We start from the raw sequence: 60,774 nt of genomic DNA on the forward strand, positions 1-60,774 counted from the left end.
GAGTCCCAAGTAGTAGAGACATGCTTCAAGCCCCCAATTGAATCCAGAATTTCAGTGATCAAATAGTAAGACAAGAAGCCTGCCCTGCAAACATTTAAGTGTCGTTTAATGGTAAAAGCCACAAATTTTGCTGCATCCACAAGGGTTTAGGGTCATGCATTATGATGATGATGCCACACGACTGGATTGTTGAAACAAAGACCTCAACAACAGGCTCCAAAAACATATCAATCCAAGTGTATGGTTTTTGCCTTGCTCTCGGTCATGCACTAATCCTTGTGACATGTGTAATTCTTGAGAAATATCAAATAACATATAAAATATTCTGAATTTCACCAAACTAAGTTCAAAATCAACATCTAGAAAAGGGGGAGAGAATAGAGTTGCACGACAAGGTGCAAGCACCAAAATGCTTCTTTATTGAACAAAATTTAACCATGTGGGATGCATATACCATCTTTTCCCAGTCACATGTGTCCAGTGCAGGCTTCCTCCCACACCACCCCACCCCACACCCTTTTTCTAACTCTATAAAATGGCTCAACATTGTTTATAATACAACTAATACATACAAATGAGCAGTGTGCTTTTGCCTCTGGCCTTCCTCCATTATATATATGTAGGATTGAATCTGACTAAAAGCAGGTGGCAGCTTTAACAGCACCTAAGTGTGAATGAAATCTTTTCTTCTGGGGTCCAACAATGAGAACTAAATTCGCAGTGCAATTCCGTGACCTTGAATCTGTGCTCAATTCCCAACTTAACCATTAAATACAAAATAATAATAATAATAATAATAATAATAATAATTAAGAAAGAAAATTAAAGAAATGAGAGGACAAGAAAAATGAATATAAACCACCTCAGCTGACTTTAAATTCTCAGCATTTATAAAAGAAAATGGTATTTTGGTCACACCTAAAAATTGTTCTTTTTTCCATTGCATCAAAAGGAAAGAAGGAAAAGAAATAGAAAGGGATTTTAGGGGCAGGGCATCTCTCACCAAGAAGCAAGGGCAGCCTTAACCCACGTGTCATAGATCCCATAATCTTTCACACTGTACAAATATAATGTTAATCATAATCACAATAAGCACAAACAAAAAAAGAAAAGAATTCTTCAGGCAGTCTACATATCACTAATAAAAGGGACTAGAAGGTCGTTTTCAAATCAAGCTTTAACATTATCAAACACATAACAATTAAAATCATTATAAAACTCCATTTCCCTTTTCTCTAGCTATGTCAGGATGCAGTGAGTGGTCCTCCTTTTAGTGACTGTATACTAGTGTATTAATATAAGGATGCCTTGAACTGAATCAGCTGATGAAACATACCATGCGTTGAGCCTATCAAAAATTAAAAAAAATAAAAGAACATACAAAAGTTTACCACCCTAATAACCATCAAGAACATAATAGTGGAAGCAAAGTTTAATATGGTACCCTCTAATCTGATAAAAAATATATATACTCTCTAAGAAATGACAAAAAGAAACGAGAATATAGTGTAAGCTATAGGGAAGGGAATAAATACAACCATGTCTATGAAATTTATCAATTCCTAATTATTTTCTCTACAGGAAGTCTAATAAACTAGCGAATCTCACCCCAAGCATAAACGTTTCTAAACTTGAAATATTAGCATCAAGAGTCCAAGAAGGAGCAGGAAACAGCTTAACATCACATCTCAATCATATTACACATGCTCCACAAGTCATTTTAACCCTACTGCTTAAAGAACTAGACGGTAAGGCCAGAGGTAAAATCACTATTTTTTTTCTTGTTTTTTTATCAGAAACCAACTGTTCGTTGATAACAATTTTAGATACAAGCAAAAGATGAGAAATTCTTCCAAAATACAAAGGATGATCAAAAGCAAAATCCTAATGGCAGCAGCAACATACATACAAAATATGCAACAATCAGCAATCTCATTAACTAAATGAGAGGGGACCAAGAGAAGGAACAAGGTGAGATCAATATTTGCATAAAAGTAATTAAGTAGGTGCACTTATTGCATATAAATTTTCTTGGTGTTTAGCTATACATCCTCATACATCAAAGAAAGAGTTGAAGAGGCAAGTGGCATGAATTTATGTGAATGCACTAATCAAACAGCTTTCACGAATTATAGAGAAAAGAACTAATCGTGCCATGCTGAAATTTCAGATACAAATCAAAATAGCATGAATAAATTGTTTACCGTTTTTTAAAAACCCATGTGCAAGGCAGATTAAGAAATGAGATGGCATTCCAGGGGTAAAAATGGAGGCAGGCAATTCATTAGTTTTTTATCTTAGAAATTGTGTAAATAAAATGTACCAGAAGTTGTAGAATGGATGACATTTGAATTCAAAAGATATGGCTTAGCTACATTGAAAGAGCAACTTACAAGTATAAATCACTTGGATCAATTTCATGAAAGAAATTAATATAAAATTGAAATCCATCTGCGCTTACATCTCTGCATAGAAAACCTGCCAACAGTATCAAATAGTAAATTTAATTTCCATTATATCCATAATATTCTCAAAGAATTTTGTAGATAAGCATGCTGCATACCTTTACTCTCAGCAGTTAGAAGATGCTCCTTGGCCATAGCTGGAGCAATCCCTAATGTCATTGCAGCATCACTTGCACTCAACCCAGTTTTGAGAGCATCAGGCTTGAGGGCAAGGGACTTGATCCTAGCAAACACCTACACTTGGTAGCACAACTCAATTATGCAAAGCAATTTGCAACAGCCTCTTGAATAGAATGTTTAGCACAATTTATAAACTCAGGTGGGTTCAGAGACTCAAAATTCATACATTTAAGATGTTAAAGTTAGCCAAACTAGAGTTAATCTGCTGTTTTCCTACACCTGTACATTAAATACACTTTAGTGTGACAAACAATGTTCGAAAGAGATCATTGTTCTAGCATTATTTTTTCCTTTTTTAAGAATAATCACTTGAAAAAAACAGCATCTGTTTACTTTCAAGAATGCTCAATGCAACAATTATGACACAGACAAGGGTGTTTCCACTGTTGAGACACTCAAGAAAGTGAAGTCAGCCACACTAGTGTTTATCTGCCTATTTTCCTATGCTACTCTCTGCACATTAAATCCACAGTGACACATTCAAGAAAGTGAAGTCAGCCACACTAGTGTTTATCTGCCTATTTTCCTATGCTACTCTCTGTACATTAAATAATCTTTTGTGGGATGAACCATGGTCATGTTATAAAGAGACCCTTCTTGCGTTGTTTTTCTTCTTAGAATAATCACTTCAAATCTGATCCTTACTTCCAAGAAGGCTCAACACAAAAATGGTCAAAGTTTAGCCTATATCTTCATGGTACATACCACCTCTAAGAGATCACTAATAACAGAAGAATGAAAAGCAGAAAGTTGTTTCTAGGTAGGTCTTATAACAGAATAAAGAGCTATGCCTTCCCTTGCATTTGAACAAATATGGTCAAAATCTTCTGTAGAGCACAGGTTTTTAAGTGGGCCGTTTGTTAGGACAGTTTGAAATATTCAGGCTGATAATATAGAATGTGAGCAATGCATTCTGTGGAAGAATATTACTCAATAATATGCAATAAGCTTCAGTAGCACATTCTATTTCTAACGGACTGTAACAATGCATATGGAGTCAATAATGAAAAACAGAGAGTTGTTGCTATGTATGGCCACGTACAGAATAAAGGCCTATGGCTTCCCTCTGTTGTACTACTTGAGTGATAAGAAACAGATTCTGTACAAACTGAAAGACTCTTGTGTGTATGGTAACCTTCTTTTCCACTACCGGTGGACTGTTGCACAGAAAGGCCAATAGAAGCAATCTTTCTTAGCAGGCTTTTCAAGCACTTTGCTCCTGCTAGCAGTGGGTGGAAAGGCCATTAAGTCCAGTTGGAAACCTAAGCAAAGAAGGTACAAATGAAGTGACAGGCCCCTTTAGAGATAGGGTAGGAGTTCAGCTTTCTTGTGGTAGTAATTGCGAACATCTCTCTTCTTCTCTTGGCATGCAAAGTTGTTTCATACTGCCTTAGGCACATCTTTCTTGTTTCATGCTGGCCTAATGAATAGAAGTAAGTCTTTTAGTAAGTCTTATATTATATAAGGACCTGTTTATTGTATAAGCAATTCTTTTGTGGCTGCACTGAAAGGTGGTTGAAGATGATGTTACATGGTGTTCAAAACCAGCTGAGAAGAAAAGACAAGAAATGGGAGCTAAGTCAAAAGGTAGAGAAGATTTGTGGCTCTTCTAAGGGAAGAAAAATGTTGTTTTTTAAAAAGAATGGTTTGATGGATAAGATAATGAACATGTTGGATTGTCTTTGGGAACGAGGTCCACTTATAAGGAACTAATGCTGACAGGGAATTGCAAGACATGAAAAAGGATATCTTGAATTGAACTCTACTTCTCAGTTTTTCTCAATGTATCGCTCATGGATTCCTAAACCAAACAAACCTGGGCAAATATGAGCCATTACCCAGCCGAACAAGACCAATATCATCATTATGGATGTGCTTTCTCATTTATTAAATATTATCTTTGAAGATATTTTTTTAAGTCAATCTCACTAGTTTAGGAAAGGTAGAGCCCTTATTACCTTTACTAAAATCCAAAGCTGGAACTGAGTCAATAAACTAATGAAGTCAGATATTGGAAAGTCTTTTGACAACATAGATCAGGGGCTTTTAATGTTTATTTTGCAATCCCATTTAGGAGAAGAGAATGCATCCTTCTATGATCTAATATCCACCTTTCTAAAAACCCATATCTTAAACAACAAAGGTAATTGTTATTCCAATTATATGAAGGACATACCACATTGTGGTTCTCTCTCACCTGCCCTAATGAATACTTTTATGCATCAACTAGATATAAACCTCCATTATTTATGCAAACAGAGGAAAGCCTAAGTTATGCTCAATATTGGGAATCTCTGGTGATAATCATCCACGTCTAAAGCATATCTTAACTAGGGATGGGAATGGGGCAAATGGGGCAAGTGTTTCGGGCACCCACCTCATCCCACTCCTAATAGAATAGGTTTACAAAAAGCCTAAACAAATTAAAGGCAAGTTTGGGATTTTTTTTTTTTTTTTTTTTTTTAACTCATAGCGGGTTTGGGGCAAATTCGAGTATTACCTTCCATCCCATCCTAAACACACACACACACACACACACACACATATATATATATATAATTAAGTAAACACACATATATATGCATATATATAATTAAGTAAAAAATAATTTAATTTATTTCTTTATTTCTTTCTCTTTAAACACAAAATAAAAAAGGGGGAATCATGTAAAAATGTCCTATCCATAAAATACAGATAAATTCAGAACCCAAAAGAGTCACTTTCATGGGAAGTACATTTTAGGGAAATTAATCCTCATTTTATGTACTAGAATAGTAACTTTATGTATATTTGCAAAATTGCCCTCCAATCAATTGAAAGTGGGCTCCCTCACTTTTTTTCTTTTTTCTTTTTTTTCTTTCTGTTTGACTTTTTTTTCCTCACTTGAACGGGCCAATTTTTTAGCCTCCCCCACCTTTTTTTTTTCTTTGTTTTCTTTTTTCCCTTCTCCGCCATTCTCACCTTCTCACCAAATTAAATTAAGTTTTATATTACAATTAAATAAATTAAATTTTGTTCTTTTTTAATACTTTGATTTTAATTAATTTTGTAATAATTCTCATCTTTTGTCCCTATTTTTTAAAATCTACTTAATTAAAGAGCAAACTTTATTTTTTAAAAGTAAAATTCATTTATTCATTTATTCATTATTTTTTTCCTTTTCTTTATTAAATTTTTATTTTAACATCATGTGTAATTAATGAATTAAAATAAATTAGTTTTTAATATAAAAATATACTCACCTATAATAATTAACAATCTAATAAATAAATAAATGAATACTAATATTTTAAATAATATTGATTTCAAATATATATATATATATATATATATATATATAATATTTTATTTTGTTTCGCATTCATAATATTTTTATATTTATAATATTTATAATTTTTATATTATGGGTCTCATTTTTTTTTTCTGAATTTTTTATAGAACATTAAACCTAAATTTAAAAAAACTAAAAATAAAAAAACACCGTCCACATGTGTAAAAACTACATTTTTTGTTTTCTTCAAAATAAAAACAGAAAAATAATATTAAAAAATATTAACTTACGTTTAATTTCATCCAACAAAAAATTAGTAATGATCATTCTTTAAGAGTATTTAATTTTAAACGCAATATTTGAAGGTATGTAAAATTAAAATTTTTAAAGTGTTTGCATTAAAATTTTAAACATAAATTCACAATTCCCATCATAATACAATGATATTTAAAATAAAATAAAAAAGACTAATGTTTTTTATTAAATATGTAAAAAAAAGTACATTTTTGTTTAATTAAAAATTTAAACCATAAAATTGTTTTTATTTTAATAAATAATGTTTTTAAAAGGTACATTATGTGTATTTTTCTAGCATATTATTTAATAATCACTGTCAAACTCATAGCAATGACAATAAAAAATTTAATAAGCTAGTACATCCTACTATCTATAGTGATACTTTTAGTTATTAACGTTGTTACTTTTAAGTAAAAACAATGTTGCTATCTTTAGTGGCATATTTGATATACAAGCGAAAGTGGTGATGAATTATAAATAGGCTAGTACATCCTTCTATCTGTAGTGGTACTTTTAGTTACTAGCATTGTTGCTTTTTGGTAAAAATTTTGTTACTATCTCGAATGACATGTTTGATGTAAAGGCTGAAGTGGTGATGTGTGATGTGACAGCTACGTACGTGGGTCCAATCAAGTGTACTTGTCAGTTAGTTTTATATAAGTGGTAGCCCACCTTCAATTGGTTGGAGGGCACTCTTAGAAACATGCAAAAAGTTACTATTCTAGTACATGGAATGAGAATTATTTTCCCCAAAATGTACTCCCCATAAAAGTGACTTTTTTGGATTCTGAATTTATCCATATTTTATGGACAATTCATGGTTACATAATTCCCCCAATAAAAAAATGTATCTCTCATTAAAATAAATTATAAACAATTATAATATTTATTTGTTTACAAATTACATTTATTTTTAATATAAGAACAATTTTTAACATATATATATTAAAAAAAAAAAAGGGTAAATGGGCATGGTGAGTATGGAAAATTGCCCACTAGTAAATGAGAGTGATGAGTATGGAAAATTACCCACAAGTAAATGGGTGCGGTGAGTATGGAAAATTACCCACCTTACCTCACCCCATTTAATTTTTTTTATTGGGATGGGGATGGAAATTGATTTAATTAATAGGGAAAGGATTGGGATAGGGGTGACCTACCCTAAATTCACCTTGTTGCCATCCCTAATCTTAATGCCTAAAAGTTAGATAGGATGACCCCTACATAAGGATTATATTGCACCTAATTTTATGAAACACAAGATGCTTATTGAATGATAAGAAACTAAGAACTAATATGGCCATAATCTTCCACAAAGGGTTTTCAAATTAACAAGTTAGCACAACAATGTCAAATATTCAAAATGGTCATTCAATGTGAGTGCTTATGACTTGTATGAAAGAATATAACTCAATAACATGTATTAAGTTTTGTAATTTGCATTGTCCTAGAAAGGGTTGTATGCTTTCCTCATCATTTTTTGAAAGTAACAAATTTGTTACTTCTCCTCTCATTTCCTTTCTCATTGTAAATAACCTAGCAACAAATTCAAGATTCCGGAATTATTTGGCATAAGAATAATCTAGAGTTAGGGAGTTATTCAGAAAAGCTGCATTTTGATTCCATTTAAACCCAAAAAAAAGCCCTAATCAGCCGCCTTTGCCTTTGCTCATGTCGTGTGTGTTGCAACCTAATGTGAGAATTGAGAGCAGAAGAGAAGAAGAGGAAGAAGAAGAAAGGAAAAATCAAGGAAAAATAGACATACCTTTTCGAGCCTCTTTAAATTTAATTATATTATATCAAATTATATATGTAAAATAGGTGCGCCTCACTTCACTAAAGCCCACACCTTAGGTGTGCCTTACACCTTAGGATTCAAGAGGACTTTGTGCCTTTGTACGCCTTAAGCTTTTTAAAACTATAGAATAACTTGATGCCATTTCCCTAATAGAGCACAATTCCTTAGAGAAATCTTCCCAAACCCCAATCCCCCTTCCACCTTAGGCTTACATACTAAATCTCAGCTTATAAGATAGTCTCTCTTAATCTCCCACCCCCTAACCAAAGAAGATCCCTTTGCAATTTCTCAATTTTTCCAACCACTATAGCGGGAATCTTGAACAATGATAAAAAAATAGCTAGGAATATGGGAGAGACATGAATGGATAAGAATTATCCTTCCACCTAAAGATAAATAGGCCTTTTTTCACCCATTTAATCTTCGCAATATTCTCTCAATCATTGGATCCCAAAAAACACGTCTTTGGGTTCCTCTCCCCCCCTCCCCCAAGGGGAAGACCCTCTCATCATCATCCTACTTAACACATTAGCTACAAAGGCAAAGAGAAAAAGTGGATAGAGGATCCCATTGTCTTTGTCCTCTAGTTGCTTTGACCTATCCTTTGGCATTTCCATTCACCACAATTGCAAAAGTTACCAAGGACAAACAACCTCTCATCCAAGTCCTCCATCTAGGACTAAACCCCTTCATTTCTAGTACATGGTCCAGAAAACCCCAATCTACATGATCATAAGCATTTTCAAAATCAATTCTGAAAACTACCCCTTCTTTTTTATACTTAAAGGACTTAACAGCGTGTTTGGTTAACATAGAGTACTTTAGATGAAAAAGCTTTTCCAAATAAAACCATGGACTGGATGCTTTTGCAGAAAAGCTTTGAAGAAGAAAAAAGAAACTCTTCAACAGGAATCTATGGTGCTAAAAGCTTCCAGAGGGATTTCAACTTAAGAAAATACCCTAACAAGATATAAGAGAAACTAAAAATAAAACTCTAGTAACTTCAGTCAAAACTACAATAAGCTTAAGTTGTCCCATGATACAAAAATGCAAACTGTAACTACCAGAAGTAGCTGGAATAGTCCCACAACAATAGCTTGCTGTGGTACCACTACTGTAACTACACACTAAGATTAACTTTCTCATGAGTTAACCACTAATATTAAGTACAGAACTAAGGAATGCTAATAAGATTAGCTAAATACACCACCCACCTGATTTATAATAATTGCAGTTTTTTCTTCTTCTTTTTTTTATTGTTTCTTTTTAACATGTTAGCATAAGGGAGATTGATTTTCGAAAGTCAAAGGAACTTCTTGGTTATTAATAGTCTAAGCCTTCAAACATTGTTCAACTGATGACACAAGATCCTTGTTTTGGACCAAGTTTCCACTGCTTTTGGTGAATTTGCATTACATACATGTAGTGACAGGCCTTTCCCATCCATATTTATATGTAAGGCCCCAATTCCATTAATGTTGCATGGTTTGCTTGGATGCAAATTTTGGATGAACTCAGTGATTTGCAGATGCAGAAGAGAACAGATCAAGTAGCACCATTCCAGAAAAATCAGCAACTAAGAAATAAGCTCCTTAATTAGCAACCTTTACATATTCACTATTTGCATTTAAATATTATCAACGGATGATCTTGTAATCAAGTTGTCAAGCGTTTTAAGATGCAATAGATATTTGTTCAAATGGCATCTCCAATCTTCATTAGTTTTCTTTCATTGTAAGTATTTTTCATCCCCCTATATCAAATTTATATCTCTAAAGATAACAATATCAAGAATTAATAGTACCCATAATCATTGACTTCTTTTATTCACTAAAGAACATCTCTGGTAGAATGATTCATTGTGAATCATTCTAATCTCCACCTCTGCAAATATTTTTTTTAATAACTTTAGGACCATATCCATTGCTCTTGTTATTAGTATAATATTTATTTTTTAAAATTTATATGGATTACATGGGACAGCAACCAGTTAACTTAAAAAGCCTAACTTGCTCATTTGACTCCTTTAGTTCCAAATGTGAAAGCTTGGATTCCGTCCTCTCCCGGATTTTTCTCAATTAAATCTTTTTTTTCAGCCTTAGCCAGTGTCTCAAATTCTTTTCCTTTCTACCTAGCTAATTTTTGTGGAACTCAAAAGTCCCCTCTAAGGCCAGGGCCTTTGCTTGGTTAATGGCTCATAAGAAGGTAAATACCAATAACATGTTGCAATTGAGAAGACTTTTCAAAACCCTTAGCCCAGATTGGTGCATCCTTTGTAGGAGCAGAGAGACGATTGATCATCTCTTTTTGCATTGTCTGATTACTTTGGGACTGTGGCATAGAATCTTTTCATAGGATGGGATGGAGTGAGTTCAGCCTAACAGTATTTGCGATATGTTGGTGATCTCCTTCAAGTGTTTTGGGAATTCTATAAGAGGCAAGACTCTTTGGAGGATCGCATCTCTTTCTCTCCTATGGATTGTGTGGAGAGGAGAAATGTTAGGATTTTCGAGGACATTTCGAAAACGGCAGAGATGATGTGGGATCAAATTCATTTTCATGTTTCTTTTTGGGCTTACTGTACAGACATTTTAAACCTTATCCTTTGAGTGTAATCCAGCTTAGTTGGCTTCAGTTATGTACACCCCAGGGTTGGGTTATAGGGTCAGGATTCTTTTACTTGTATAGGCCTTTCATTCCTTTTGTATAGCCCTCATTGGGTTAGTGGAGGTTTACTTAGTTAAGTTAGTTCTTTCAATCATTTTTTTTTATGAATAGTTAGTTCTTTCAATCATGCGGCCTTTTGTATCTCTTGTATAGCCTTCCTTGGTTAGTGAAGGTTTACTTCGTTCTTTTGATCAGGTTTGTACTTATTGGGGAGGATTTCTCATCCTTCTCATGTCTCTTTTCTCTATTAATACATATATTTTGTTTCTGATAAAAAAAAAATAATAATAATTGTGTAGCGAACTTATGCCAACTAAAAGACAGATGATAAATGGCGACCAGACCATGATTTGATCAGCATGAAAGAGGATAGAGATAAACGAAATTACCTCTTCATCCGTGTGAGACTTGTTTTGGATGACCATGACTCCACTATCAAACTTCCGAAGCATCACTGGACTGTCAAACAAAAAACAATAAGAAAAATTTCTAGAAACATCTAAACATGAGCCCATAACTCTGACAATTAAATTTCTCTGGACATGAGTAATGACAACCATTAGTTTCCACATTTGCATCATAATCTCAAATTCAATATATGACCCTAGTGCAACATGAATCAGCTCAAAATAAAGTCGTGCATACACATCAAACTTCTCCCAAATAGAGCACGCTTGTAATAAATCCTCTGGCGATATTAATTCTGTGTAAGAGAGAGGTAAAGATCAGTTTGTTGTCATGTTTCACAGCTAACAAGAAATGAAAGAAGTTATAAACAAGCACTCATAAACTAAAAAATATAACAAAACCTGTGCCACGGGCGCGATTGAAAAGACAATAGATGTCTATAAGATTAATCATTCCTCCAGCTTTCTCAAGTGGAATTTTGACAAAATCTGCCAACTAGCAGTGAAAAAAAAAAAGACAATTTGTCATTCAACCATTGAAAAATATCCATGAAAAATCATAACAAGAAAAATGGAATTAAGTAAAATATGAGGAAAAATGAGATTGGTGCTGTGAAACCTATATTACATAGATACTCCATAAAGTATAACATACCCACACTGGACATGACATGACAAGGGCTGATTATGGGATAGTGTGTTCAAGCCTATTGATTGTATGTAAGCCCTTGAGTCTTGGATCAAGTGGTAAAGGATAGGGGAGGGTTTGTGGGAGGCTCCAGATTCAAGTCCCAATGGAGACAAAAATTTACCTATTAAAAAAAAAAACTGTTGATTGTATGTGTACTGAATGAGCATGTCCAATAAAGAAAAAAGGAGAACAAAGTCCCAAGTTCATTCTAAGCAATCTTAGATTCTTGTGATTTTTGCCTCTATTGCATGGTATGATACAACAGCCATAGTAGATATTATACACATGCACTACTTTAAGATGGCTCACTCCATCCAACTCTAGATATTGCTTGCACCTTGGATTGTTCTTCCTCTTGGTCTCCTTGTTCAGCTATTAATGTCACCAAACTTTTAGCAAAAGGAGGAGAAATGTATTAGGGTCCTTTTTTGGGGATTTTTTACGCCTTTGAGTGTCGAGCAGCTTTTTCTTATACATGTTCATGTAGTGCTTCAGTGATGTATGGTTATACTCTTAATTCCATTGGAGTAGTTTTCTCCATCTCTTCTTTTGATAAGATTTGAAAATGCAGCTACTTAAGCAGTGCCAGGTGAAGTGGTGGGGAGACTTCTTGGATGAGGCTCCACTGTTACCTCCTTTAAAGGAGTGGGCCATATATCATTGGAAACTAAAAGGGAACCTTAAAGCTATCCTTGTTGGGAGGCTCCATTATCTTTTTTTAATTTGAGCTTGGAAGGGAGGCAAAAAGGGTGTTGCAAGAACGGGTGCATGTTTTTAAGCAAAAGACCTAATGCTAGAAAGATGATGCCCAGAAACTGGCTGTTTCAGAGGATTGTGGGCGTTCTGCTTTTCCTTTGGCAAAGAGATTTCTTCAAACAAGTGGGTGATGCTCATGGGGGCTATCTGGGGGTGGATCAGGAGACTACAGGGGGAAAGAACCTTCAGTGGGCAAGGATTTTGATCAAGATAAATGGGAGAAAGGTGTCAGGGAGGTTGCAGGTGGTTGTAAGGCAGCTCTGTTTCACTGTTCAATAGCTCCCACCTGGGGTCGCTCAGGTGACTCCTTACAAGGAATGGCTGGAAGCAAGGGAGAAAACATTGGGGGCTTCACACATGCCTGGATGCATGGGGTCTGCAGGTTTTCAACAAGCAGGTGAGGTGTCGAATTTTGGAGGGTTGAGAGTTGTAGGAAGTGAGGGTTCTTCAGGCTTTTCAGTAGAAAAGCTGCAGACGGAGATACAGGACACTGAGGGAGTTGCTTTGGAATGGGACAACTAGTCTTCTGCTGTAGGGGCAATGGTATCCAGGAGTTGGATCTTAAAGATCTCCCACTATCTAGTGGATTCGTTTACTTGGTGTGGCAGATTAAATAACAGGTTAGCTTCTAGGCTGGACCATTTTCTTCTTTCTAATGATTGGGAGAATCAGTTCAGTGGCTTGTTCCAAAGCACCCTTCCAAATCCAGCCTTACACCATGCAACAATCCTACTAGATGGTAGAGAGATAAGGAAAGGATAAACTCCTTTCAGATTTGAAAATATGTGGTTGAAGGTGGAAGGTTTCAAAGATCTTATCAAGAACTGGTGGGACGGGTACAGTGTAAGAACTGGTGGGATGGGTACAGTGTACAGTGCTCGTACAGTCATATTCTGGCGGTTAAGCTAAAAGCCTTAAAGATAATATGACAATATACCTGCTGAACTTGCTTCCATTAAAGCATTCCAAGATCATCTAGAGAATTGTGGATCAAGAAAGGGGCTAGTTTACAACCTATCAACATTTGGGCTCTCATGCATATTCGCACAAATGGAAGCTTGATAAGTTAGACCAGGTCAGTGGTGTGTCTGTTTGTGCAGTTGATTCAATACTTCCAGAGAGCAGAAAATATTTGTCATTAAAATTTTTATTTTAAATTTAGTTAGCTTCTTTAACCAACCCACATCTTTGGATTTAAAATTAGTTTGCAACTACTAGCTCCAAGAAAGCTCCCCACCACTTCAGATGTCCCTGGCCCCACTCTCTACTAATTCTATGCTTTGAGGCTCCTGCTTTTCCATCTTTATAATTTTCAACTTATTGTCAGAACCATTAACATGACACTAGTAGGGATATTCTATCTTTTATATCCAAATTGTCCACAAGGAAAATTATAGAAAAACTAAGGAATATTCATGTTTTTGTTTACTTATATTTTTCTTAACCCTAAAACCATATGAAATCTCCCTACCCAACATAGTAACACACTAGGACTCAAATTCCATTCTTAAAGCCACTGAAAATTCTTTAAGGAAAATAGAGGAAACATAAAAATGTCCTTATAAATAGACTTCCAACAGCTTCTGTTTCCCATATCAATTATATCTCCCAAAACTGAGCCTTGTGCTACTCATGAGGACCACTTGATGTGTTGCATTACCTTAGGGTTATGATAGGGTGCATTAAATTTGAAGTGTATATATATTCAAATACTTCAGACATAGGTTTGACAGATATAACTTATAAAACTACCAAGTCCCAAAAGTTTTTGCATCAGTAATAATTTTATATTCCATCACATGTTTTAACAGGAAAATGCTGAAGTTGACTGTAAAAAAACAATGATAATAAGTTAAGTTCAATAACCCTATTTTGACATCTTCATCTCTCTTTGCATGCTTTTCTAATAAAGGTTATATTTAAAACCTCAGTTCTGTTACAAAACAGAAAAAAGAGAGAGAGAAGAACCTGGCGGGAAAGTTGTTGGTGATAAAGAGCACCAGCAGACTCTTTTGTCACTGGGGATGCAATACCAACACTCAACATCCAATCTTGCATCTCTTGTTTGGAACCCATTTCCTCATCATTTGCCCCAGGTTGAGTTGTTGGACCAGATAAAAGTTTCTGCCTCATTTTCTCAGCTAGCATCACCATCTCTTTAGCCTTACTCTGTAAAACCACTGCGCTTTTTAAAACATAAAACTAGCTAAACCAAAGAAATTTAGTAAAGAACACAATAAAAACTATTACAAGCTCAATTGATAGATTTAGTACTGGCCAGAATTCTGTCTTGGCAATTTCACTCATGACCGATAGGAGAAAAAGTAAACTTCAGATTCTGAAAAAATAAGCCTCACATGCATCAATAATGTGGGCCAGAAGGTTGCTCATGCTACACACAAGTGTTGCAACCATTATCCAAATTCTGGAATTGCTTTCACATAATTCAAACTTTTTGTCTAACAACTAAAAGTTAATATACAGGAAGTTAATATACAGCTTTTTTTGGAATATTATGGTGAAACTGGTGTGCCCATTTTCACAGGCGTAGCAGCACCTTTGTAAAAACAGAAGCTTGGCAGTGTTTTATATCTTAGCATGGATAACTGCAAACAAAATTGCATTTGCCATGACAGTGAAAGTGTGCACATAATTTAGAATGAAAAATAAGGTTTCACCATTTTCTTCAATTTAAGCAAACACACGAAAATAGCCCTCCTAGCACTTCCATAAAGGGCTGGTACCTTCTAAGCATAATGGTAGTTCTCAACTGCTATATCAAGTCTCTCTCCAAACCACCTCATTTTTAAGACGTATTTTGGTGCATAGAGAGCAATTTACTTTCCTTTCTACTAACCCGAGTTCTCTACCTTTCTATCCAGTATGGATGAATCAACAATTGGAAATGAGAAGATTTTATGAAGCATGATATTATCTACTCTTTTATTCTCTTCTTCCCTAACAAATGGAGTGATAATTCCAAATCGATGAAGTGCAAGCAAACTGAGAATATTAATAAAAAGAAACTAAGACCTTGAATTTTAACATCCATCCTGTCTTGCTTACCACAAGGTGGAAACATCATCCGTCAAGCCAAAATTCTAGGCCCTAAACACAAACAAATTATCTTTTTGAAAATAGTTGTAGTTTTTCAGGAAAAAGAATAAGGGCAAAGGTAAGAAAGAAAAAACCTTTTGCTTTGGGTGTCATTTTTGAAAGCAGAAAGAATTGAGTATGTGCTCCATCTGATTGTTTACTCCATAGCTTCTACTTTTTGAAAAATGCAAAAAATGGTTTTCAACAAATATTTTCAAAAGATAATGAAAACTTATTCAGTACGAACCATATTTTCTTAAAATTATACATTCAGAAAATCTTTTCCAAGTTAACAAACATGTTTTCCATTCCATGTTTAATTTTTTACATTTCCAGCAACACAAAATAATTCTCATTTCCACCCCTCTATTCATTTCCAACACTTTCTCAGCAACCAAACAGAAAATTCCACAAAACACACATACCATGAGAGCATTCAAATCTTGAAAAGCCTCCTGCAAGCTCTTATCTGTGCTCTCCCACATCTCCTGCTCCTTCCTCAGAATCCCCGAAACCCCCGCCAACCGCAATCCATTACTAGACCACCCGGACTCTCCCTCCCTCGAACCAGACCCTCCGGTGCCCGAACTCGAACCCGATTTCGGAGTCTCGCTTTCCCAAGCCCGAGCCCTCCACGCCTCCCAAAACTTGCTCACGAAAGCTTCGTGATCGCCCTTCCCTCTCAGCACCAGCGTGATCACGGCCAGATTTGATCCACCGGCATCCACTTTGCCGTCCGGGGCCGCGGAGACCTGGAAGCGAATCCTTGGGGAGGCGAACATAGACTTGATGGACTTCTTGAGGGGGAAGATGTGGTTAATGGCAGCAAGAGGAACGGCCACCGCGGTCGCAGTGCCAGGGGCGGAGTCAGAGATCCAAAGGAGGCGGTGAGTGGTGAGGATGAGAATGCCGGACTTGAAGTTGGGGAAATTGGGGTTTTCTTCAGAATGAAGGTCGACGGAGGAGAGGAGGGAGCTCTCGATTTCTCCGGGGCAGAGAACTGGGCGTCCGCTTGCGGTGAGCTCGGCCGCCGGGAGCCATTTTCCGGCCATGGATCGCCGGTGTGAAAATACAGAGAAGAGTGGCGGCAATCGAAATCTCACTCCAACCCGCTCACTGGGTTTGGAAAGAGCGGAACGCCTGTTCTGACCGGCTTGAGCCTTGAAGTCAAAGAGCTCCTCTGAAAAGGCTTGTTTTGATTCGCTGATTTGAAAATGTGTGAAAAATGTGAACATCTTTCCATGTTTATTCCAATCATGCCCTTCTGAAAATATTTATTATTTTACATATTTCCATGTGGTATTAGCTTTTAATCATATAGGTTTTATCTTGAACTCGATTAGATAATATTTTTGACGAGTGCATAAACTTTTCTTCTTTATTTTTTTTATAGACAATTCATATGACCAACGCACTTGATTAAGCCAATCTCACAATTCTTGTAGTCATTCTATTAACATTTCTATGTTTATTATATTAAAAATTTGTTAGAAATCAAATCCACGATTGTAATCACTCCATGTATCAAGACATTATATGTGTATACACACCCATGTGAATTGTGAATCAAAATGGAGAGTTTTTCTCTTCAAATGTTTTATTTCTTTATGGTATTAAAGTCGTATAGCTCTACGAGCAACCATTTTAGTACTCTCAAATTTCTCAATCCCCAATTATGTGTTTTTCCATCCTAATACGATTTCAATGGTCGAAGAATCTCACTCCTCCAAATCACCGTCATATCCCACTCTTATCATGTCAAGTGGAAGCACTCTCTCAACCATACTGGTGTCGATGAATGCAACAACAAAACTTCCCCTAAAACTCACTAGTGGCAGTAACTATCTCTCTTAAAGAACAATGTTCTCTACACTAGTTTTTGGTTGTGATTTGATGGCATATGTTGATGGATCACATCCATCACCACTAAAACTATTAGGAAAGGTAACACTTTCATATCCAATATGTTGATGGCATATGCTATCATACAAAATCATAATTGGGAACTAATTTTAAATTCTAACACACAAAACATAGTTGGGTGTAAATGGATTTTCAAGATTAAGTGTAAGTTGGATGGGTCAATCAAGTGCTACAAAGCTCAAGTCATTGCAAATGGATTTTGTCAACATCTTAGCATCGACTTCCATGGCATGTTTAACCTCGTGGTGAAGCCAAAAATAATTTGCCTTATTCTCACATGTATTGTACAGTTTGGCTAGTCTCTTTACCAACTTGATGTTAACAATGCTTTTCTTTAAGACTCTTTCCTTGAAGACATCTGTATGCAACAACAACCTAGATTTGTTGACAAGTAGTTCTCTCATCATGTGTGCAAGCTACGTAAAGCCATTTAGGCCTTCGATAAGTGTCGAGGGCTTGGTATAATGAATTAAGAAATTTTCTTTTTTCCAATAGTTCCAATAACTCTCAATCTAACATGTCATTATTTATTTTTCACCAAGGACAACTAATTGTTCTTTTGATTGTTTATGTTAATGATATCATAGTCACGAACAACAACGAAGCAACTAAATAACAGGTTATTGATGCCCTCTCCCTTCATTTTTTTCCTCAAGGATCTCGATTCCTTAAGCTATTTTTCAAAAATTGAAGTCCTTTGCACCACTCATGGCTTACTTCTCTCTTAACATAAATACTTTAAGGACATTCTTAAGGAAACAAACACGATATGAGCGAGTCGACCCACGCATGGGCAAGCAGCGGGAAAGAAGTTCATAATCCCTTATCTTTGAAAATAAAGTCTAAGTTTAGGGGTCAAGTTACCTATGATGAAGGTACCATAGGGTAGCACCCCTTTAAACCTTAAATAAATGTCTTTACTAATTAAGTTGAGATGACTATGACAATTGATCTGTAAATCATGGATACTAAAGAACAAAAATAGGGTAACAATGATAATAACAAAAGCTTAGCAAAATATTACTTACAAAAGACATGCATATCAAGTGCAATTAAGCATATAAGAAAGAAAATGAACGTACCTCAATTGCAATCCAAAGCGCTTCCATAAAACAATAGGGTTAATTCAACAAGTATAACATAGCAAATGTACATAGCCATAAGAAGAAGATAAGGAAAGAAGGATTCTTTTGGAAGTTGAGATGGAGGACTTTCTTTGGAAGGAACACACACGACTATTAGGAGAAAAATAAGGAAAAAAAAACGATTATGAGACTCTTTTAGGAGATCATGACATTGAGAGTTGGGAAGAGGGTAGCCATAATATTGAAAAAGAGTTGGAAGACATCATTAAAAAGGGAGATTCATGCATTAGAGAGAGAGAACACGATTGCCACTAATTGAGTAGGAAGAAAAAAATGAGATCTTGAAGAAAATGAAGTATTGGGGAGAAAAAGTGAGATCTTGAGAAGAAAAAGTGGCATCTTAAGGAGAAAAGGTGGTGTCTTAAGAGACAAAAGGTGAAGTCTTATAGGGCTAGAGGACATGGCATAGTGAAGAAGCAAAAAGAAGAAGCAAACTTCATTTTTTTTAGGAAAGCTAATCCATTTGATCTTATGAAAGCACTTTATATGCTATCAAGGTATGTAACAACCCAAAATAAACTCTAGGGGCAAAATAGTAAATTAAAAATTAATTAATTAATTAATTAAAGGTAAAAGAGTCCTTTTACAATTAATAATCCTATGTATAAATTAAATTTTCTTATTGTCTTCTCTATTAAAAAAAAACCCTATTAACTAAAAATCAAAGAATTGGAGAACTTAAGACTGAAGATTTGAAGGTCTAGAGTTTGAAATTAAGATATTTCCAAGTAAGATTCTAACCTTAAATTTATATATTAGAATTGTTAGTTAGTTTTGGACATATTAGATGTTTTTTAGAAAATTTTAATTTAGATTAGGCTTAGTTTATTTTAATTTTTTTTAAGAACAAAATATTGGAAACTTAAGATTATGGGTTGATTTATTATTGGAAATTGGGAAATTCTGGAAATTGAGAAATTTTAGGGCCTGTTTGTTTAGTGTTTTCAAGAACTGTTTTCTGTTCTTGAAAACAAAAAACACCAAAAACTCGTTTGGTTGAGAGAGTGATTTTTGTTTTTGTTGTTTCCCGTGTTCTCAAAATGACACTGTTTAGAGAACAACAAAATCTTGTTTTCCCCGTTTTTTTACTGTTCACAGAACAAAATTAAACCAAAAAAAACAATTTGTTTCCCGTGTTTTTTTTTCCTTCCCGTTTTCATCTCTTCTCCAGCACAGTGGCTCGCCTCTTCTTGTTTCTCAGTTTTGATTCAAGGTTCGTGAAATTTAAATCCAATCGCACAATAACAAAGAGACCCCTAAAACGGATCTAGAAAACGCAGGGATTTTTGGTTTTCCTTGGGGTTTTTGCTTGGATTTTCTCGGAAATCAAACGAGGATGAATTTTCCCGGAAATCGAATGGGGGATGGGTTTTCTTGGGAATCAAACGGGGGTTGCAGGGTTTTTGCTTGGATTTTCTCGGAAATCAAACGAGGATGAATTTTCCCGGAAATCGAATGGGGGATGGATTTTCTTGGGAATCAAACAGGGGTTGCAGGGTTTTTGCTTGGATTTTCTCGGAAATCAAACGAGGATGAATTTTCCCGGAAATCGAATGGGGGATGGATTTTCTTGGGAATCAAACGGGGGTTGCAAAAAAAATAATAATAATAATAACATGATTAGATTAGAACCTGTGAGGATTGAGAGTGGCAGAGGAAAATAGGGCCTTTTACGGATTCTCTCGGCTGGAGGGCAACTTAGAAAAGAGCTTCTTGATGCCCGATATGTTATAATTTATATGCATATAAAGTTTTGATGCACTGTAGATTATGGCAATTTTTTTTTTTTTGTAAAAAAAAAAAGAACGTGTGTGCAATGGAGGGAAGGCATTGGAAAAAGAAATATATAATATGCATTATGGGTTGAGCATGTGGGGAAGGATGAGTATGATTGGAAAAATAATAATAATAAATATAATAATAATAATAATAATAATAATAATAATAATAATAATAATAATAATAATAATAATAATAATAATAACAATATTAATAATAAAGGAAAGACACGTTCGGAGTGTGTGTTTGATGGTATATAATTATATTAACAATGATGAAGAGTTGTTGTGTATACATGTTATGTGTGGTGAAAAAAAAAAAAAACTGAAAGTGAGAGAATAGAATATATAAATAAAAGGAAGTGAAGTAAAGTTTTTAGTATTATAATTATATTAATGATGGATGTAATTTAATAAATAGAATGGAATTTGATTAGTGAAATAAATTGTAGTTTAATTAAATTATGTTGTGTCCCCATAAACAAATTGAAAGTAAAATTAAAGTTTTATATGAATTAAAAATTTATTAATTCTTCTAAAATAGGAATAAATTAAATCATCTTTCATAATTAAAAATTTTAATTTTAATACCTAAAATTTTTAGGATTGTCAAACTTATCATTTTATATAAATAGTAATAGTTATTTATCTTATGTTATGTTAGGTGGAGAGTAGATTTTCCATAATTACTTTTCTCCAAAGATTTTGAGAACTACCTTTGAGGTAAGGGAACAAATTTTGCAAAAAAAAATAATTTTTTATATATGTTGTTTGAAATGTGTAATAGTTATTTTGCTTTTAAGCATGGATCAAATATATTTTTACATGGAAAAATGTGTTATAACATTTATTTTGTGTTTAACGAAACACTTGGAGATATTCTGCTTCTGTAAATTGGAATAAATAAAATAAAGAATTTGACTCTGGTTTGTTTGACCCTTGTTAACGGGATATAATAGTTGAATTTTTAACCCATGTCAACAGGATATAATAGTTGACCTTTACATTTTCATGGTGAGAAATGTAATTGATTTGGACCCACATTTTTCATGTGCGTCCTCACTTAATCGGCGAGACTCGCTTTTATTTTGGTGAAAATTTAGTTTTGGAAAAGTTGGAGTTGCCACTTATTTTATTTTTATTTTAAAGGGAAAATAAAATAAGAAATAAAACCCTAAATAAATGACTCCATAGTTTTTGGAAAAGTGTGTCTTTATAAAACCCAAGTCTAGGTCCAAGGATTAAGTTACCTATTGGGAAGGTACTTTTAAAAGGTAGAACCCTTCTAAGCCCTAAAGAGGTCTTTACTGACCTAGTTAAGGGAATTGAGGCAATTAATTGGTTGATTATAGATACCTAGGTAGGGTAAGGTGATTTCGAGATTCTATCAATACTAGCATGTCAAATAAGAAATCAAATTACAATCATAAAAGAGAGAGTTAGGGTGTATACCTGAATTGCTTCTTACTTGCTATCATAAGACAATCAAAGTTAATTTGAATAGTATATCACTCAGCATGCGTTTTATTAGAGATAATCAAGCAAGTATCAAGGCAATCAAGGATAGCGTTCAAACATGGATATAGCTCATGATAACATGATTTTTCATAGAATTTTGGAATTAGAGGATAGATAATGTACCTGGATAGAAAGTATGTTTTATAAGATTCCTCCAAAAATGCTAGAATGGTTAGGGCAAGCATAAATTATATAAAATATTCATTATGTTTAATATACAGTGTCAAAGCCAAAATTGAGCTAAGATAAATCAAATGACTCAAAAAATAATAACAATTTCAAGTAAAGTATAAAACCATCAGCATGCAGTTAGAAAATGAAGCATTATAAAACAATTTCTAAAAAATGGCTTAGAGTGGAATTTGATTACGAAAAATTTCAGAAAATAACTCCTACACATCTAGATCAACATACCAAAAGCCAAACAGTTATTCAAAGGACAGATTGCAGTAAAGACACCTAAAAGTTCTACAAAGTCTAGATTAGATAAGAAACAATGACATGCATAAACAAATTTTTAAAAAATAATAAATGATCACATAAAATCATACAAAAAATCACACACATAGTTCAAAGTGTCTATATCACATAAAAAAAGAATCCAGGGTCGAATAGTACTCAAAAATATTTTTAAAACACTCAAACTAATCATATGTCCAGAATCCAACATGCACAGTAGGTAAGACTTTGAAAAATCATATCTTCCTCAAAAAGACATATTATATATATATATATATATATATATATATATATATATATATATATTATGTCTAAGATCAATTTCAAGAAACCTAGAATTGAGAAAAAATATCGAATCAAATTTAAAAAGTCGTCTGGTATTTTATTTTTGCAAAAAGATCTTGGGTGTCCAGAACTAGGTGAAAAAGGAGCCCTTCTAACGATTCATTTATATCTTCTATTCTAGAATGACTTTCTAACTCAAACAAAACTTTAAATTCAAGTTTAAGAGATGAGGAAAGTCATACAAGTTTTGGAAATTTTTTAAAAATATTCTAAAGTTACTAAAACAAATTTTAAAGCTAAATGGTCAGTGGTTAAGTGAAAATTGGCAGCAAGGGAGAGTTTTGAAAAAATGATTTTGTGTAGGGGTTCCACCAATTCCCTAATTGCTTTTGCATGAGTTGGTTCAATGAATTCAATTATTTGACACCATGAAGTTCCAGAGGTTCATGTCCAATGTTCTCAATTTCGTCAGTGACCCACATAATTGGTATGGGCAATCCCAATAAAAAAAAGTAAGGAGTGCCAGCCATTGTTGCAACTTCAGTTGGGTATTATAAGCCAAGGATAATCAGATTCTGTACTAAGAGTTGGAAATTCAACTTGGTATTGATCTCTAATTTGAGGAAGTACCTCTGGATTCCCGAAGGCATCATATATACTAGTGGATTCTGAAGACAATGATTGTGCATTAGATACAACTTTAGCAAAACATCATCAATATCTTTACCATCCTTCCCTAACCCACTAACAATCATGTACCCGTGGATCCCTCTACCATGCATCAAAGCTGCTAAATGGGAGCAAGCTGGAAAGGCAACTTGGCATTTTTTTGGTTTTCTTTCTTTTTCAGGCATCTCTATAATTGGATCAGATAATAAGCGATGGTCTGATTCATCAACGACCAATGTCCCCGTAGCTCTATTATGAACTGTCATTGTTAACAAGTTGTAAAGAAAAACCCCAAGAGACAAAAGGACCAGAAACAGTGGTGAGATACGTGCCATGGCCTTCTTCCCAATCATTTTTTTTTTTATCATAAAGGAAACAAAATTCTAATCCTCAGAGCCAAACAGACCAAATCTCATACTCGAAACAACTAATGAAGAAAACCATTAGCTTGATGAAACTCCTCCAGTTCACTAGTCCATGATATCATAGAGCCACAGTTTTAAAATTTGATTTATATGAAAGATAAATGAACAAAAAAGAAAGCTTTAACAAGTTATCTGAACAGACGAATGAGCACCAAGAAAAAAAAAAGTAAGAACAACAAAAACTAGAGCAACTAGAGCCTAAATAAACATGGAATTGACATAGTGATTAAAGAAAGAGTGAAGACGATAGAAAAACAAATGAGTGAGAGGTGTCAGCGAATGAAGTGAAGGAGTTAAAGAAACGTAACAGAAAAATTAATTCAGAAATATAGTTATTAAAATCAGAGGGACATGGAGAGAGTGAGGCAGAGACGCAATTGAAGGTGTTTGAACACAGCAGGAAAAAAGAGAAAAAGAGAGAGGAAGCCAACAGATCAAACACTCATCATTTAAAGCTAGAAAAACTAAAACAAATTACACACCCCTAAAAAAAAAAAAACCTTCCCCAATCTCATGGTTAAAAAACAAAACCTTAACTTTATTTCAGCAAGAAAAGAAGTCACAAGAAATAGAGTACAAATGAGAACAAAAGATTGACTAACTTGAATCGACCGTTAAACGCAAAAGCAAATCCCAAGGCTAATATGGAAGAACCTCCCTTTGAGAAGTATTTATTGGCTGAAAGTGAGATAGGTTCTCCTTCTCCAAAACCCACCAGAAAAAAAACGCGAACCTCCTTTCCCCTTTCCTCTCACAGAAACCCTAAAAAAAATCCTCCTTCCACCACGTGTTGCACTTCTTTTATAATTGTGCATGTTGTAGGATGATATCCACCATGGAACGTGTTGCTCCAAAAATGTGCAGCCTAGTGTGTTTCTATCCTCTACAATGGTGCGTCAATGGGATGGATATATTACTGAGTGGGGCATCAGTTGAGAGAGAATTATGATTAGCATGCATGCTCGTGTCTTTGGAGATGCAGTCGTCTAGATCAAGAGTGTGTGTAAGTTGCTCCCCCTGGTTCCAAAACCGACTGCCCTCCTCTTGAATGTGTGCTGAAAGTCCCTCTTGAAAACCTCTTTTTTCTCCTATCTCTTAGCCTATGAAAACCCTCTCTTTATGAAAATAATCTCTGAATGCCCCCTAAAACCACCAGCCTGTGTTTTAATATCAATTGGAGTTGTCCAAATTGAGGACTCCTCTTCTCTCCAAATTCTACGTCTCATCCACCATAAAAGTCATTTTTTTCCCCAAAAATCAATCCATGCATATCACCTAAAGAGTCCTACATTTTCCAAAAACTTCTCCATTGTTAGATTTTCCTATAAAACTTCAAATTATTAAATCGGATAAATAAATAAAGAATAAATAAATAAAATAATAAATAATAAATAAATTGGAGAATGATAAAATAATAATAATAGATAAATGAATAAATAACAAGATAATGAACAAAATAAATAATAAGATAATAAAATAACTATAAATAAATAAAAATGATTGACAACAATAAAAATAAATAAAAATAAATAAATAAATAAATAAAAATATATTAAATAAAAGTGATTGATAATAATAATAATAATAAAAATAAAAATAAATAAATAAGTAAATGATATAAATGGGTCATGCAACCATACAAGTCATGCTAAGAATGTCTAGCAGGCCAAGTGTGGCTAAGTGGGCCTAAATGAACTTAGACGAGCCTAAGGTGTCTAATGGGTCAAGTGTACCTAAATGGACCTAGGGCCTAAGTTGGCCTAAGGTGGTGCTTAATGGGCCAAGTGTGCCTAAATGGGTCTAAGGTGGTGCCTAATGGGTTGGGTATACATATACAAGCCTAGGGTGAGACTAGGTGGGCCTAACTAAGTCTAACCTAAAGTGCACCTAAGTGAAGCCTAGTCTAAACTTGAAGGGCAGCCAAGGTCATAATGTGGAACTAGATAAACCCCTCAACCAAAGTCTCCAAAATGGCTCAAAAAAGGTAAGCTACATGAGTAGTAATGGGCTATCAAAGAAACACTATGGCACATTGGAAGTGAACTAAAAAACATGTGCTAAAGGGACAAAACGGAGGGTTTACACCAGCCTCTAGGGGTTTGGTTAGAGGTTACTAGTACTAGTACTGTTTGGTTCCGTCCATTTTAAAAGGAACAATTGAGGCTAACCACTTATTTGTAAAGTCCTACTTAAATGAGCACTATTTGTTATTTGATAACTAGAGTGAAAACATTTGAAATGTATTTGATTTGAAATGGATATGAAATGATTTTGATATATATGAAACAGTTTGGTTGAACAGTTCAAATATATTATCATATTTAACTTAAAAGTTTTATAAATAGAGTATGTGTTATATCTCTTGTTTATAAGTATAATTGAAAATATTTTATCCGTGAAATTGTGTTAATGTTCCTTATTGGGCTTTGTACTCATCCCTCTTTGTTGATAAAAATTTCAAGTACTCTCAGTTCGAGCAAGGAGTGACGGTTAGTAAGGGAATTTGGCTTGTTAGGACTTTTGTTAAAACTCTTTTTATTTCGGACATTGTTTAAATGTTAAAATTTATTTCCTATTTGAATTATTTTAGTTTGGAGTTACTTGGACAATAATACTATGGTTGATTTATTGATTTAGAAGTTGAGATTTGAAGATTTTAGACTTTTTGTTCTACTACTTTGAACAACAATTTGGTAATTTGAACTTTCCAATTATAAGATGAATGTTTGTGTTATTTACATTTTAAGCATTTGGGCTTAAATTGTGAAATGATCGTCATGCCCTTGGAGTGGGTTTTGGGGTGTGACGAGGTATGCTTCCTCTACCCTTTATTTACTTAATTCCATGGACATGTATACCTTGTTTTCCTATATTCCATGCTTGATTACATCTTGTTGTGCCTTAATCACCTTTTTTATTCTTGATTTGAGTAGAATACATGTTGTGTGTATTATAAGACATTTGTTATGTTATACTAGATTACATTTCCATGAAAATTTACATTGTAATTCAAACTATCCTTGTAACATCCCACATCGGATAGGGGGGAAAGTTTCTGGCTCTATATAAGTATGAATTCCTCTTAACCTTGTAGACACGTTTTAAAGCTATGAGAGCCCCTTTGGGTCCAAAGCGGATAATATCTACATGGTTGGGAGTGAGTCATTACAATTTGTGACATCCCACATCCGATAGGGGGAAAAGTTTCTGATGCTATATAAGTATGGACTTTTCTTAACCCTGTAGATATGTTTTAAAGCCGTGAGGGCCCATTTGGATCCAAAGCAGATAATATCTAAACGGTTGGGAGTGGGTCGTTACAAATGGTATCAGAGTCGATCCCCGATTTCGGTATGGGAGTTTGTTTGGCCTCGTAGGAGGTGTTTGTTTTTTTGGTCCCGTAATCCCATGGGACATAACAAGGACGTTGTGTCTGCATGGGGGTGTTTATGACATCCCACATCGGATAGGGGGGAAAGTTCCTGGTGCTATATAAGTACGGGCTCCTCTTAACCCTGTAGACACGTTTTAAAGCCGTGAGGGCCCTTTTAGGTCCAAAGCAGACAATATCTACACAGTAGCGGGTTACTACAATCCTTGTATAAATGATTGAGGAAATGATGAAGTTTATGGGATGAAACGTTAACTTAAAAAACTTGGAAGTTATGATGATCTAAAGGCAAAGTTTATTTGTTATGTGATGTTGCAACCATAATAAAGTTTATGGATAAATTATAGGCCATGATATGGGTTTTAAAAATAGTGCAATGTGTTGATATTGAGCAAAATAATGATTTAGAAAATAAAAAAGATGAAAAGATTAAGGTGGCTGAGAAAGACAAGTGAATGATTAATCATAAGGATATTGATATGAGAAATATAGAAGATGTTGATAAATAAAATGTCAAAGTTGATGGACAACAATAAGAAGAAAGACACATGGTACATATTCATCCTATATTTATTTGCATGAGTTTATTCATTATCCCAAACTATTTTTTCCTTGTCAGTTTGTAACCTCCTTTATATTATTTTTACTGTTGTTTGCATTATTTGTACCATTTCTTACATTCTTTATATTTTATTTCACATTATTCGTACTATTCTCATATTATTTTTACCTTATCTCATATTTTCTATATTTCTTCACATTCTTAGTACCATTTCTCACATTGTTTGTAACATCTTTCACATTATTCATACACTTTCTCACATTGTTTGTACCTTATCGCACATTCTTCGTATATCACATTATTTGTATCATTTATCTCATTATTTGATATCACATTATTTGTGTCATTTCTCACATTATATCTATTCTCTATTGCATTCTTTGTACTCTCTCTTATATTTTTCATATCATGTCTCACATTCTTGATACTTTTTCTTACATTATTCATATCTTATTTCACATTTTCCATACCTCGTCTCACTTTTTTTTTTATACAATTTCTCACATTATTTGTACTCTTTCACATTCTTCGTACCATCTCTCGCATTGTTTGTACATTTTCTCACATTATTTGTACCTTATTCCACATTTTTCATACCATTTCTCTCATTCTTCTATCATTCTTCATATTTTTTATACAATTTTTTCACATTGTAATCTTTCTCAAATTATTTGTACCATTTCTTACATTGTTTGTACCTATCTCACATTCTTCGTACTTTATCTTACATTATTTATACCATTTCTCACACTATTTGTACTATCTCTCACATTCTTCATACTCTCTTTCACATTTTTTTATTTATAAGTAAAGATAATTTCATTTATAAAGAGAACCAAAAAAGTGACTCAAGGTATACAAACCTGTGCAAGGTATACAAACCTATACACCCACCACCAAAAAGGCCAAAGAAAAAAGAAAGAGACCCAAAAAAACCAACTGGCCCAAAAAACAGCCTTAAAAGGATCCCAACCACTCAATAAAATTAACCATAATTAGAGAGCATTCAACTATAAACAACTTAGCCTCTGACCAAAGAGAGAGAAGAAAGGAATATTTCAATCTCTAGATTGATAACTCATCATCCTTGAATGCCAATCTATTTCTCGCCTTCCAAACTGTCCAAAATATGTGAAGAAGAGCAGCTCTCCACACCTTCCTGCACTTTTTACCCACAAATGAACCATGCCAGCTAAGAAGAGTCTCTCTAACTGAAGAAGGCAACACCCAAGACACCCCAACCAAGGTAAAGAGTAACTCCCATAAGGCCCTTGTTTTTGAACAGTGAAGAAGCAAATGGTCTATGGTCTCCTCATTCTCAAGACACATAAAACATTTGTTTGTCAAGGACTATCCTCTTTTCTGAACAAGATCTAGGGTTAATACTTTACCTCATGCAGCCTCCCACTCAAAGAAACTAATTTTGGGTTGTACCCACACATTCCAAATACAGCTAGATAGAAACAGAATAGGGTAGTCCGCTTCTAGAGCAAAGTAGAGAGATTTGGCCGAAAATTTGCCACTCTTTGTTTCGGTCCAAGCACTCTCTTCCCTTGAAGATGCCCAAAAAATATTTCCGCCTCCTCCACCTCCCAATCATTTAGGGCTCTTGAAAAACAGGGGTTCCAACCCCCCAACTCCCCTCAACCAAGGGATCCCATACATTCGCCACCCAAGCTTCCTTTTTCACAGACAAAGCAAAGAAGGAAGGAAAAGACTCACACAGAAGGGAATCCCCACACCATCTATCCCTCCAAAATCTCACTCTCCTCCCATTGCCAACACTAAAAGAAATTCGAGCGCCCCCCAACTCCCAGTCCATCCTTATTCCTTTCCAAAGCCCTATACCATTCGCCTCTCTCACTTCCCGAGAGCACCAACCCCCTCTATCTTCCCCATACTTCCCTCTAATCACTTGATTCCACAAAGCCTCTCTCTTATTTGAGAATAACTAATTCCATTTGGAAATGAGAGCCTTATTGAGAATGGAAACACATTTGATCCCCAATCCCCCTTTCTTTTTACTTAAGCGCACCAAATCTCATCTTACTAAATGAGGTTTTCGCTCCAAGTTACCACCATCCCAAATTAAGTCCCTTTGAATTTGCTCTAGTCTCCACCTAACTGAACTTGGTAATCTCAACAAGGACATAAAGTAAATAGGAAGATTCGGCAAAGTGCTTCGGATTAGAATTGCTCTCCCTCCCTTGGATAAGTATTGTCTCTTCCACATGGCCAATCTTTTACGAAATCGCTCTTCCACTCCATCCCACACTGATATTGACTTAAACGGAGCACCCAAAGGAAGACCCAAATAAGTGGACGGAAGACTACCCACTCTACAACCGAATTTCAAGGCAAGATCATTAATATTCTCTACCCTCCCTACTGGAATGAGTTCACTCTTCTCCAAGTTAATTCTCAACCCTGATACGGCCTCAAACCACATAAGTAACCAACTTAGGTAAATTAGTTGGTCTTGAGAAGCTTGGAAAAACACCAAGGTGTCATCAGCAAACAACAAGTGGGAAATCTGAACCCCTTCTTCGTTTCTACCCTTCACCTTACAGCCCGACATAAAACCTTCATCCACAACCCTTTTAAGAAAAGTGCTAAAGACCTTCATGGCAATCACAAAAAGATAAGGCGAGAAAGGATCACCTTGCCTCAATCCCCTTGAGATTTGAAAGAATCCCTTAGACATTCCATTAACCAACACAGAGAAACTTGCAGTGGATATGCACCACTTAATCCACTATATCCATTTATCCCCAAAACCCATTTTCTGCATAATTGTGAGGAGAAAAGACCAATCCACATTGTCATATGCCTTATCTATGTCAAATTTGCACATGATACCATTCTCATTATTCTTCAGAACCTAGTCAATGGCTTCATTAGCTATTAGTACTGCATCTAGAATTTGTCTACCCTCCATAAAGGCCCCTTGAGCCTTAGAAACCACATTTTTAAGTCTATTGACTAAAACTTTAGACAACCACTTGTACAGGCTTCCCACTAATCTTATGGACCTAAAATCCCTCAAATCTTCAGTCCCCACTTTTTTTTGGATTAAAACAAAAAAAGTTGCGTTTAGCCTTTTAACAAATTTACTATGATCATAGAACTCCCTGAAGAAACTCATCACCTCCTCCTTCACAAAGTCCCAAGCAAACTGCCAAAAAGCCATTGTAAAACCGTCAGGCACCCGAAGCTTTATCCTCATTACAACCCAACAGCGCGCCATACACCTCATCTTCCGTGAACAACACCTCCAAAGCACATCCAAATTCTGCAACGTTTCGCACTGTAGCCCGAATAAAGGAGGCCGCCAGTCCCTCGGATTGGACAACAGAGATCTAAAGACATTTACTATTCCTTCGCTAATCACATTCTCTTTCGAATGCCAAACACCATTAATTCTAATTCGGTCCACATTGTTTCTTCTCATGTGAGTGTTTGCCATCATGTGGAAAAATCCTGTATTTCTGTCACCCTCTTTCGGTCACACCTCCCTAGATTTTTGTCTCCAAGTAATTTATTCTAATAAAACCTATTTTTTGTATTCTTCCATCGCTTCTCTTCTAGCATCCATCTCTTCCCAAGACAGTCTGTTAGTCTTCTCCTTAGCATCCTAAAACTGCAGTTGATCCAAAGCCAAATTCTTCCTGTATTCCACCTTGCCAAAGACATCTCTGTTCCACTCCTTCAGTTTAGACTTGACAACCTTTAGTTTTTCAGCTAGAATAAAGCTTGTAGAACCATTAAAGTTGTCCCCCTCCCATTCAGCCTTCAATAGATCCTTAAACTCCTCTACTTTAAGCCACATATTCTCAAATTTGAAAATGGATGGCCCTCTTCTCAAACCCCCTCCTTCAAACAAAATTGGGAAGTGGTCAGACACTGGTCTCGGGAGGACACATTGCCTTGAACCATTAAAACGACAATCCCACTCCTCATTGACCAAAAAGCGATCTAGCCTTGAGAAGGATTGGTTATTCACCGCTCCACTCCAAGTAAAAGGACCCCTAATCAAAGGCAAGTCCTTTAACTGTAAGTCTTCTATTACATTTAAGAATCTTCTCATGTCTGAATTTAAGCTCCCTCATTTACTGCGCTCTTCAGAGCTTAAGATGGCATTAAAATCACCAACAACACACCACGGCCCATTCCAAAGACCGTAAATGGCCCCCAACTCATTCCATAAACATTCCATGTCTCTCCTCATGGTCGAACCATATACCCCTATAAAAGTCCACGTAAAGCCATTCTCACAGTTTTTAAAATGGCAAGAAATTGAGTGTTCTCTCTTTTCTAATTCGATCAATTCCAACACCCTATTATCCCATAACACCACTATACCACCCGTTGTACCCCTTGAGTCCACAGTTCCCCATTCTAAAAATCTCCCCACTCCTAAACTCCGAATAAGACCCCACAAACTGTTAGTTACATAAATTTAAAATCATCCATGATAGGAGGTATAATTGGAAACATAAAACAAAACGTAAACTGAAAATCACAAACTTTTATTTACATAGCTTAAAAACCATCCATTATAGGAGGTATAACATAAAACATAAAAGAGATATCTTATAATGGGTGTAGCCCTTGACATCTCCTGGATTTTTGTTTCCTGCAAGCAAACTAGGTCCGCCCTATTCTTCTTAATCAAAGCTTTGATCACCTTCCTCTTATCACAATTATTAACCCCTCTAACATTCCAAGAAAGTAGACGAATCTTCATCTAAACTTAGAAGAACTGCCCCCTCCTCTCCCTTCTCCTCCTCCAAGATAATTCACAGTCCATTCCAGCTTTCTCAACTCCCTTTCGAACTTTGAAGATTTCAATTTTCTCTTTTTCCTACCATCTAGCTTCTCCTGCATCCCTTTTTAAATTTTCTTTTCTTTCATTCTTTTGAGCAGAAACAGAATCTCTCCTTCAAAGCCCTCCGTCGGCATTCCGAGGCATTAGCTAAACTTAGCCAAGCAACTAGACTGCCAACACGGCTCACCCACTTCGTACCCCTCCTCCATAATCTTTTGAGGAACCCTTTCCAAAACATCTTCCGTCCCCTCCTCAACAGTCCCGTTAGCCAACCCGGAGACCTTCGTCTCTCTTCCATCCGCCATGATCATCCTTAGAGGATCCAACTCTGTTCCTCCAACTATTTCCGAAATATAACCCCGACTGCAACCCCTATCTGTGGTGACAAACATCCCATCCCGCCCAAAAAGAGAAGAAGAAAAAGAGAAATCTCGCTTCCCCAACGAGAAAAAAGACTGAGAATGAGAACCTGTGTACCTGGACGCCTCCTCCATCAAAGCTTCGTAGGTAAGCTCCTTAATATTTGGCGTTGGAGAAGACGAGCCCTATTGGAAGCCGAAATAAACCCCATCTAGACATCCACAGACCACCTCTCGACATCCCTTGCGAGCCCTAGCCCCAAAGGAGTCTTTGAAAGTGGGTTGCCCCACCACAACTGGGCCTTTAAGTGAGTTCAAAGTGGGTCGGGTCATTTCCATACAACTCTTTAAATCGGTACGTGTGTGCGTGTTTGGTAACGGGCCTAAGTGGGACGGGCCATGGTCCTCCTCTGGAAATTTGTCTCCAGCATGATTGAAAGTGGGCCTAAGTGAGACGACCCATAATCTTCTTTGTTGCCAAACAGGCCCTCCTCGTTGGGCCTTCTCTCCACTGTCGTCTCCAAGTCCCAGCCCAACGTTTCATTAACTTTGGCTGCATGCCCAATTTTTGAATTGTTTGCCCAATTTTTGAATTGTTTGCCCAACCAGACTTCTACCTTCTTTTGGACGTGTCTGCCTTTACCCCTCTTGTCGACATCAAGTCAGAAAAATGAGCCTCCATGTTTGTTATGCAACATTTTTCTCCACCTTCAGGTGGCATAACTACCTTTGTAAGCTGCCCAGTTGACTGCATCTGCTCCACCACATAGCTGGCACGTGAACCCCCCCCCCCCTTCTTCTTCTTCCCTAACTTCCTTCTCCTTTCCCGACCCATTTCTAATCGCCAGAAGCACTTCAGCTACCCTTGGTAGCACCTCTCACCACAGTTGAATAGCAAAGCAAGTAGTGCTGATTACCACTTGTAGGGAACTTGGTCATTCTATTCTCTTCGACTTCACTAATAATCTAGCCCATTGGAGCTCCTTAAATGCATCAGTGCTTCCATCAACTGCAACAAAGCCCTCACAACAGTCTTTAATCTTTTTAAAAACTTCTCGGCTCCAAAGGTGCAGCGGTAATCCCATCACTCTCATCCAAACTTCCTTCAGTTGTTCACAACTTTGAGAACACCCCACTTTGGGGTCCCACCTTTCCAAGTACAGAATCGAATCCTTAAAACACTGAAAGCCTCTTAATAACACTTTGTCTGCCTCTGTTTGATTCTCAAACTCAATCAGAATGAAAAGGCCCCCTATCCTCGCAAACTTCACTCATCCTTTGAGTTTCCAATGATTTTTTTCTCTAACTTTCCAAAGCACACAGGTCTGGAACTGAAACCAAAGTCTCTCCCCATGTCCCAACCAGGCATTAGTCCAACAACTTCTTTCCTCTTGACACATCTTCTTCTCCCAGTTGTAGCCACGCTGCTTCCCCTAACCTTTTCACTCTTGAAACTCCTCTTGTTTTGACCGCATCGACGTAAGAATTTTCTTTCTTCCCATTAGAATCCCCATCTCTGCTCTCAGTCTTAGAGGAAGCAAAAACTTCCCTAGGCTCATCACGTGTCGATATTCCAAGTGAGCAAAGTTTTTCAGCCAGCAAGTCCCAGCCTCCCAAGAAACCTTTTCCTTCCAGGAACACTAAACAATGTCTCTTTGCATCCGAGTCAACCACTAAACATAATAAAAATCTGCCGACCTCATTTGCTTGACATTCTAGTTTAAACTTCCTACCTCCATTCTCCCAACTTTTGACAAATCTCTACGCAAACTCACCCCTACAGCTAGACTCCACTCCCTTCAACAGCCAGCACAAACTGGAGCTTCCAAATCTAATACACGAAGTGAATCCTTCGCTTCTTTCCACAATGATCCCCTTTAGTTTCTTCCCAAGCACATCCACAAAAATTTCAAAAGACTTGGAGTCTACTGCAAACCAGAAACTCCCTCATCTTTTCCCCATTTTCTCTCTTTCACATTTTTTGTACATTTTCTTACATTATTTGTATTTCGTCTCATATTTTTCATATTTTCCCTCACATTCTTTATACCGCTCCTTACATTGTTTCTATCCCCCCTCATATTCTTTATACCATTTCTTATATTGTTTGCACCATTTCTTAGATATTCGTACATCGTCTCACATTATTTTTACCTTATCATATTCTTCGTACCCTTTTTCATATTGTTTGTAACATCCTTTATATTATTCTTAGTATTTTTTACATTGTTCATGCCATTTCTAACATTATTTATACATTTTTTTCATATTCTTTGCATCCTCTCTCACATTACTTTGTTTTACATTCGTGGTATCCTTTCTCACATTATTCTTACCTTATCTCACATTTTTTGTATTATGTCTTACATATATTGTTTGTATCCTCTTTCTTATTCTTTATACCTTGTCTTATACTTTTCATACCTTGTCTCATATTATTTGTACATTTTTTCACATTATTCGTATCATTTCTCATATTACTTATATCATTTTCATTATTCTTTACACCCTCTCTCATATGGTTTGTAACATTCTTCACATTATTTGCATCATTTTTTACATTGTTTGTCCCTCTCTCATATTCTTTGTATAATTTGATAACAAATCACTAAATTATCTCAATAATCTAAATCCTTATGAATCGTTATATATTCAAATGTTATTTAACATGATGTTTCTGCTTTTAAAATTTACATTTGGATAAAAAAGATCAAATATTAATGTGAAACCAAGGTTTGGTTAATCTTGATTTTGATGATAACAAAACAAGGTTTAGAACTAATGATTATTTTTCAAGTGTGATTAGGCAAGACGATTTCCAAAGTGGCAATCACAAAGACAAATCAAGTCAAGGAGAAATCATGAAGAAGAAGACCACCTCAAAGAGAAGAGTTTTTCAAGACCCAAGTCTCAAAAGATCTCTTTGTAAGGTTGTTGGTGCACTAGGATTTTCATGCATTCATCCTTTACTTATGCACCAAAATCATCCAAGAGTTATTTTATTTTAAATATTTTATAAATTGGATGATTTCATGTTTTCAACTAAAACCTTGTATTAAATGTTATTTCAAAAGGTTTTAAGTTGAGAAAAGTTGGTTGTTGAGCAAAAAAAAAGGCTCAACCGATCGAAACTATGGCCAACCGGCTTAACCGGTTGAGGAACCGGTCGACCGGTTGTGCTCGTCCGGTCGAGGACCGATCGAGGGAGGTGCAAAACTTTCTCTCTCCCCCAGTGGCCTTTTCTTCCCGGTTGAGATGATTCTCTTCCCGATCGAGGTCCAACGGTAACCTGCCAAGCATTAAATGCTAACGGCTAGTCAACCGGTCGACCCCCAACTCGACCAGTCGAACCCCCAAACGGCTAGTTTGGTTTTTCTCTTCTATAAAAAGGCTCCAAACTTCATTGTTTAAAAAGCTTAACCTTCCCAAACCATTCTTGAATATATTTGAGCCTTGGAAGAATGTTCTTAGTGCACAATTGTTTCATAACTTGCATATCTTTAGTGCACCATTCAATCATAGTTTTCTTGTATCTTTGAGCTTAAAGTTCTTGTACTAGGATTTTGTGAGATCCAATATTTGTATATCTTTGAGAAGAATTTTCTCAAGTGAGGGGTATCACTTGAGAGGTTGTTCAAGAGTGGAATATTTCTTGAGAAGTGTAAAGGGTGCTTAAAGCCAAAAGTCCAAGATGGTGAATTGGAACCATAATCCAATTGTAAGAAGATTGGAAGCTTGGTTGAAGCTTCAAGTTAGTGGAACCCTCACTCGATTAGGAGGTTGAGGAGAGTGGACGTAGGCAAGGAAGTGTCGAACCACTATAAACTCTCGTGTTTGTACTCTCTCTTCCTTACTCTTTTAAATTATACTCAATTGTCTTTATATTGTTTATTATATACTTGCATATAATAGTCTCTCACTTTCATATAGTTTAAATTTGTGAAAAATAGACCATCACTCTATTTACCCCCCCTCTAGGGTGATTACCATAGATTGGATTAACCCAAATTTTCTAACAATTACCTTTAACATTAATAATCACTTGAAATCCTTCGTATGATATCTTCTTCAAGAAATACAAATTTTTTACTTTCATTCCTCAAAGAAATATCTAACTTGATCTTCAAATTTGGCTTATCAAAACACATCCAACATATTTTCACATATTTTCCAAAACAGTAGTTGAAGTTAAAAAATTTTCGTATTAAATTATTATCTCTTTTTTGTATATTTAAATAACGAGAGTACATAGACAAATAATAGGATTTACTTATTTTACATAAAGGATAACTATTTAATTCAATAACAAATGATATTTGATATTTAATGATAAATTACAAAAAAAAAAAATTATAATACATAAATTACAAAAAAAAATTATAATATTTACATATGAAATGCATGTGATTTAGGTCATGTTTACCTGTTTAATAATTTTTTTAGTCACGTATACTTTATATTTGTTTTATTAGTGGGCCAAAATATGTACACGTACCTCCAAAATAAATATCGGTATCATAGATTAACTCCTTAAAATAATTAAAATTTTATATATTTTTTCATCAAAGGTACTAATATAAATAATATTTTTTACCATCTCAAATACTACCTTGATATCTAATGCATAAAACTTGAATTATTTTTTATTTTTATAATTTTTTTAAAGTATTATAAAGAAATATGTGTTTTTATTTATTTATTTTTATTTTTATTTTTATAGACTTAGAGGCCGTTTGTTTTTTTGAACTTTTTATTAAAATTAATTTGGTTGTTTTGTTTTCTACTTACGAGTCTCCGTTGGAGTGTGGTCGGGTCTCAACGACTCTGGGCACAAAGTTTTAATCGGCCCGACCCGAACGCTTGGCCTAAAACCCTACATAAACCTGAGGGAGGAATTTTTGCTTTTGTTCGTCCTTCCCACTCCAATGCTTCCTCTCTTCAATCCATTCCTTGGAACCACGCCTCCTGCTTCTCAACAGGTTTCTCTCTTTCATCCTCTCTCTCTATACTCTGCTGTTTGTTTTATTTCTAACACGAATCTATGGTTTTGCTTTCTGAATTCAGCAGGTTCCACCATCCAATCCTGGCTCTCATGTGAATCCCACCGGTGCACTGCCAAACCCATTGCAAATGGGTATGCTTAATCCCCAAACATCAATCCCATTCATTCCCAATATGCCTAACCAATTTGGCTTCATGCCCTTGCAAAATAACCATCTGGGTATGCCCCATTTGGGTTCTGCTCAGTCCCATCAGGGTTCCTTCAATCCACAGAATTGCGTACCAAATTTGGGACAGAGTGCGTACCGAAGTAATCCATCTCAACCACCTGCCAACTTATTTGGCCACAATTCGGCTATTTTACCCGGAAATTTGCAATTCTGTTTGCAAAATATGAATCAAAATTTCCCTATGCCTATGCCGAATCTTAACCAAGTTGGTCCTTATAATGTTCCTCAAGCCTCTCATCACATGTTTCAATTAGCTCAGGCATTGGGTCCTCAGAGTTCCGGCTTTATACCTAATCAGCAGTTCGTTCCAATGTGTGTTAGTGGAGTTGGGGAGAATGTTCATCAAGATAACCACAAGTTAGGTCCACCTGCGATGGGCTCAAATGCATTGAAGCAGCCACCTATTGCTAACCCGCAATTACAAGGGAATTGGCCTACAATGGCTACTTCATCAGTTCAGCCACAACAAACTTGGAATAACCAGCAACCTTCCAATTTCATGAAGTCACAGGTAGCCTTCTGCAAGTTCTAACGACCATTTTTTTTTTTTAATTTTTTTATTTACACAATAGCATAATTATATCCATCTCATTCATGGTTTGAGTATACTATCATTTTCGTCTTGATTGTGAGCATGCCTAGTATCATTTTGTGGACCCATCTATTAAGTGCTTTCAGAGTGAGGGTTGTTTTTTGATGCCCGCTCAAAAACTTGGTTGTTGTTAGTTTTAAACAACATAGAACCACTAAGCCACCTAGTGTATAAGAACCTTAAGACCTTATTTGAGATACAAGGTAAAAGGTTCCTGAGTAAAGCATGTTATCTAGTATCACTGCCAGGAAGATTTTACAAGTCAACAGAAAAAGCATTGATATCTCTCCCTTTTCATGATTTAATAATATTGAGTCCTCAAGTGTAGATTCTAAGTGTGCTATCTACTACTGGTATAAGGAATGATTTAACAAGCCTGCAAAACAAAAGGTATTAGTATCTATCTTTTTTGTGCTTTAACAATATCAAGTTCTCAAGTATAGGATGATATTTGGTGGTCATCAACAATTAGCATGGTAAAGTATAGCATGATGTGTTATAAAATTTATAATCAACAATTATCAGGTTCTATATCCCCAAAAAGAATTTTAACATGATGACTGGATTCTTTGTGAAGTATAACCGCTTTTTCCCAAAAGATTCTCCTTGAAATATCCAATATATATGTGTGAACTCTACCAAATTCTCAAGTAGAGAATGATATATAGTTGTCAATATGTGATAAACAATTAGCATGATAAAGCAATAAGTAAGCGGGGTGGTGGTCTTGTGAGGTGATAGACTCTTATGGGGTTGATTTGTGGAAAGCTATAAGTAAGGAGTGAGATTTCTTTAACTCAAAAGTTTCCTATATAGTAGGGGATGTGAGCAGAGTGAAGTTTTGGAAAAATCGTTGGTGTAGTGAGGAGCCTTTAAGCAAGATGTCCCCCACTTTGTTTGCCTTATTTGATGCAAAAGAGGCATAAGAAGCAGATTTATGGGAGCAAAGGGAGGGATGGAGGAGATTAGAACTTCCGTGCTGCAAGGAATCTAAATAATTGGGAGTTGGATATCATGGAGCATTTACCACTTAAACTCCAAGGTCAGTTAGTGAATAGGGAGGAGGAGAATAGAGTGGTTTGGAAGGGTGATAGTAAAAGGAAGGTTTTCTGTAAGAGCCCTTTACTCTTTGCTGGAACCTGATTGTGTCATTCTTTTTCCTTTAGTGATTATTTAGAATTCTTGGATTCCTTCTAAAGTGAGTTTTTTCGCTTAGGGAGCTTGTTAGGGGAAGGTGTTGATTTTGGATTAGCTCCAAAGAAGAGGTTGGTCGTTATTCAACAAGTGTACTCTTTGCAATGACGAGGCATAATCCATTGATCACATTCTTCCTCATTATGCTAACGCAAGGATTTTATGGCTATTGGTGTTCTCTTTCTTTGGCATCCTTTGGATTATTTCTACCTTGATAAAGGACACTCTACTAAGGTGGTATGGTTCCTTTGTGGGTAGAAGGTGTAAGAAGGCTTGGAGAGTGGCTCCCTTATATGTTTTTTGGACTATTTGGAAGGAAAGAAACCAATAAATATTTGAAAACGAGGAAACATCAGATCAAAATCTTAAAAGTTCTTTCCTTAACAACCTTTCTTTGTGGATTTGTGTGTACATGGATGGGAAAACTTTGTTCTTAATTGATTTTGTAGATTGGTTGGGTTCTTGTTGAGGGAGGGAATAGTTTTTGTTTTTCCTTTTTGTTTTGCTTATTTGGTTCATTGTATATGTCCTTTGTACTCTCGTGCATTGTTTTATGCACTTTTAACACATTCTCTTATTTTTCAGGAAAAAAAAAACAATTAGCATGATAAAGTACTATGTAGCTTAATGTGCTGAAAATATAAGGTTCTATAACCCTAAAAGGAAATTAACATGATGATGGATGCTTTGTGAAGTATAACGCCTTTTTCCAAAAGATTCTCCTTGAGCTGTTGTGTTAGTTGTGTGGACACTTCCGCCATTTCATTTCTTTAATCTATGTTTAATTAAATGTGATTTCCTGTTGATCTTCTTAAACTTTTTTTTTTCTTGTGCATAACTGCATATCAGCTAATATCTAGTCGCACACTGATATTGGACTGTATGATGATGTATCAATACTTTATGACTAAGATTGTTGATTAAACTTAAGGTTCGCAAGTCTAAAGTAAGAATGAAATTGCAAGTCAAATCATTAAAGTTAAAACCATCAATTTTAAAACTAACTTGAGGTCTAGAGTGTTATCAGGGTGTCCATGCAGTGGTGTAGCCAGTAAGGTGGTTCAGAAGGGGCACCCCAATATTAACAGGAATGCTGAAGAAAAATTTCAAATTAATAGTAAATGAAAATGTTAAATTGATTAATGATACTTCCATTCAATAAATTTACCATTGTTGTCAGTAATTTTTTATATCTTAAATAATCACATTTATTTGGATGCGCTTTTTCTCAATATATGTATAACTAACTATTGTTTGTTGATTGATCTTTATTTGGTTGCATATGAACTTTAAGAAATTTAATAATTTTGTTAATAAATTTAAGTATGACATTTAAAAGATTTCTTATTTGGAAGCCAATGGAGAGAATGCAGTGTGATCAGAAGTTTCAAAATTTTATTTCTAAATTTAGGAAAAAGAACACCAATAGCAACGACATAAAAAATTGGGGGAATGAGTGAGATGGATAAGCACAATACCTCCCAATCAAGCAAAAAAAGAGGGTAGGAGATAGGAGAGGGTATGAGAGCAAGGGGTGAAACTGGTGGTTTAAGGGGAGGAAGAAGTTGTTTCGTTGTGGAGGCCAAATCTTTCGAAATCTTGATTGATGAGTTGGGAGGCAAGCTGAGAGGTTGCATTTGGGAGAGAAGCAAAGGGGTCTCCTCATGGATTAGATTTGGGGAGGCTAGCTTAAGATGTTTACTTGATGGAGTGGAAGTTTGCTGCAGAGAGGTAAACAATAGTGTTTGGGCTACTAGCTGGGAGGAGGGGAATAGAAAGTATAGGTTGGAGCGCCGTTCGAATGGGGCAGGTAGGTTCATCTTCTGCTCAGTTCGCGACATTGATTCAAAAAAGTATAGCATTATTGTCCCAGAGGGAAAGGGTCAGTCTTTTGGTTGGAACTCCTTGGCTGAGAGGCTGAGAGCTCTTGGGGTGATTCCCTCAGGTGGCTTGCAGGGTCCTAAAGGGTCAGAGGACTTGTTGAGGTCGAAAGGGGCCTCGAAGGTCCAATGGAGGGAGAAAGGGGTGGAGCTGAAAACATATGCTGATGCTGTAAGGAAAAGCCCGGGAAGGGTAGGCCAGTCAGTTTGGATAGAGGTGGGGGAAGGAGAAGTGCGTGGAAGAATAGAACAAATGAGTCAGTGTCTGGTAGGCTGGTGGGGAACTAGTTCAGCTCTTTGCCCTGAGATGGAGTACGTTAGAAGCTGGGCACCGAAGCATTGGGCTTTGAAGGGGAATCTGAGGGTGGCCATGCTAGGCAGAGGATTATTGCTTTTTGACTTCGAGTTACCAGACGAGGCTGAGCGTGTTTTAGCCAGAGGTCTGAGAAGCTTCAAGGAGAATGTTTTAGTCTTGGAGAGATGGAACCCTGAGGTGGGGTGTCTTCGCAAGGAGCCCATGGCAAAAGATGTTTGGGTAAGGGTAATTGGTCTCCCTCTTCATTTAAGAAGCTCGGAGGTGTTTAAAAGAATTGGAGATGAATGTGGAGGATTCATAGCTGCGGATAAATCATCTTTGCATGAGATGCAATGGGCTCGGCTATTGGTGAGGTGCGTGGACAGGGAGATGCCCAGCACTGCCCATATTGTTGTGGGGTCGGGTTGTTATTCCCTTCAACTTTGGTGGGAGTCTTCTCCCTGGTTCTTGCAGGTGGTGCCGGCGGGAAGCTTCAGCGGGGAAGGTAGTTCAAGGGAAGGAGAAGAGGCTGGTGGAACTGTTCGTGATCTCAGTCGTGGAAGTCAAAGGGAGAAGGTGGAGCAGTTGAGGTTGCAGCAGGGAGAGAGTGCCGTGTCAGCCTGTGGAGGTGATTCTACCCTCTGTCCCGCTGTGCTCTATGAGGCAGGGGTTGCAGTGGAGGGTAGAGTAGGGTCAGCTGATGGACAGGTTAGAGAGGGAGACGGGTCCTTTTTGAATAAGCTGGAAAGCCCAGCTTTTGGGCCAAGTTTCGGGCCAAAAGGGCCAGCCCATGGGGTGTCGCTGGGCCTTCCTCATTTAAGTGGGTTAAGGCAGGGGCCTTTTAAAGAAACCCAGGAGGATTTGGGCTGTGTCTTAAGGCCCAATGTCTCTTTCGGGGAGAAAGGAGAGGGTTTTGGGCCTGTAGGGCCTGTTGCAGCGGAAGGAGGAGATTTAAATGGGAAAATAATCTCGAGTCCTCGAGCTAGGGCACAATCGCCTGGCGTGGAGAAAGGCTCTGGAGATGCTGTCTCTCTTGTCCGTGGGGAAGCACCTTTGGCCTCTTGTCCTTCGGCTCAGATATTTAGCTCGGAGAGTCAAGCTTTTATAGTGGAGGACCCCATCGTCGATATTTTGAGAGCTGCGTCGCAGTCGGAAGCCTTTGCAGTGCCGAAAATGACTGATCAAGCGCTGCGTGATGAAGCTTCCAGGTATGTCGGATTACCTTTGCCTTCTGTGGGGGGTCGGGAAATTTCTCCTTCTTCTATTTTTTCTGGGATCGATCGGGCGGGGACAAATGAGGGGGTCTCATCGGGCTTGATTTCGGAGATTGAGGGAGAGGAGCAGCTCCCTCTTAGCATTATTCTGGCAGATGGCTGCAATGGGGAGATGGGCCCTGAGGGGGAGAGACCCTCGGGTGATGTAGGAAGGGGGGATGAGTTCGAGTTATTATTACAAGACTTGGAAGGAAGAGGAAGCCGATGGGATGATAGTTGCCTGGCGAGATTTAGCAAGTTCCTGGGCTTTTCAACGGAAGGATTTGAAGGAGAAATTCTGAACTTGCTTCTAAGGAACAAGAGAAGAAGGGAGCAGAACATTAAGAAAGACATTTCGGGGTCCACTAAGTTTGATCGTGAGTTGAAGAAATTAGAGTGGTCCATCAATTACAAAGGGGCGAGGAAGGAGAAATCTCTGGTTAGAGATGGTGGGGACAGAATCTCGAACCTTAGATGAAGACAAAAATCATATCTTGGAATATAAGAGGGGCCAATGATAGGGATAAAAGGAAAGTTATTAAGGCTTTGATCAGGTCGCAAAGAGCGGATTTGGTGTGTCTTCAGGAGACCAAAATTCAAGATATATCCAGAGGGATTGTTCACAGTCTTGGAGTGGGAAGATTCTTAGGTTGGGGTGCTATGAGTGCAAGGGGGGCAGCCGGTGGGGTAGTTGTGTTTTGGGATAACAGGGTTCTGGAGTTAATGGGCATGGAGGTGGGTCTTTTCTCAGTTTCCTGTCGCTTTAAAAATTGTGAAGATGGCTTCTTGTGGACCTTCACGGGTGTATATGGACCCAATATGAAACGGCATAGAGAGTTGTTTTGGGAAGAGCTAGGAGCCATTCGAGGGTTGTGGTCTGACCCTTGGTGTATCGGCGGGGATTTTAACGTGGTCAGATTTCCTAGCGATCGCAGTAGAGAAGGAAGACTGACTGGTTCTATGAGAAGATTCTCGGAGGTGATTGAGGAGTTGGCTTTAAAAGATTTGCCTCTCCATGGGGGGTTAATTCACGTGGAGTGGAGGACTGAATGGTCTTTCAAGGTCCAGGCTGGACCGTTTTCTGATTTCGGAGGATTGGGAGAATCATTTCAGTGGGGCGTCTCAGTGTTCTCTCCCAAGACCGGTATCCGATCACTTCCCAATCCTGTTAGATGGGGGTGGGACGAGAAGAGGTCCAACTCCATTCCGGTTCGAGAATATGTGGTTGAAGGAGGAGGGGTTTAAGGAGCTGTTGAAGGGCTGGTGGCAAGGATTTAATTATGGTGGGTCCTATAGTTTCATCTTGACAGAAAAATTGAAGGCCCTGAAAATAAAGCTGAAGGAATGGAACTCGGAAGTCTTTGGCAAAGTGGGGGTGAACAAAGGGTTGGCTCTAGATAAAGTATCCTACTGGGATAATCAGGAGCAACTTAGAGCTTTAAATGAGCAGGAGCTAGAGGCGAGAAAGGAGGCTAGGGAGGAATTTAAGAAATGGGTTCTAATGGAGGAGACTTCATGGAGACAAAAATCGAGAGAAATTTGGCTGAAGGAAGGCGATAAGAACATGGGATTCTTCCACAAGATGGCAAATTCGAACAGAAGGAGGAACTGTTTGAAAAATCAAAATCAATGGAACCTGGCTGTCAGAAGAGCATGACATTCAAAGGGGAGTGGTGAGGGCCTTTAAGGACCTTTTATCAGATCCTGGAGGATGGCGTCCTTGCTGCAACAATATTGAGTTTGACAGCATTGGGGATGAAGAGGCAGCCAGGCTGGAGGTGAGCTTTTCTGGGGATGAGGTGTTCTTGGCCCTTTCAGATCTGAATGGGGACAAGGCCCCTGGTCCGGACGGGTTTTCCCTTGCATTTTGGCAATTCTGTTGGGATTTTGTCAAAGATGAGGTCTTGGGTTTCTTTAAGGAGTTTTATGAGAGGGGAAAATTCGTTAGAAGCCTGAACACCACCTTCTTAGTTTTAATCCCAAAGAAGTGTGGGGCCGAAGACTTGAGTGATTTCAGACCCATCAGTTTGGTGGGGGGTCTCTACAAGCTGCTTGCTAAGGTCTTAGCCAATAGATTGAAAAAGGTGGTGGGAAAAGTGGTGTCCTCTTCCCAAAATGCCTTTGTTGAAGGTAGGCAAATTCTTGATGCTGCATTAGTTGCTAATGACATAGACTCCGTGCTGAAAAGAAAGGAAAGTGGGGTCTTGTGTAAATTGGACTTAGAGAAGGCCTATGATCGGATTAATTGGGATTTTCTACTATCAGTGATGCAAAGAATGGGTTTTGGGGAGAAATGGATTGGGTGGATTAGATGGTGCATATCCACAGCCTCGTTTTCGGTTTTGGTCAATGGTTCTCCTACCGGTTTTTTTCGGAGCTCCAGGGGGTTAAGGCAAGGAGATCCACTCTCTCCTTAGCTTTTCGTCTTAGGAATGGAGGCCTTAAGTAGTCTCATCAATAGAGCAGTGAGAGGGGGCTTTCTTTCAGGTTGCAGGATAGGGGGAAGGGAAGGTGTCGGGATCCAAGTTACGCACCTGCTGTTTGCCGATGATACTTTGGTCTTCTGTGATGACTCTCAAGAGCAATTGGCTTTTCTAAGTTGGTTATTAATGTGGTTTGAAGCCACTTCCGGACTGCGCATTAATTTGAACAAAAGTGAGATTTTGCCAGTGGGTTGTGTGGTGGATGCTGAGTTACTGGCAGCTGAGCTGGGCTGCAAGGTGGGATCTCTCCCTTCCACCTATTTGGGGCTCCCTTTGGGAGCTTCGCATAAGTCTGTGAAGGTTTGGGACGGAGTGGAAGAGCGGATGAGGAAGAAACTTGCCTTGTGGAAGAGGCAATTCATTTCTAAGGGAGGAAGACTCACTCTCATCCGGAGTACTTTGGCGAGTATGCCAACTTACCTTATTTCATTATTGCGCATGCCAAGAGTGGTTAGATTAAGACTTGAGAAAATACAAAGGGACTTTCTTTGGGGAGGGGGGGAGCATTGGAGAAGAGGCCCCATCTTGTTAAGTGGGCTGTTGTTTGTACTCACAAAAAGATGGGTGGATTGGGGATTAGAAATCTCTCCATTCTTAATAGAGCCCTCTTGTGCAAATGGAGTTGGCGTTATGCGGTTGAAAGAGACTCATATTGGAAGCTTATTATTAGTACGAAGTATGGGGTTGAAAGAGGAGGGTGGAGCACGTGTGGGGCTAGGGAGGGCCATGGGGTTGGGCTTTGGAAGGAAATCAGCAAGGAAGGTTTGCTACTGCTCAATAATGTATCTTTCTCGGTGGGGGATGGTAAAAGGGTGAGGTTTTGGAAAGACATTTGGTGCGGGAACACCCCCCTTTGTGAGGCTTTTCCCTCTGTTTGATTTAGCGGGTTCTAAAGATGCATGGGTTGCGGACTATTGGGATCCAATGGGGGAAGTGGGAGGGTGGACTCCACTTTTCCTTAGACCTTTCAACGATTGGGGGGTGGAGGAGGTGGAGAGACTCCTATCGTCCATTCAAGGGAAGAGGTTGGATGCTGATGGGGAGGATAGGATGCTGTGGAGAGGGACGAAAAATGAGATTTTCACTGTAAAATCTCTTTACAAGTCTCTTGATCATAGCTGTGCAGTCTCGTTTCCGGGTAATATTATTTGGAGTCCGTATGTTCCTTCAAAGGTGAGTTTTTTTGCTTGGGAAGCTTCTTGGGAGAAGGTCCTTACTCAAAGATCAGTTTAAGAGGAGGGGCTGGATTCTAGCCAATAGATGTTGCTTGTGTTGCGTTGAAGAGGAAACGATAAATCATATCCTTGTTCATTGTTCTAAGACGAAGATTTTGTGGGATCTTTTGCTTTCTCTTTTTGGGGTCAATTGGGTGTTGCCGTTTTCGGTGAGAGACACTTTATCAAGTTGGCATGTCCCTTTTAAGGACAAGAATCATAGAAAGGCTTGGCGGGCAGCTCCTCTCTGTTTATTTTGGACAATTTGGAAGGAAAGGAATAGGATAGTCTTCGATAACGAGGTTTTGTCGACTCAAAGATTGAAAAACTCATTTGTTTGTAATCTCTTATCCTGGGCTAATTCTTCTATAGTTGTAGGCCCTTTATCTTTGTTTAACTTTGTGGATTGGTTGGGTTCTTGTTGAGGGCCGGTGAGTGTTTCTGTTTTTGTTGCTTGTTTTAGGTGTCTCTTGTATACTCCCTGTATGCTATGGGTTGCCTTTCAAGCTCCCTTTCTCTAATATATCTTTGTGCTTTTGCCTATTAAAAAATTGGGGGAATGAGATTTCCCATTTGAAAGTTGATGTGTTGTTTTGTGATGCCTTTTCCTTGTTTTTTTTTTTTTAAAAATTTTTTTAAGTGAAAAATTATTAACATTGCCAACCAAATGTCACCAAAGTATACAAATGGTGCCAAAAGACAATAAAAGGAGGATGGGGAAAAAAAAAACTTTAAACATGGTCTTTTCTTTTTCCTTCTGTTACCTGAATTTTACTCTTAAAGCATAATTTAAATAACTTTAAAATTTTTGTTTTAAGCGAAAGCTTTATTTTAAGGTTGGTTATTCATTAAATTAATTTTAAAGGATAGAAATAACCACTAATTAAACTCTAGAACATGGTTTACTGATGTAATATAAGTTCTATCATTTATTTATTTATTTACACTAATTGAACTATACAGATTGATTTTTTTTTGATAAACCAAGAGAAGAAATCATATTAAAACACGCCAAAACAGGGGCCGCTCCCTAACTATACAGATTGATGAAGCAGCAAAATATCTTTAGTCCACTTTCCATGATGGGGCTGAATTTTGATGAAAATAAGAAAGAAGCAATAGCATCTGCAAAGGATGAAAGCTGGGTTTGATATCTAATATCATAGCTTGCTGCCACATATTTTTGTATTAATTATGCGATTTCACTTTGAAGGCCATGATGAGTTGTGTTTATTGTTTCTACCCTCAATCCCAGGATTACCATTGAAACAACACCTTTGGCATAATACACATCAATGGTTTTTGAAAAACCTCAATTTCTGAAGCTCATTATGAGTTAGGTTCATTATTTCTAGCTTGTTCCCAGCCCCAGGGTTCATTATTGGAAGTATGCCTTTGGAATACATCTACATGGGTTTTGAACTACCTCAAGTGCTCCTCAAGTTTGTGGAGCAAGCTTCTAGATTTGTGGTCTCTGCTCTCTCAAGTCCTATTCCATAAGCATCTCTATCTCAGGTCTCAGCATTAAATGGAGGCTTTAGCATTCACACCACTTGGCTATGCGAAATCTTAAGTAGAAATTTGGGAGGTCATAAATTGGATAACCTTTTTAACCTATCACAAAAAATAAATTGGATAACCTTATTTTGTATTCTCAATATGTAAATTCTTGTATCTGTAATTTGTGTTCAGCTTACAGATGCCTGGTGGATCACCTCGTTATTTGATGGTTTCCTTAGTCTCAAGTTTTAGCTTGTAAAAGGAAAAGATTGTTTTAGTACATTACTCTGGTCAAAAGTCACAGAATTTGATTCTGTTCCAAAATACACTGATATTTACCTCCCAAATTTGATTGGATTTCTATCTATTATACTTTTCTCTATCCCTCTCTCTCTTTCTTTCTCTCTTTTTTTTTTCTTCTTTTTGCATCTCTTTTTCCAGATTTTTCTCCTCGACACTATTTGTTGCTGCTTATTGAATGGGTAACTAGATTTATTTTATTAAAGAATATCATTGGTTGCAGGGAAATTTTGTTAAAGATGCTGGTGTTAACAATTCAAACCCTAACTGGAAAAATTCTTCCCGCAAGAACTTCATGAAGAATCCAAAAGGAAAGAATTCACATTGGGGGTATGTTTTTCATACTATTTACTTTTGCTTTCTAATATGTGCTTGTTAAAGTCGTGAGCAGTGGCTTGTCATTTACATTGAAATTCAATTCTGTGCAGTTCTAGGAAGTCCCAGTTACATCATATGCAAAATGCAAGAGGAAAGGCTGGGATTTCTAATGAAAATAGGGGAAAAGGTTTGCAGTTCTATGCTTCAGAATCAACTATATTGTTTTCAAGATTTATTTGGAAAGAAATAACAGGGTAGGATGTGATAGTGGTTATGTCTACTTCATAGAATACATCCCCTTAGCCTCTTTTATAAGCAACTCAAAGCATATGGAGCTACTTTTGTGTTAAAGAAATGGTTATAGGTTGAAACAGAACAGAGGAATAGCAAGCATGTGTACCATATAAAGGATAGCCTTCACTAAAACCCAATGATCTGTGAAGAAACTGGTTGAACATTGAAGACCAATTCATATTATGAAAGAACAGGGAAGTTCAACATCAAATACAAAATTTATAAGGAAACCAAAATAAAACTAGCTCAGAAATATTGCTCAGGCTATTGGCTTGGTTTGGGGCATCATTCATGTTTAAGTACTGGAACAAATGCATCATTGTCACTCCAGTTTCAGATGGCTTCTATTACAAAATGACGATCCATGATACACTGCTACATGGGTGCTGGAGCCTGAAGTGGGTCTTTATATGCATATGTGCTGCCATATCCAAAATTGGAGAAAAAAAAATTAAATAAAAGTAACTATGTTACATGGTTTAAATGGGCAAAAGTTTTGTTTTTAGGAACCTGAACTGGTCTGATATTTTTGTTGCTCATGCTGCCAATGTTTTCCACTACCAACTTGGGCACCCTTATACCCATGCATTACGATTATTGAAACTTGAGGAAAGCCCATTTCTTTACTTTTTCATTAGCAAGGAAGCCCTGTACCTTGTGAGCATCTGTTTTCAGTTGTTGAAAGCTCTATATATTACATATCTGCATGGTACTTTAACCACTATTTATTTCAACATGGCATTGAGGATGGTATTTATTGTATTTCAAATCCTTTTCTTTTTCTCCTAAACAGGACTGAGCAACAACATGGCAGGAAATTTATGTCGTCCTAATTTCACCTACCAAGATAAGGTGGAAAAGAAGAGGTACTTTCTGCTGGGTCTCATATATATAATAATTTTTTTCCATTTCACTTGAAGACTTGTATTGAACTGGCCCTTTATTTTCACTTTTTAAGCAGTCTAAAATTCTATCAATATGCACAATATTTGTGACAATTTTCTCTTTGATTTAGTATGCTTTTAGTCATTTCCATAGCTAAGAAAGTAACCAAATCATTTTTTAATGTTTAGAACATAGAATTTGTTTGGAAAATAAGAGCTGTTGCTTTGGGGCCCATCTGGACTTGCCATGGGAAATTAATTGTGATCTAAATGGTAGTTTGTTTGTATCCTTTTTAATTTTTTATTTTATTATAGGAATTTTACATGAGCTTCTATAGCCTGTTTGATCTATGTGTTTTTCCTAACTGTTATTTAAACTGTGATGAGATTTGCTTTTCAGTGTTGGTGTTACTTTTATTTGATTACTATCAATATGATGATTTTGGTGATAATTCAGTTTCTCATGCCCTGCATTGTCAAATGCTATGTAAAATGCCTCCCATGTTAAGTGTTTCTTTATTGCAATGGGACTTCGAAGCGTCTCCTGATAGTTTTAATCCTATCAGTTTCATGATGTAACAAACTATTTAGAAGACTAAGATGGCTTGATCTGAAGCCCTTGATTCCAAGTCTTTTATCATCCCATCCCGTCTTCTCTTCTCCTCACCACAACACCCCCCACACCCCCACCCCCCCCCCACCACAAGAAAAAAAAAAAAAAGAAATGGAAAAAAGAACACAAAATAACGTGAGGATCTGTCCCTTCGATTTACCTTCCTGGAGCTCCTCCAACATTCCTTGAATTTCTTAATTTGTCTCAAACACTTCACTTTCCAGAACAAGAGGCATTTCAATCTGGTCCCAAATTATAATTTCCCTTCAAACAGGAGGTCATTAAAATTTTGGTGACTTAAGGATTTTCAAATCCTAGCTTTAATAAATCCATGCAGTTTCCTGAATGTTGATTTTTAGTTGACTACTTTTGTAGTGCTTGTAAGTATAACAACCAAGCAAATTTATGCCTGTCTTTGAAATATGATCATCCTATTTTATGATATGAATGTAAAATCAGTCATTTCACTGAACAAAAAATTTTCAGCCATGTTTTCCATTAATGTTTTGAGGGATGTTTTGAGGGGGAATAATTTAATGCTTCTGCTCATCCTTTATACATTATGAACTTTTAGTGTGTTTTATGGGTGTCTCTCATATTTATATCCTTATTTTCCTTGTTTCCCCACTTTTTCCAATGCAAGTTCTTATTATGGATGACTTCTTAATATTGCTCTTTTTTCAATGCAGACCGCTTCCTTTGAACTACACAGAACAAGAAATTCAGAATTGGCGTGAAGAACGCAAGAAGAACTATCCATCAAAAATCAACTTAGAGAAGGTTTTTTGATTAACTGCCATATGATGCCATCCATTTTTTTAATCTGCCATATGCATCATGATAATTGACTTTATTCCCTGCAGAAGTCAGCCGAAAAGTTAACAAACTCCGAGGTTATTGAAGCAGAGGTCAAATCTCGACGCCAGGTAGACTAATCTACATATTTGCTTCTATATAAATGCTGCCTGAGGAGCATTACTTGCTAAAACTTCAAGTTCTCTTGCTAAATATTTAATTGATTTATCTGATAATCTATATAGCCCTGTTGGACTAATAAGGAACCCTGTAATGAATACCATTCATAACAGAGTGCTTTTATTATTATTATTATTATTATTATTAAATATTTTATTTCTAGGATAGCCAATCAGGGTGTCCAGTTGGTTAAGATGAATGTCAAGATGTGTGGTAGAGGTGCATGGTCATAGGTTTGATTATTGCTGCTGATTGAATGCCCTGGATTTCCCGGTGTTGGTTGTGATTGGTGTGATCAGTACCCCAAGGTTTGGGTCCCCATGGAAGCCCCAAGGGTTGACCATGGAAAGTTTCTCGGTTATCAAAAAATAAAATAAAATAAATTTGATTTATAGGATAGATAAGTTATGTGGTAAAAACTGTACATGAAACCTGGGTTTGGAATCTCTGGATGGATGGTTTTCATGGCTGTTATTTCACATTTCTCTTCTTTCCTTCTTGTGCATGGCAACTTGGACTGAGCACATTGAGTTTCCCTTTAAAGAAGGTTGATTGACAAACTACTAAATTATGCTTGTGCCAATATTCTCATTCTCAACAAAACAACTCTGGAGTTAGAACATAAATTAGATTCCATATTTGAAATCATAAGACGGACCAATTCCCTTTGACATTCCAATCTGTCTGAATCATCTTAATGCCCCATTGTTTTTTATATTTTTTTTGTTTTATTTTTAAATTTTGTCCTCCTGAAAAAGGCCAGAAATGTGTACCATGTCATTGTATCAAAGTTTGTTACTTCTTTTCAAATTGATTTGGAAATTCACCTATTCTTGTAATGTTTCTGATAATTACAGACATATGTTAATGTTTTTAAAATTACAGTAACTTCCCCTCATTGTTCAATCAATGGCAGAAGATGCTTCACTAAGTTCTGTTTTAAAATGACCCTTTACCTCATGTAACTTGTTGATATAGAGAAAAAAGAAGAGACTATTGTACTATAGTACCACATGGCCTTCTTAACTAGTTCTGTACTGATGTATGCATTTTCAGTCTCCCACTTGGGAGGTCTATGATAATATCCTTAAACCTAAAGAAAGGCATAGTTGAGGTCTCCTACATGGTCTTCAAAATGCTCTGGGAGATAAATCATTTGTTACTCTTTCAATTTGTCATGAAATAACTAGATCACCAGTGTGTACATTGACATTTGATTTTGTAATTGTTTATATACAAGAAGTTTGCTCCTGTGACTCCTTTGAATTGGAATTAGTTCTATTTCATCTTTTCTTTATTAAATTGGGAAACTTTGTGTGCAGCTTCAATGATCTTGTAATTGTTTATGTACAAGAACCTTGCACTTGTGACTCCTTGGAATTGGAATTACGTCTATTTCATCTCTTGTTAATAAATTGGGGAACTTTGTATGCAGCAACTCAAGGAAATTTTGGCGAAACAGGCTGAGTTGGGTGTTGAAGTTGCAGAGATACCACCACACTATCTGTCAGATTCAGAGAAGCAGCAAGTGCATGGAAGGGAAGAGAATAATAAGAAGGCATTTGGTAAGAAGGAGAGATTTCAAAACAGGGGTAATAAAAGGAGGCGGCATGATAGAAAACAGTGGCAAAGACATGATCAGGAAGACGGGTTTACCAAGAAGCAAAGGTTAGCAGGTAAGGATTCTGGTGACATGAATGCATCTAACCAGCCTCCCTTAAACAAGAAGAAACAAACACTTCTGCAGAAGCTTTTGAGCACAGATATAAAGAGAGACAAGAGGCACCTGTTGCAGGTTTTCAGGTTCATGGCAATGAACTCTTTCTTCAAAGACTGGCCTGAGAAGCCTTTGAAGTTTCCTTTGGTAGTGGTTAAAGAAACCGGGTGCCAAGGTGAGGTTGTTGACCGGAAATCCTCGCCTACAAGCAAAGGTGTTCCTCAAGGGGGCAGAAAGACCGCTGCTGAAGAATTCAGTAATGTTGATGAAGCTGATGATGCTCAAGCCAAGGAAACAGCTCATTTTGGTAAGGTAGAAGGTAGCAGTGGAGATGAAATTGAGAGATCTGAAGAAGAGGGAGAAATCATAGACTAGGGAGCCCTCTTTCACTTTTCATAGATTTTGGTTATGGTATGTGTTTTATGACTGTAAAAGGTTTTGGAAAGTGATGGAGTGAGTTGATTTTGAACTATGTTTACAGAAAGACTTGCTTATTTTTGTAGCAATAAATGAAAATTTTAATATGGCTAATGTATATAATTTGCAGACCATATCAAATATGAAGTAAAATTTGGGGGAAAATGCCAGGGAAAAAAAAGAAGAAAAATAAAAATAAAAATTTAGAGTTAAGAAATTATTATTATATATTATTTTAAATTTATTTCATTTATTTTAATTTTTTTATATAAAAATTAAATAATTGTAAAATATATAAGTTTTTAACTAATTTTAATCAAGTTTGATTTTTTTTTTTTTGTATTCTAGGTAATAAAAAAGTATGAAAAAAAATCACGTTCCATAATATTTATGTATTTTTTCATAAAACTAAATAATTAAAATAAAGGAAGAATTATGTTTTGGGGTAGATGAGCCCTCAAATTAACAAAAGGTCCATATAACTTTTTAAATTGAGTTAAAGATGTGAAATAGTAACGGACAAATGTACCCTTTAAGAACATATATAAAATATTTTATAAAATTAAGTTAAATAATTTTTTTTCAATAATTTTTTTTTCAAAAATATTAAATTAAATAATTTTTTTTCAAAAATATTAAATTAATTTTTTTTCAAAAATATTAAATTAAATTAAAGTATTTAAAAAAAATATTGAATTAAATATTTTTTTAAATATTAAATTAAATAAATTTATTTTTAAAAAATATTAAATTAAATAAATTTATTTTAAAAAAATATTAGATTAAATAAATTTATTTTTAAAAAATATTAAATTAAATAAATTTATTTTAAAAAAATATTAAATTAAATAAAAGTATTTTAAAAAATATTAAATTACATAAAAGTATTTTTTTAAAATATTAAATTAAATAAAAAATATTAAATTAAATAAAAATATTTTTCAAAAATATTAATTTTTTCTCAAAATCAACAAAGGGTATTTTTGGAAATACTAAAGAATGATATCCTTCAACTCAATTTCCATACTTTCATTGGGTCTTGGGCTCAATTTGAAGAATTACATGGACCTTTTGTTAATTTGGGGACCTATCTACCCCAAAACATAATTCTCCCTAAAATAAAAGGAAAGAAAAAAAAAAGGAAATTTACTCGATATTAGTTATTGGCTTGTTGTAGGGCAATTAACACCTGAGACTTGGGAAGTCCCGTAGAGACTCCTAAGGGCTAGGGCAATGAGCACCTTGAGGCTTGGGGAGTCCCCATAGAGACTCCTAAGGGCTTAGTAATGCAAGGTTTCTTGATAATTAAAAAAAGAAAGATTTATAATTAATAAATTATTTTTACATAATTTTTGAAATTTATTTAAATTATTTTCTTTCTTCTATATAAAAATTTAAAAATACATAAGTTTTTAATTAATTTTAATCATATTTGATTTTATCCTATATTTTTAATAATAAACAAGATATGGAAATATAATTTTCTTTTATATTTTTTTTCCTTTTCTTGATATTTTTCAAAAACAAAATATAAGCCCGTTCGGGGCACCGAGAAAGGAAACGTATAAATAGGGGCAGAGAGCAGAGTAATGAACTGCAACAGTCTCTGGCTCTCTCGCTACATATCTCTCAGGGATTTCCACATTAAGCAATTCCTCAAGGTTTGATTCATCTCTCGATCGTCGTCCTCCGACTTTTACGTCTTCTCGTTCCCATCTTCTTTTTGGAATTGAAGTGATTTTTGGGATTAAGGGTTCCTTCCTGATCAAGTGATTTTTGGAATTGAAGAACCCAGGAATTGGTTTTGGTTAATTGGATCCCAGAATTGGTTTCTGTTATAATGGTGTTCAAGATCATATCTGTAGCTTTTCTTTTCAATTATTATTTCCAGATCATTGCAGGTTTAGGCCTTCCGATTCATGTGCAAGACCCTCCTTTTAGGGTTCTTTATTTGTATCGAGGATTTTCGTTAAAGAGACCTTTGGGAATTGAACGTTTTGATTGGTGTTCAAGATTCAATTATTTGATTGCAGCGCTCTGGTTTGACTGTCTGATTTGTGATTGAATCCGCTGTGTTTGATCTCTACTTCTTTTTAGGGTTAAGTTACGGTTCCATTAAGTTGTTAAAGAGCCATTTGGAACTGAAGGATTATATAATTTCAGATTTTGAGACCCTTGATTCATTGATTGGTGTTTATTTTAATGGAAGCTTTTGGAAGGGTTTTCCCCTTGAATCAGAGGATGATTTATTCGCCTTTATTTTATGTTACATATAGCGATGGATGTCAAAAGGGTTCAATACAGAACTCCAATAACAGGAGGAGGACGAGGACGAGGATATGGGAAGAAAGGTGCTGTTTGCAAGTATTGGCTTCAAGGGAGGTGCAACAGAAACCCCTGTAAGTTTGTGCATGGGGAAGTGCCAAAGTCTATCAACTATATGTATCAACGGACTATGCATGCCCATCATCAAACATCAAAGCAGCCGTCTCATGGAGGCAGGCCTAATTCTAAGAGGTCATCTGTCGGAACTACAAATAAAGGAGATGGAACCCTGACCAAGAACCCTGACCATGAACCTAAGCAATCATCCTCCTTAACAAGTCAAGAAGATGGAACAGAGGAAAATGGAACTGCAAAGCATTCTCATGGAAATTCTGATCCTGAGCATCAAGATTCGTCTTTCCTAACAAGTAGAGGAGACGCAATTTCCCAGAAAGATACCCAGCAAAGTTTGATACTGGACACCTGCAATGATGGAGATAAGTGCCAATGTTTGAATTCATGGTTCATGGGAGAAGGGGTTTCAATGTTAGCCCAGCTTGAAGGGCATAAGAAGGTATTTGTTTGTCGTGGTCACTGATGTTTTTTTTTTTTCCAATATATTTTTTTATCAGTGGTCTTTTTGGGAACTTAGTTTTTGTTGTCAGGCTGTTACTGGGATTGCACTTCCATTAGGCTCAGACAAGCTTTACACTGGAAGTGGAGATGGAGTTGCTCGGGTTTGGGACTGCCATACTGGTCAGTTTGTTGATGGGCTCGATCTTGGTAGTGAAATTGGATGTTTAATTAGCGATGACTCATGGATATTTGTTGGAATGAGGAACCTTGTCAAGGTAAGTTGCAAGCATGGTTTATTCCTGTTCTTTTTCACAGTTTAGTTTGAGTACAATGTGGTATGTTCAATTGTGTTTGTGTCGGTGATTCTTGTAGGCCTGGAACATTCAGACTGCAACTGAATACAGTCTCGATGGACCAGTTGGGCAAGTTTATGCCTTGGAGACGACGGGTATAGATATGCTTTTTGCTGGCATGCAGGTAACTAGCTACTTTGCCAACTGACTTGATTTTATTTTCTGATTAGTATTTACCTCTTCTATTCAAATTTATGTGGTCATGTGCTGCATCCCAACATTGTTTTCTCTGCCTTCTACATGATCATCTTATTCTCTTTATATTTGTCTAAAACAAAACACTTGCTTCTTGTTCTCAATTTTCCCTTTTTTTGTAGGATGGGGGCATATTGGTATGGAAATACAATCCTGAAACCAACTCATTTCAACTCATTACAAACTTGAAAGGTCACACTTGTGATGTGATTTCACTAAAAGTGGGACGGCAGTCTCTGTATTCTGGGTCAAAGGACAATACAATACGAGTAAGTTAGTGTGATCAAGTTCTCTTCCTTGTTATATCCTTTGTTTGTGAGTAGTAGTTTGAACAGACTGTCAACTTGACTGCTGCTGATTAAGGTGGGAAAATTTTATTATTCATATGATATTTGCTATGTAAACTCTATTTCGATCTTATTCCTATACGAAGCTTATAGAATGCAAGCATAGTAGCTTATTGGTGTTTTTAACCCTGAATGACTGAAATTACTAAATTATATTCTAGATCCAAATATTTTGATTCCCAATAGTTAGGAGCTATTTTGCAGAACATCTTGCTTATGTTGTTTTACTTAATTGCTTTATTGTTCAATTTCTGTATGTTCTATTATTTCCTGGTGTGTGAAGGATCATTTAGTTTTTTTTTTTTTTTTTGCCTCCCAGAAGTGGGACCTTGACACATTGCAGTGTGCTCAGACACTAACCGGCCATAGTGCAGCCGTAATGTCTCTTCTTTGCTGGGAAAATTGTTTATTGTCTTGTTCATTGGACCAAACAATTAAGGTTTGTTTATTTTTTAGTTGTATAATTTTTACAGGCAGCAAAACTATCATCTGTGCTTTATATTCTTACTCTGTCTGTTATGCAGGCTTGGGCTTATACTAAAGATGGTTGCTTGGAAGTTATCCATACGCATAATGAAGAACATGTATGTATTTTATATAGCTCCTTGTAGGTATATTTTTGTGCACATTTCGTTTTTCTTCTTTAAGTAGGCCTTACTCATGGGAATGGTACCTTGTAATCTCATTATGTCTATGCAAGAGAACATAGTCATAGGTTAGGCACCAACCACACTTCAACAAATATTGGAACCTTAGACCTTTCAAGAGCAGGGTCCTGAGCCTGAGAAACATTTAGAGTGTGTTTGACTGATTCTGAGAAGTGTTTTTAGTCTTTCTAACACTTGAAAGTTTTTATTTTTCAAGTATTAGAAATGTTAGAAACACTTCTTAAAATCACTGTCAAACATACTCTTAGTCTAGAAAGGCCAGTGGAGCTGCTGATATTTAAATGTTTGGATGTCATGTGTTACCATGGTGGGCTAATTGTTAATAAAATTTGCTTGTTATAGGGTGTCCTTGCACTGTTTGGAATGCATGATGCAGACAATAAACCAATATTGTTTTGCTCTTGCAATGATAATTCTGTCCACTTATATGAATTACCAGGGTTAGTATTGACTATTGTTTTCTACATTCTGATTCATCATGTTTAGTAACAGAACTTTGGTTGAGCTTGTTACTCAGTTAATCATATATATTTATTGGTGTAGCTTTACTGAGAGGGGCAAGATATTTGCAAAACAAGGAGTTCGGGCGATTGAGTCAGGTCCGGGGGGTCTTTTCTTCACTGGTGATGGAGCTGGAGGGGTTGCTTTGTGGAAATGGCTTCACAAGCAGATTGCAGAGGCTGACTGCACAGAATAGTCAAGCCGTATACAGTCAATTAGAGTTTGTAGCAATGCAATGATTAAGTGGAGTTACATTTATTATTACAATTGTAGGAATCAAACAAATTGTAATCATCATTCATTCAATGAAAAAACATTTTTGTTATTGGTGGTTACCACATCTCCTTTGTTTTGGGTTTATATGATTGCATTTTTTGTTTTCTATCTTCTGTTGAGTGATGAAGTTTGATTCAACTAAGCTGCTCTCCATCAACTCTCCTGTTAAACACTTACAAATAAGCAACTTTGCTCCTTCAAAATTCATATTTACACCATGATAATAGAGAAGATCCTATGTGAAAATGGTGGACCTGCCTGCATTACAAGGCTTCAATGGAGACTCATGAAGTAGTGGATTTGCCTGCATTACAAGGTTTCAATGGAGACTCTTTATCATTTACTGATTTTTTAATCTACAATAATTTACAATTAAGCAACGCCATTATGTGTAGTGACATGACATCTACTATGCCTATCAACCAACCCCATTATTGCTATTACATACCTTTCTTATAGGTTATGTTTGATTTCGGAAAAGTACTAAGGAAAGAGAAAAAATGTTATAGACAATTGTTTTCTTGTATTTGGTTTTATGGTGAAAAAAATATAAAAGAAAATCAAATATAATTAAAATTTGTCAAAAATTTATATATTTTTAAATTATTTAATTTTTATATAATAGAAGAAAATAAGTAAAATGAGTTAGAAGAAACATGTAAAAATAATTTATTGAGTTTAAACCTATTTTTTTCTTTCCTCCTACTTTTCCTCTCTATTTTCTTTCTCTCACATTTTCCCTCAAATTTAATGAGAACCAAACATAACCTTAACTTCTAGATTATATTATTTAATCTAAGAAAAGTCAAGTGTAAAAAGAGGAAACATATTAACTTTACATTTGATTTTTTTATAAAGAAAATATTTTTTATATATTAAAGGGGAAAAAATTATGATATACCAAAAAAATATTTTTTTTATATATTAAAGGAGAAAAAAATTACAATATATACTATGCATAAAAGTAATATTTATCTCTCAATAAAAAAATAATTTATATCACCCACTTATTTTATTCTCAAAAATTTCTATCAAATATAAGAATAAGATTTCTAAAATCTTGTCTACGTTCTTAGTTATCCTGCATACCAAACATGGTCAATTTCTTTAAATTGGCTTAATTAATTTAATTTTTTTTCTATTTTGTAAAATCGTGTTGACAGTTTCCAATGAATACCATCCTAAATCTAAAAAGAAAGAGAGAAAAGATTAATTTTTTTAGTTAATAACATTATAATATTGTAGTGTTTTTCTAAAAATATGCTACCTTGAAGTCTAATAATAATAATAATAATAGTAATAATAATAAGTAAATGTGGCTAAATTTAAAATTTTAAATAAAGCATAAAGAAAATGATTTTTAGTTAAATTTTTTTTTTCAAGTGAGAAGATTATTTCAAAATAGGTTGATTCAGTTTCAATTTCATCTCTACTCTCATAATTGTTATATCTCAAGGTATCAC

General features: G+C 36.1%; 3 protein-coding genes across 9 annotated transcripts; 2 read left to right on the plus strand and 1 right to left on the minus strand.

Moving 5' to 3' along the window:
• Window positions 1–383: 383 nt before the first annotated feature.
• On the minus strand, window positions 384–16,875 carry LOC100267752 (vacuolar protein sorting-associated protein 36). Of its 4 annotated transcripts, XM_002270918.5 has the most exons (9): window positions 16,054–16,875; window positions 14,501–14,701; window positions 11,488–11,581; window positions 11,324–11,381; window positions 11,068–11,137; window positions 2,564–2,699; window positions 2,394–2,478; window positions 1,004–1,057; window positions 384–742 (listed from the first exon to the last, which is right to left on the minus strand). In XM_002270918.5, coding segments are annotated over exons 1-9 (1,509 nt in total). In that variant the 5' UTR covers window positions 16,864–16,875; the 3' UTR covers window positions 384–741. The 4 variants fall into 4 exon arrangements, with proteins under 4 accessions (XP_002270954.3, XP_019080148.1, XP_059598021.1 ...); XM_019224603.2 differs by having other exon boundaries at window positions 384–1,057; XM_059742038.1 differs by having other exon boundaries at window positions 11,068–11,381.
• Window positions 16,876–37,792: 20,917 nt separating this feature from the next.
• Window positions 37,793–54,237, plus strand: LOC100252331 (uncharacterized). 2 transcript variants are annotated; one of them, XM_010660626.3, is made up of 8 exons: window positions 37,793–37,949; window positions 38,035–38,712; window positions 49,136–49,242; window positions 49,341–49,417; window positions 50,318–50,390; window positions 51,711–51,801; window positions 51,885–51,947; window positions 53,432–54,237. In XM_010660626.3, the coding sequence occupies exons 1-8, from the start codon at window positions 37,896–37,898 to the stop codon at window positions 54,086–54,088; spliced, it is 1,800 nt and encodes a 599-aa protein (XP_010658928.1). In that variant the 5' UTR covers window positions 37,793–37,895; the 3' UTR covers window positions 54,089–54,237. The 2 variants fall into 2 exon arrangements, with proteins under 2 accessions (XP_010658928.1, XP_010658929.1); XM_010660627.3 differs by having other exon boundaries at window positions 37,826–37,949; window positions 38,038–38,712.
• A 1,449-nt stretch (window positions 54,238–55,686) lies between these two features.
• On the plus strand, window positions 55,687–59,373 carry LOC100247208 (zinc finger CCCH domain-containing protein 48). Of its 3 annotated transcripts, XM_010660624.3 has the most exons (9): window positions 55,694–55,791; window positions 56,407–56,969; window positions 57,061–57,246; window positions 57,344–57,448; window positions 57,642–57,788; window positions 58,186–58,305; window positions 58,391–58,450; window positions 58,877–58,974; window positions 59,078–59,373. In XM_010660624.3, exons 2-9 carry the CDS (start codon window positions 56,409–56,411, stop codon window positions 59,229–59,231), a joined length of 1,431 nt encoding a protein of 476 aa, XP_010658926.1. In that variant the 5' UTR covers window positions 55,694–55,791; window positions 56,407–56,408; the 3' UTR covers window positions 59,232–59,373. The 3 variants fall into 3 exon arrangements, with proteins under 3 accessions (XP_010658927.1, XP_002271096.2, XP_010658926.1); XM_002271060.4 differs by having other exon boundaries at window positions 55,688–56,969; XM_010660625.3 differs by lacking the exon at window positions 58,877–58,974 and having other exon boundaries at window positions 55,687–56,969.
• Window positions 59,374–60,774: the final 1,401 nt, after the last annotated feature.

Source organism: Vitis vinifera, chromosome 13 (genome assembly GCF_030704535.1).
Source record: "Vitis vinifera cultivar Pinot Noir 40024 chromosome 13, ASM3070453v1".
NCBI classification, from domain to species: Eukaryota; Viridiplantae; Streptophyta; class Magnoliopsida; order Vitales; family Vitaceae; genus Vitis; species Vitis vinifera.

Coding starts and splice junctions, on each gene's coding strand:
- LOC100267752 (XM_059742037.1), bottom strand. CDS start 16,863: ATGTTCACATTTTTCACACATTTTCAAATCAGCGAATCAAAACAAGCC. Junction 11,382..11,487: donor CAATCGCGCCCGTGGCACAG/GTTTTGTTATAT, acceptor TCTCTTACACAG/AATTAATATCGCCAGAGGAT. Junction 2,700..11,067: donor AGTCTCACACGGATGAAGAG/GTAATTTCGTTT, acceptor TACCAAGTGTAG/GTGTTTGCTAGGATCAAGTC.
- LOC100252331 (XM_010660626.3), top strand. CDS start 37,896: ATGCTTCCTCTCTTCAATCCATTCCTTGGAACCACGCCTCCTGCTTCT. Junction 38,713..49,135: donor CCAATTTCATGAAGTCACAG/GTAGCCTTCTGC, acceptor CATTGGTTGCAG/GGAAATTTTGTTAAAGATGC. Junction 49,418..50,317: donor TAATGAAAATAGGGGAAAAG/GTTTGCAGTTCT, acceptor TCTCCTAAACAG/GACTGAGCAACAACATGGCA.
- LOC100247208 (XM_002271060.4), top strand. CDS start 56,394: ATGTTACATATAGCGATGGATGTCAAAAGGGTTCAATACAGAACTCCA. Junction 57,247..57,343: donor GAATGAGGAACCTTGTCAAG/GTAAGTTGCAAG, acceptor TGATTCTTGTAG/GCCTGGAACATTCAGACTGC. Junction 58,975..59,077: donor CACTTATATGAATTACCAGG/GTTAGTATTGAC, acceptor TTATTGGTGTAG/CTTTACTGAGAGGGGCAAGA.